Source organism: Lineus longissimus, chromosome 13 (genome assembly GCF_910592395.1).
Source record: "Lineus longissimus chromosome 13, tnLinLong1.2, whole genome shotgun sequence".
Classification (NCBI taxonomy): domain Eukaryota; kingdom Metazoa; phylum Nemertea; class Pilidiophora; order Heteronemertea; family Lineidae; genus Lineus; species Lineus longissimus.
In genome coordinates, this window is record NC_088320.1 from 11,514,130 (window position 1) to 11,569,459 (window position 55,330).

The 55,330-nt window shown below is 41.3% G+C and overlaps 3 protein-coding genes across 3 annotated transcripts; 1 reads left to right on the forward strand and 2 right to left on the reverse strand.

The window, feature by feature from the left end:
* Positions 1–14,696: 14,696 nt before the first annotated feature.
* On the reverse strand, positions 14,697–19,607 carry LOC135498192 (uncharacterized). Its single transcript, XM_064788398.1, has 6 exons — positions 19,437–19,607; positions 16,494–16,691; positions 16,071–16,219; positions 15,693–15,777; positions 15,334–15,493; positions 14,697–14,989 (listed from the first exon to the last, which is right to left on the reverse strand). Exons 2-6 carry the CDS (start codon positions 16,668–16,670, stop codon positions 14,739–14,741), a joined length of 822 nt encoding a protein of 273 aa, XP_064644468.1. The 5' UTR covers positions 16,671–16,691; positions 19,437–19,607; the 3' UTR covers positions 14,697–14,738.
* LOC135497678 (uncharacterized) lies at positions 16,853–18,097 on the reverse strand. The gene has a single exon (XM_064787510.1). It carries the CDS (start codon positions 18,095–18,097, stop codon positions 16,853–16,855), a length of 1,245 nt encoding a protein of 414 aa, XP_064643580.1.
* A 2,764-nt stretch (positions 19,608–22,371) lies between the features above and the next one.
* LOC135498190 (uncharacterized) lies at positions 22,372–24,564 on the forward strand. Its single transcript, XM_064788397.1, has 5 exons — positions 22,372–22,597; positions 23,410–23,484; positions 23,719–23,826; positions 24,049–24,132; positions 24,300–24,564. The coding sequence occupies exons 1-5, from the start codon at positions 22,504–22,506 to the stop codon at positions 24,539–24,541; spliced, it is 603 nt and encodes a 200-aa protein (XP_064644467.1). The 5' UTR covers positions 22,372–22,503; the 3' UTR covers positions 24,542–24,564.
* The last annotated feature ends 30,766 nt before the right edge of the window (positions 24,565–55,330 follow it).

The following is a 55,330-nucleotide window of genomic DNA, read 5'->3' on the forward strand; positions in this document are numbered from 1 at the left end:
CTATGATGGAATATACGGGTAAACTTGGCCAATTTATTTTTATTTTCCATAAGTTTGAATAATGCCACTCTAATGTGTTTATGCTTTTGATACATCGTTTCTTGCCTATTTTGAGGGTCTCACTTTCAGTTAGCAAAATCGAGTGGGTATTATAGCAAAACCGTATATACAGTCAGTAAGTAACCATTTTTCTGCAATTTATGATGAGAGATGAGTGTTAAGCCACCGAAATTCTACTAGAAATGGAAGATTTTCCTCGAAACAAAACCAGTACATTGTATTCAACTCTTGAGTAGCAAGAAATGGGGATTCCCAAAACATCAGTGTGTCACTGGTAGAGATGAAACACCCATCCCTGGGCCAATGGTCCCGATCGTTTTCTTTTTTCACTGGTAGTGGAAACAACCTTCCGTGTGATCCTAGCCTCAATTGTCTTTCTCCCTGGTATAATAGTGGAAACAACCTCCCGTGGCCCTGGCATCTTTTTCTCTATCAGTATTATAAGTGGTAGAACACTCGAAGTACAACGCGTAATATTCACAACACTTTGTCAAAATATGAAAAATAGTTTTTTTGAACCCAACTTACCACTCTGGAACGAATTCCAAGAGTGTTCATGCCTTATTCACCTTTTATGAAACTCTTTTGCTATAGATCTTCGCGACTAAAGGTATATGCTGGCCCCTATTCCCCCTTGGCCAGCTAACGAATTCACCAGCTTTGGTTGGAAGGATAGCATATGACGTGTCATGTTTGGCGGTGAAGGACATCAGCAACCTCATTTGGCCACTCCCGCTACTAATTAATTTGTTCTTAGTTTTAACGAGATCATTGTCTACGTGAACGATTTCGTACACACTTAGAAACTTTCCATGCAAAAACTGTCTTTTATCAAATATTTCGATGCTATTGTCAGATTTAACTATAAGGTATTTGTTTCCAAATAGATAGGCTTCGTTATATTTATACATGAACCATAAGTCATTGAAGACCACCATCTTTGTTTTGTCATCAATGAGAGTTTTGCATCGGATTGTAAAAGGTCTGAAGGTAAACGAATAAATGCATTCTCTATCACACTGGATATTTTTGAGTTCAACACTCCTTTCGTACAACTCTGCCTTTCGAGGCTGTCCTGCTGAACCCAAGTTCTCTACATGTTTAAGCTTGAAGAAAAGTCCACAGTCTTGTATCTTGAACCAGTGTAGAAATGACAGTGAGACAGCGATGGGTCCGTTCGTCTTGCTGTTGCCATATGTTCGTTTCATCGCATAAGTTAGCTCTAAGAAAACATTTTCTCCGCATGTCGCCACTCTTAACCACCGAAAACGTTTACGCCCACTCACAAGACGCGTCTTAAATTCATTATAAGGGATTTGTAGTTTCCGTATGTTACCTTCAAGTTCAAATATGGTGATTTTGACAGTCGTCCGTTCCGACACAAACCAGTGAGCTCCTGTATTACTTATTCCTAAAAAACTATTCCTATACTCACCACATATAAGTATTAGCTCTTTTACAGTGAAATGCCTAATCAGTATATAAGAAGACATTGTCTTGTTCAGGCGATAGACATACACATTTCGAGGCGTTGAGAAGATCATATCGACAGGAGCGGCCATCGCGACTACCTGGAGTCCCTGGTGGTAATAAACTCTAGCACTACGCACTGGAAACTCTCCTTTAATTGTGATATCCTGCTTCAAGTGATATAAATGCTGAATCACAGAGAACAACATCTTTAGTGAGAGCTGCAACTGATATGTTTAGCTGAGTCGTTCGTTTGCTGCCCAAACATTATTTGCTTGCCGGTGCCACTCGGATATTGACGCAAACCTCAATTTATCTTGGTATTGCCTCAACCATCAAAGACAGAGAAAAATCAGTGACCAATTGTTCGGAACAAACCCAACTCCCGAGCCATTGCTCGTTAAGATTCGGAAAATCAGTCATTGATTCTCCGGGGGAGTCAGCTTAACATCACAAATTCTGAGAGAGCATCCTCGGTAACCTATGTTAAAATGGTATTCTGTACGGTCTTCTGAAAGGTACTACCACAGCGCATTCGAAATTGGGCTGCCAGGACAGTTTGCCGCCGGCGGATATTTGAGCACATAAAACCTGTGCTCAAAGAGTTCACTTGCTGCAGGTAAAATGCAGGATCTCACACAAGGCGTTTCTCTTGGCATACAAGGTTTTAAAGGGACCTCCACCAAAGTATTTCGATGGAATACTACGACCAGAGAACAATTCACAGCACACACGATCTTCAAACATTGTCCAACTTTCTGCTGCCGCGCAACGGTCTCCCCAACATGTGAAACTCTCTCCAAAATATTTCAGGACGACTTTGGTAGGGTAGCGGCTTTATCAGGTTTTGGAAAGGCGAAAAATAAATATTACTTTCTTATTACTATCATCGAAGAAGGGAGAAATAGGGGAAAGGGGGGAGGAAAAATGATTTTATGACTTTCCTGAGTCATTTCAATGTCTAGATGTGTTTCGAGGCCACTAAAGCCAAGTTGCTCTTTCAAGTGCTTATCCATAAATAACCTATTTTCGGACAAGGTTGTCTCATCTTTTTATTTAAGAGGGTGATATTTTCTGATGTTCGTATCTCAGCCCATCATCAAGAGATCCTCATGCATCAGACATCATTTTAAAGAATAAGCCAGTACCAATAGCTCAATTTCAGGAATTTCTCCCTACAGCCTCAATTTGGCAGAGTGGGTCACATATATCAATATCATAGTGACACAGAGACAAAATAAGGACCTTCTATCCGTTAATTTAACCATAACCCGCGTATGAGGCATAAATTTAGGTGGTAAGATCTGGTCTACTAAATGACTTTCAATTTAAAAAAAGGGTTGGTTCTGGGTCCTCAATATCTGAATTGTTTGTAACGGGAAAGCCATTCTGAGCGGTCAAGGTGTCACTAGAGACAGGGACAAAGGCACAATCAGGAAGACATTTCTGAATTCCTCAGGCAGGGACTTTCAAAAGGGATCAGGGCTATGGAGAATCGGAGGATATGACTCAGGAAGATGAAGACTCTACTGTTCCACAAAGGACAGACACTTATATGTGATTATATATTTTAATGTCAACACTTGACTTCAACTATTTACAACTATTTACAACTACACAAATACAGTGACACAACATGGAACTCTTTAAACACAGCAATCAGCTCTTGGTCTGATTAAAACACTCCCAAAACAACTCAGCAGTCAGCTCTTGGTCTGATTAAAACACTATCCAAACAATCTCATATTTACAGAAAATGGTTGATAGAAGGATATCGACTCATGGTGATATCTTCGCCGTCAATAAGACGGACCATGAGTTCAATTAACTCGTCCAAAAACTCAACTAGATCTTCTAGTTCTATAAAAGTGCCAATGATGATGATATCATCTGGATATATGTGCACACTTGGTGCATTCAGGGGAACCGAAGGTTCTGGCATCTTTAGAATGCATTGTTTATCTCCCCAGAAATACCAATAGATTAGATAGGATTGCTCAAATATAACCCTCTGGGTTTAGGAGCTGACTCAAGTCAATTTGGAGTTGGTACACCAAAAAGATCAAAGCTACTGCCCTTGCTTTGCCTATAGATTAATCAAAGTACATTCATCCTCATGGATAACCAGTACTGCTATTAGCAAGCTACACAATGCATAAACATGTGCGTGAGGAATCTGACAGAATGTAAGACAGTACTAACCTGACTTAAATGATAATTCTCAGTGTACTAGTAAGAGTTCTACTAGGAGAACCGCTAGTTGGCTAATTGGGCCTGGTGTGCAGGCAATCTCATTGTTTTGGGGCTTACATGAGCTTTTATACCCCTCTACGGGGTCCTCCCACGGGCTATCCCGTCCCCAGATAAATTACGATTCTTGAAAGATGCTCAATGTTTTGAAAGATGCACCAACTTTAGGCACAATTTGTAACCACACTTCAAAATCCAGAGCTTTTAAATCGACATCCCCAGATGCTATAAACATAGTTTTACCACATGAAACATTTCAAAACTGCTTTTAAACCACTTTAAAACTTACAACACGCGGAAAACAAGGGTCCAGCTTCCAAACAAATTGATGAGAATGACGTCATCAAACATGGCGGACAAGTTTACTAAAGTCCGAAATTGCACCGTAAAAACACTTATTACAAATACACAGTTACTTATAAACTTACCAGGAAGCTCTAGATAAATTGGTCCTAAGGAGACAAAGGTCCCTCCAAAGTTTGATGATCTAACACCACACAGTTTTGTGTAAAATTGTCTTCAAACACGAAAATCTGCTCCGGTAAAAATCTTCTAGGTACACATAAACTGCTCACCCGGAGAACGAGCACTGACAGCACAGCGGTTTTATGTACAATGCGGACTCAAACCGGTCCTAAGATGAACGAAGAAGCTGAAGGTTAATTGTGTTACATTTTAATGGAAAAAAATTGGAGTGGTTCCATCTCAACTACTTCAATGAGGCATACATTTAGGCGGTAAGAACTGGTCTACTAAATGACTTTCAATATAAAAAATGGCTGGTTCTGGGTCCTCAATATCTGAATTTTTAATGAAAAAAAATTGGAGTGGTGCCATCTAAACTACTTCAATGTGTCAAAAATAGAATTCAGCGTAAGAGGTTGCTACATGCACTTAACTCATTTTTGACAAAATTTTCGCTTCGGCGACTCATGGTTCTCACCGCCTCAATTGCTGATGCTTTCGTGTTGTTCCTAAAGTAAAGTTCAATCGGGGTTGATCGACTTCCCAGAATTGTAGCTGACACGAAGTCGAGTTACAGTTTGTAACCGCCGCCGTATACGTATAGACGCACAAAGCCACGACGAGCAACAGCACAATATGGCTTCGGATCTAGTAGACTGCAAGCCATACATGTCATAATCACATTGAAACCTTTACATTAGATATTACGGGTATTTGCTATGGAAATGTGCTAACTCTATGTGTTAGTGTTAAAGCAATGTCATGCAAGTTAATTCGGAGTGAACACTAGAATAAAAAAACTGTTAATTTTGAATTAATCTTTGGTTGTCCCAGAACTTTGCAAAGTGATCTAATCTCATGGTTAACAGCGGGCTTATTCTTGTTAATAGTGTTAACCCAGAGTTAACCGAAAGATTTAACGTGGTCATTGATAGGACACAAACTAACAGTTAATCTTTAACCTTTTTGCCCGGAGAAAGCGTTTGAAAGTTGCAACAGATTCGATGTTGCGCCCAGATTGACGCTGCGACCAGTGATGACACAACCGACGGGTTTCTGCACTTCACGTTTAACATAGGAACTAAAATAGAATAAACAGGAAACATACTAAGTAACTGGTAGAAATTTAACAACTATGAACAAGTAAATACACCCAGTGGCAAGCATGCAATTAGCTTAACTAAATTACTAATTAATTAATTACCCGGATGGAGCTCCATACACCACACAGTACTTTGACCCGCCCATACATTTACAATACCAGACGGTCATACCGGACAACACCCTGTCCTCCCACATGTACATTACCACTGTACACTTCCACAGGCCTATTACACAAAGATCTATACAAAGCTGGCTATCTACAACCAAACTAATACAAACTGGCTTATCACACCAAACTAATACAAACTGGCTAATCACACCAAACTAACTAAACAACCCAACTGAATACGTGTAACTACTTTGAAACTGGTTTCACTGAACCTAGCGATATCCACCAAGTGTACATTGTATATTACAAAAGGTTTGGCACACTTACCCTAAGCAAATTCACACCTCATTCCTTCTCCTCATTCACACCAGACAGGAAGTGCTCAGAAACCCACTGGGCAACTTCCTACAACACACCCATTCAAACCAAACATTAACCCCTTCACACCAACACTCATACTGACACAATGACAACCATAGTTAGAAATGACGCGTTTTGGGACAAATGTTAAGAAGTAGAAAGTTCCCTCCTTGAAAAGGTTTCCGGCCCTGTTGTATCCTGACGAATTGTGTAATATGTTATGGTGGCCTCAACCGTCAACAGCTGAGAGAATAAAGCGTATAATCAAATCATTATTCCCCGAACATTCTATCCAAGGACATTTCAACTTTCTACACCCTATTCAAACAAACGTATCCCACACAGCAACCAAATTATATGCACGTGTGAAGCATAATTCTGTTAGAAGCTACACAGAGCAATGTTTTGAAGTCTCATCTAGCGAACTATGTTGTGAGTCAAAGCGCAGAACTAATGTAATTCCGAAAGTGGTGATTCTCTTGACCTGGGAAATATCTTTTTTTGGAGTACAAAACGATTTCGTTTGATTTCGTTTGATTTATGCCGGTGTGGTATACCACAAGCAAACCGCTCGACCCACAGCCTTAAGGATTTCCAAGCCAATGACCACTACTCGGGTGTGGTCTGATATATATCTCTTGAAATCGATCCCGTGCGGTTTTGTGTATGAAACCTCCGAAAATCAGAAATCAACCATGTAAACCATGGTAACCGAGTGAGCCCATAAAAAATCATACAGATTCAAGACAAAATTTCCCGCTATTTTTAAAAAAGGACCGACTGAATCTGGATAGTGAGTTCTTGCCTGATACCGTAATAAGATCCAGCCCACCAATCATCAGTCTGGAAAGTGCAGATATATCTCTGGGCTACTACTCGAGAACCTCCTTGGACATGGAGGACCAGAAAAACAGAATACCTCTCGATCAATTATCTATCACGTATACCATTGGGAGAAACCAATAGTGTTTTACACTGTCACTTGGTTGCACAAAAAGCTACACGTACCTTCTTCTGGTATACCCGTGAACCCATTTGACGACACGCCACCACCCTCTCCATACACGTGGCCTTCTTTTCACTCAGATGACAGAGAAACCGTGCATCAACGTGTAGCGCGGCTACTGTTAAACAGTCCGGATTGATACACAATAGAGCACACGCTAAAAGAGAAATAGCATCGTGTGTGCCTCCATCTGGCTGGCCGATGCCGATGTTAAAGACAACTATAGTGAACTCTGCACTGTGTGCAAACGCCGCCATGTCTACCAAAGCCACCGAACATTAAAAAAAACTCATAAATCCAGCGATCACCTAGCACTATAAGGTAACGCTGTTAAACGTCATAATTGATCTGTTTGTCTGCAGCAAGATGTCTTTTACATGTCGTATTCAATATTTTGCGACCACTGCGCTGATGATTCAGGGTTATCTAAGGCACATCGGATCGGATCTTCGCAGTCCAGGTGTGATGAATCCCATGTTTTGTTTTATTTCTTCCCTATATTAATTGGTGAGTTTATTGTGAGTCAATTGAGCTATGTAATCTAAGATCAGAATCATGTAACCATAACCATGGTCATAATGTTATCCAAGATCATAGTCATGTAAAATGGAATCAGTTAGAATCAGGAATGAACATTCATGTAGGACTGGACAATAGTGCAGATCAATGACTTTACAATGACTTATCAATGACTTGACAATGGCGAGTGGTTGGGTGATCTATGGTTGTGTGCTTTTGGCGAAGACTCAGAAAGACTCCAAGGAAAGCAGTTGGTTATGCTTGCCTTGTGATTTGAATTAATTGGAGCTCAAGAATCCCTTTTCGGGGAAGCTGTTTATCGAATCCGGACCTTTCGGTTCGGGAATTAGGATCGCCTGGCGTTGGTGTCGAATGGAGTCGTCGCTGCAGCTGTGAAACGCACACATATACGTATTCGAATCGGAACGCCTAAATTCCGTATTCTTATTGGGAAAGGCTAGCCTAAAAGTGGATTCATACTCCGACGCACGACCATCGCCGGCGTCGAACGCAGCGTCCTGCGTCGGTCGCCGATGCCATCACACGATGTTGTAGGCGTCGTATCGCGTGACTATGAATGCTCACGCGATTGCCCGCCACGCATTTTCCTTCTTCAGGCTGTCCTTGTTGTCGGATCGTTTTACTTCACATATTAGTAGCTCTTCTGCGTCCGACATTTTAGCTTCGTTATGTGAGGAAGCTCAAGCGTAAAACGACGTAATCAATTCCCATTCCCCGTCTTTCCAGTTTGAACTAGGCGCCTTTGAAAATATGCATAAACATGAGTCCTTGGTCCCATCACCAGAAAAGTGATCATTTATTGGTACGACGCCGCGATCGGACGCAGAGGGTTCAAATTTGTTGAACTCTTTAACATCGCACGCCGACCGAACGCGCGTCCGGACGCCGATGGCCATCGCCGTCGCACGCGAAAGTATGAATCAACACTACAACGTCGGCGTCGAGAATTTGATCGTGCGTCGGTCGCCGGCGGTCGTGCGTCGGAGTATGAACTAGGCTTAAGTCCGTATAATTGCCTCTTAACCCCTGTGTCGCCATATCTGGGCCCTTACACGGAACTGGACATTTTCGCAGTTATACTTGGAATTCATCTTTGAAACTGGACCTTTTTCTCAGTTACCCTGTGAACATTGCCGTGTGAACTTTGCCCTTGTGAACTGAAGGGACTGAACTGAACATTGCTACATTTTGCTACACGAACTCTCATAACTAATATATGCTTTATTTCAGCAGATGGCTATATAAATATTGTACATAATTTTCTCTTATAATAAACTCTTTGTTATTTTGATATAGGTGTTCAGCTGTTTTAACAGAGAGGTACCAGTGCCTTAAAAGCCGCTACGTCACACCAGGCTATTGTTCATATTATCAATATAGATTAATCTACACTTTATATTATATGTATGCACCACAATCATGGAGAGTCTGGCTGAAATAAAAAAAAGAGCGTTCCGCCTGACAAAAATATGTTAACTGCAACAAAACGATATCTCAAGTCATTTATCATCCTCACACATCAAACGAATTCAGTGATTTTGATATGGTACGTTTGACATCAGGACAGTTGTGTCTTACATTTCAAATGACAACTTCACAAAACTGCATCGAATATAGACATCAAGACCCCTACCTAGCTGACGGTGGTTGCAAAGCAGAAGCAGTGTAAGGTTAGTCACAAGAGGTACTAAAAGACTGGACAACATCATCCTGCAGGACCGTGCTGAAAGCAACCGACAAAGAAGCTCTCTTCGGAGAATTTGCTGGAATGATCAAGTTCCAAATGACAGAGCACACAGGACCTATCGCCAATACTTCACCGTCATCGCTCGCTCACGGGGTAGAATGATAATGATGAGGAACCGACGATGATATTTACTTTATTAGCTCTCACTCTCATGAAATACAGAATTGGTTTCGAACTGAAACAGTAGCACAATACAATCTAAGGAACAATAACAGTTGTCAAACGGCGTGATCCTGACCGTTATGGATAAAATGGGTAAGATCGATTCTTATGACTGATGATAGCTGCTGGCTTAATGATATTATTTATTGTTCTCCGTTACAAAACCAAACCTTAAAGGAACTCTATAGGAAGTAGCTAGGTCGGCAAGATAAAATCACAAGAAGTCGCCAATAGGAGTCTCTCACATCTCACAGTACGTCAAAACTATTCGTGCTTGTAGGAGGCATATATTTAGTGCTGAATCTGACATGACCCAGAGCCCTTACCTGCTTACCGTGTATATAGTCACCTGAAGAGAGTCAATTTGACCCGCCTGCTCCTGCCTATAGTCCCCCTTTAAACAACACAAACACATTAGATGAATAGTTCATCGTATGGTTGGTTTGAGTCAAAATAATATGATATGTAATATAAAGTAAGTGTGCTGGCAAGGCGAATTTGTTAGTTATCAACTAGTAGTATCAATTAGTTGTATCAGTTTCAAATATTGTTGATCAGAGAACAATATCCCAGTAAACTCGGAAAATTAGTTATGCCGAGAACGACAGAGGGTCCCAAAAATTTGAAAGGTGTCCAAAATATGTAATATGTCAGTGGTGGTGTTGGTGGAACCACTCTCCCTCGAGCCATTAAAGAGGTTGAATAGCGCCTCAAGAGGCAAGCAACAGCGCCACCCGTAGCAGAAATAAGAACTGCTTAGTGACGTCATGGTTTCCATATACGGCATCTCATTTGCATATTTTTACAACCTTATTTACTACGAGTTATAAATATGCCAGTAGCACGTGGATCATGCCGGGCGGCGCTGTCAGGTGTTTCCACTATGGGTTACATAATCGGCTACAAAGAGGCCAGTGTTCTAGTAAATGAAGTTAGCAATGATAGCGAAAGAATGTTAGTGTATGTTACGCAGTCAATAGCGATAGTAGTGAGTTGGAGAGAGGAGAAAATGGAAAATGGAGAGAATTGCTAGCAGAAAGTCAAGTTTTGAATTACAGTAGTTAGTAACCATAAACTGATGATCCCACGCCATGCAAACATTTCAAATCATGCTAGGTGTTCAGTGGTAGGCCTCATAATCAAGGACAACAATCACAACCAATCAGAATAACAACTCGTTTAACCCTCTTTGTAAAACATGGCAATTATAAGGCCATGATGATCTTTCTGTTACCACCACAGCCACGGTGACCGAAGGCCTGATCCAAGACTATCTATTGACTGAAGTCATTCTAAATACTAGTTGACGGAACATGTGTACTGCATAGTCACTAGTGTTTTAAATATGATTCACCTTTCACCATGTCCTTTCTCTTTCAAGGATAACATAACATCGCTGCTGAATACGCACGGCTTAGATTCTACAGATCCGCACATTATCCAGGCGTGCTACAGTCACAAGAAACATAGGTTTACTCAGTACGGGAGTGACCTGAAGAGAAAGGTAATTCCTCTAATTTGTATGCATCTGCCTGGGTTCATCCAGAATACAGTTACCTTGTCTTCCGGCCAAGCTATAGCAATCGAAATCAATAAACGAAATTCACACAGTATGGAACATACACATGATTAACATTGAGTGTTCACCCCGGGGTGTTCACTAAACGATCTTAATTTATTAATTAACGGCCCCAAAACTTATGAGAATCAATTATTAGAGTCCCAGGGTAACTTACATATAGGTCGCTATTAGCCTATTAGCAGAGGTGTATTAAGTGCTTAAGTCGCTTGACCAGTCATATGTAACCTGGTACAATCACATGCACCTCAACATCAACATTTCCACTCAACTGACAATATACTGCTCATCGTGATTATGTTGAATAGGATTGTCTGATGAGTGCTGTCTGCGTTGTTGGGCTGGAGTTTCGATATTATTCACCCTGCCCATTAACATAAATCTAAACTTATCCGATATAAACATATCTGATCTAGATTGATCTGACCTGTTCTGCTTGATATATTTACTGTAAGTGTATATTTCTATTCAACAGCTAAATGGAAAGCCCAAGGGCGTACATCCCATGGCCATGCCGGTCGGTACATGATACATGGTTCATCCAACAGTGTGATATGTGCTTGTCATGGACCTGCCATAGAGTTACGATATATGTTTCATTACATGTATTCAGTTAGCAGCAAACATGTATCTGCAGATTGCAAGTGCACCCCTCATGTACATGGAGATGGCCAAAATTAGACTATTCATCACAACTTTATTTTGACCAGACAAACAGCCATACCCTGTGATATTGCATTCTTATTAATCGCTCGCCATTTGCATTGCAGCGCTCATTTGCCTACAGCGTCAAGCTGTTCCGTCGAGATGAGGGCCCAGCAGAGCCAGAGGAGAAAGACTTTTGGCGTGGCTATACAAATTACAGGTGCCTAGCTGTGGGTAGCCCCGACAGCTGGGCCAAGCTGTAGGAGATAGACGATAAGCGGATGGGGAAAGTCATTGATTGTAACATGTAATTATGGGGGTTAATTGAACAGAAGGGATTAATTGTAAATATAGCGGGAGTTTTTGACGTGATAGGCATCGCCGCTCCAGTCATCTTGACTGCAAAGATCTGGTTACAAGAGTTGTGGAAGGAGAAATATCAATGGGATGAAAACCTCCCTGAGCCTGTAAAACAAAAATGGGCAACGTGGTTTAAAGACTTGCAGAGGCTGAAAGCATACAAAATCGAACGATGCCTAACCCCACCCGAGTCTGAAGGTCAACCAATATTAGTCATCTTCGGTGATGCGTCTGAAAACGGATTCGGCTGCGTCGCGTACGTAAGATGGAAAACTTCCGACAGCTATGAAACTCGGTTCGTGATGGCAAAATCTAGGGTCGTGCCGCTAAAACCGCTCACAATACCGCGATTAGAATTACAAGCAGCAGTCTTGGCCAGCCGTTTGAAAGAAACCATTATTGCGGAAATGCGATTTGATGTAGAAAATACTGTTCTGTTTTCTGATTCTATGATAGTTTTAGCATGGATAAAGAGTGAAGCCAGAACCTTTAACACATTCGTATCCAACCGCATTGGCGAAATCCAGATGAAGACGGATGTGAAAGGTTGGCGGCACTGTCCTCGCGAACTGAACATTGCCGATGACGTCAGCAGAGGGTGCTCCGTGGAAAACTTGGCTGAATCTTGGAAGTACGGGCCACCTTTTTTGAAATTGCCCATAAGTGAGTGGCCTACCGTGGAAGACACCGACTGTCAGGATGAAAGTGAGTTAAAATCCGCTCGCATGATCATGAATGTATTCGTAGCCGCGCCGATACTTGCAAACATGAATAAATTCTCATCTCAGTCACGCGCAATCAGAGTTACAGCGCACATAATGCAGTTCATACAAAACTTCTGCACAAAGTGGAAATTCAAATGTCAGCCGCGTTCAGGACCATTGTCAGTAGAAGAAGTTGAAAATGCGGAGAAAAAACTTCTTATTCATGCACAATCTTCGCTTCATCTGTTGCTTGGAAAACATGAGCTGGCCAGCCTTTCACCATTTGTGGACAGTGAAGGAATCATTAGGGTAGGCGGACGAGTAGGAAAGGCTATGGTTAGCTATGATACACAACATCCTGCTCTCTTGCCAAACAATCACTGGTATTCAAATCTCATTGTTCACAGGGCACATCAATATGGACATTCTGGTGTAGCAGCGACTGCGGCGAAAGTAAGGAGAAAGTACTGGATTATTGGGGTGACTAGGCTGGCGAAGACGGTCAAGTATCGATGTGTCTTCTGTCGCAAGATGACAGCCGAGTCAGAAATGCAGAACTTCCAGTGGAGCGCTTACAGCCAATGACACCTCCATTCAAGAATACCGCATTGGATCTCTTCGGCCCATTCAAGATTAGGATAACCAGAAACAAACATGACAAGGCATACGGAGTATTATTCACCTGTCTAAATGTGCGAGCAGTCTACTTGGATATAACCGTTGACTACTCAACCATGGAGTTCCTTCAGGTCCTACGGCGCTTCTTCTCAATCCGAGGTACCCCTCAGACCATCCTCAGCGATCGTGGTCCCCAACTGGTAGGTTCCGCTCCACAAGTGAAATAATGGTGCTGCGAGCGAGGGACAAGATGGCAGTTCCTGACCCCCACAGCTGCGCATCATAGCGGGTGTGCCGAAGCTCTCGTCAAATCCTGTAAAACCGCGCTCAAACACGCAATTGGAGATCAGGTTTTGACAGCATTGGAGCTACAGACCGTACTATTTGAGGTAGCTAACCTTGTAAATGAACGACCAATCGGGCGTTGCTCAACGGATCCGGACGACGGTGCGTATATCTGCCCAAACGATATGTTATTAGGACGAGCCTCAGCCACTGTACCCAAGGGCCATTCCAGGAGACGAACAATCCAAGACATCGTGTTGAGTTTTGCCAACAGATAGTGAAGTCCTTCTGGAATCGTTGGTATAGAGACGTCTTTCCGTCATTGATGCCTCGCAAAAAATGGCAAACTACAAGAAGGGACGTGTGTGAAGGGGACTTCGTACTCATCAAGGAAACAAATCCAATCCGCGGTACATGGAAAACCGGGCGCGTTGTGAAAGTTTATAAGGGATCGGATGGGCGCGTGCGAAACTTAACAGTAAAAACTGCGTCCAGTGTATATGACCGCCCAATCACGAAAATCGTGGTTTTGTATCCTGCAGAGGGTTGGGGGAGATGAATAGATTATGTCATCGCCGGGGGAGAGTGTTTCGCTGTAAAAGTCGAAACGGAAATGGACTATATTATTTAAACAGTATTTGAAAAGCCCGCGTTAAAAGTTAGGTCTTCAGGCGCGAATTACGCATTGGACAAAGGGTCGCGTGATCCGAGCGCATGACTTGTAATTTTGCACCGTCACGGGATTAGCCCATTCAAGAGACATTTTAATTTAAGGCGTAAAAGTGGACGGATCGCAAACAAGTCCGGGGCAAACATTTTATCTTATCAAAAAACAGGAAAAACAAACTATATGTGGATTCGTAAGTTTCAATTTTATCCTATTTAGACACTCATTAAATCACTTGTTAATTGGTGTAGGTTTTCGGTGATACAGACATTTATTTCACTTATTAGGTTTCATGGCCAGGCTAGGTTGCCAAAATATAATGCTAGATAAGTTGGATTCAGTCAGTTATTTCTATCACCAGCGTCATGTAAATAGGCATTGAAACCAGGTGCGTCAAAATCATCAGGATTATACCTTTAGTTTTGTTCGTTAAAATTCTGTGATAATTTGCAATGTTTTATGTTTATGGAAATGGTTTATTCACTGGTTTTAAATGGCAATTTTTCTGTGTACTAAAATGTATAATTTATCCCAGGTTTCGAATAAAATCTTTATATCAAAGAACCACATATTCCTTCTCCGTCCTTCAGTGTCCTGGCCGGACACGTCACCAAGTACCTCTGCAAGAAACAACATGTCTCATTAGACTCATAGTCATACATACCATTCCTCTCTCCAAAAGCCTTGGAAATGATGCCAAAATATCCTTCGCTTTCAACTCTTTGTTCTCACAGATCTCACGGTGACGATTTGTTGCGGTTTTAGCCATCAGGTCCGAAACTTTGGATGCCGGTTCAATGTTGTGTTTCAGCCATGCTGTCATTTCCTTATACTCTTTTTCGGGTAGAATCTGGCATTCTGATGAAGATAAACAGAGACTTGAATAAAAAAACACAAATATAATTGTTTGAGAAAAATTTGTTCTGGTGTAGTGGCTAGCAGATATCACCCTGGATGAAACTATGGCCTAACTGCACTTTTACCAGCAATGTTAACCACTGATTGTGAGGCTCCTAATCACCCCATATTGACTTGATTAAATCAGGACATGTATCCCTCATGTACACCTTAGGTACATGTAGATCTCAGTGACTAGCACCACCAACCGAACGAGGTGTGATGGTGATCTAAAACAACTTTTCTACATTAACCCACAAACACGTCTCAAATATCAAAGCCTTGGACAATATTATTGTGATTACCTGCAACAGACAACACCTCTTCAGCAGGGACTGTTTCAGGTAATTGGACCCTTTTCTTAACCATCTTCAGTTTTGCCTCCTCTTTGTGAACATTGTATATACGGTCATTGATAAAGCCCTTTGCAGGTCGACCACCTCGAGCCCTTTGGTAAAATTCTTCCTGAAAGATGACGAAGAAAAAAAATGGCTTCATGCTGATGCTTCTGCGGACACATTTTTTCTCCTCCCCAGGCGCTCCTCGGCTGTGATATCAAGAACCGCTGGCGCTGCGAAGAAAACTAGCAAACTTAGTTTTACATAGAAACCATGACACCTTGTGATCAAGGAATTGTTTGGTTGTGCCTCTCCGTCATACTTACAAAGCCCTGTCCCTTCGGATTCCTCAGACACGGTATGACTGTGATAATCACAATGGCAAGTTCCTCCGTGTCCTCTGTTTTGGGACTGGAAATTAAGCACACGAATTTCACTCCTTACATGTAAATGCAATACACCAACACACTACTTATACTTATTAGTAAGGAGATGATTCACACTTATACACTAAAAAATAAATGTAGTATCAAGGATGTATACATCCTTGGTAGTATGTTCTCTAAAATCACTTTAAGACCCCCCCCCCCCCCCTAATATCAGTTTTCGAAATAACAAAGTTTCAAAATAACAAGTGCTGCGGCTGCTGGCCTAGCCAAATCAAGCAAACACATACACATACACATTTTTTGAAGGATACTTACAATTTTCCGCATTTTTCAAATAAAAAACCAGTTGCTATTTTCACAAGTCTTTTCCTCAACACTGTTGGGGCGAACCCAAGCTTCTGTACATCCGCTAACAAAGATCTACCACCATTCTGGCTGCATAGGAAAGTCTTAAAATCATGAAACTGCAATAAAGATGGCAAAGCTCTTCTTAATTGAAAATATACATCTTATAATGATGATGAAATTTGTCTGTAATAAATACATAAGTCATAGCAAAACTGACATAATTTGTTGATTGGACAGTTGGAAATGCTGACCTGTTCAATTTGTAATGTTACCCATACGCAACTTCTCATGGCAAATTATGTGTATCAATTGAAGAATGAACCTTGAAGCAGTACATTGAATCATGGAGGTATTATACCTCCATGATTGAATTGAAATAAAAATATTCACCTTAGTTGATACTGGATGTGCACATATTTTACTGCCACTGGGAACTGAACTTGGTGAGAGATTTAAAAGCGTAGAATGCTGGACTGGACTACAATCTGATTCTGAATGAAAAGTTGAGCTAGATTCTATTGGGACGTGTATGTTATCATTTTCTGTGTCATCGCTGGTGCCAGTCATATCGGTTGGTGGAGATGCATCCTGAAAATAAATTTAAAGGTACAATAACATACAATAACTTCAGAAAACTTTGCATTTCACTTCAATACTTCACACCTTCAATGTGATAAATTGTTCTTGTATTTTCGATTTTTTTTTCTCGCAAGTACACACTAATGACTAAAATCTCTGAACATACCAATTTATCTATGCCTCGGAACAATGTAACGCAAACTGTCATGTTCATCAAACGACTTGATGAGGTGAAAGGGGTGATGGTCAAGCAATTCATTGACTGTGATGCACAGAAATTCGTCTCCTTCCCGAACAGCATAGGCATGATATCTGTCTTCAAACCACAGGGTTTCCCAGACTTGAATCAACAAATATACTAGAGTCTGGTCATCAATGAATACCTGCTCTATTTTTCCATAGAGAGGATTTCCTGATTCCTTATCACAGTCCACAGAAACCATCTCGTTGGCTCTGTACTCTATGCCATGGTACCTAGCGAATTTAGCAGAAAAGACTTCAGAGTCAACAGGACAGCCAATTGCCTCTGCTATTAGACTGTGATGGGGCTCAAAGTGATCCAGGGGCTGGAGCAAACCCTTCCCACTTTCCAATGGCTTGAACTCGAAAAGCTCCTTCCTCATGAGGGCATCAGACAACGTCATCTGATGGCGTCTGGCCATGGTTTTACAAATATTTTTAAAGTTGCAGGTAACTTGGGCAACTTGCTTGAAGAATGCATGTTTTCCCTCAAATCGCATTGATGAAAAGTGTTTAAGAGGTCCAATGGCTCGGATTACTGCAGGGTAATGTAACATATGATGGTGCTTTGGAAGGAGGTGATTGTCTGGGAAGGTTGTGAGGAAATGGTCATGGTGTTCTTGAATTAGTCGCTGGAGGTAGTAGGTCTCTTCTTCACTCACTTTTGGGGCAAAGATGATGTCCATGCAGGAAAGCAGGAGACGTATGACTTGCAGGTGATCATTACATGTATCTTCAGGAACAAGGTCGCCAATGAGAATCAGGAGATGCCTGATTAGAAAATAGGCCTGCTCTGCTTTTTGACCAGTTGCAGAAGTTGAACGATTCAGGCTTTGCTCAGTTATCACAGAGGGTTTGTTTGACGACTCAGGAAATCCATAATCAAATGACACTATTCGGTCGTTGATCACATCGAGAGTGAGCACACCTTCAGTGATGATCGCCTTCAAGACCAGTTTTACCTCTGTTAGGCCAACCCCCTCAAGAATGTCATGCATAATGTCAAAGACATGGTTATCAGTGACATGATATCCTACTAAGTCATTCAGCGGACACATCCTCTTTACTCCGGTTCTACTAACATCATCAACGGCTATGTCTCTATCATATGTCTCACTTGTCCTAATCAGGGAGTCGTCTTCAGCAGTTGAAGTGTGAGCATCATCTCTCGGCATCGAACATCTGCGGCAAGGAAAGTTAGCTGTAAATCCCTCAGCAAAACCTAGCATGCCATGCAGCCCCAAGTTATCACCTGTTGTCTGGCCTAAAACCACACGCACTTTTTGTTCCATCATCACACAACAAACCCTCGGATTCTAGCACTTTCAGATCATCTACAATTGGATTCAATATTGCATTAAAACCATAATGCTTTATGTCTTTTGAGAGGGCAACAGCAAGCAAGAACATATTCTTTAAACTGGACTGGTGTACTGAGTGAACATATTTCAGGGTGAAGTAGAACAAACCCAGTTTATGGGTGCCAGCTTTGGGAGAAAAAGGGTTTGTAGTTTCTAACTCATCAAAATACAGTAAAATATTTATGGTCTCAGGATCGCACAGGGCTGGGTTGGATTTGTAGTAACTGCCAACTTTAAAATCTTCAAGAATCCCAGGCGCATGTTCCCTGGTCTTGTACTGTGGGATAGCATCCAGCAAATCAGCATCAAGGACTTCTAGCAACAGGTCTCTGATAGGCACATACTCAAATGTGTCACGCTTTTGGCGTTGGAGGACAACACCAGAATGAGGGTCTGGCTGGGGATTAAAGGCAACTCCAAGCGGAACAGAAACTGGAGGAATGAAAGTGCCGAGGTTTAAAAAAGTATTTGTTTTGAAGCCATCCAGTTTCTAAACCGGTAAAAGGTATCCGACTCTCTTCAAAATCAATCATTCATTAGGTCTGCCAAATCATCATCATTCCTCATCCCATTCCCGAGGTCTTCCACTACCTTCTTCGTTTTCTCTTTCAATGCTTCAATAATTTCAGAAAACATTTCGGAAGTGCATTCAATGACAGTGTTCAAAGTAGAGAGAGGTAGGTTTGCCTTGGCCTTCAGTTTACTAACGAACGATGAAGCTATTGACATAACATCAAGCTCAGCATGACGACTTTGTCCTGTAAAATCATTTACACCATTAATTTCAACATCAACTCCAGAATGCATCATGTCTTCATTTTCACTATTATAATCAAACACCTCTCCGGGCACATCATTTATAAATGTATCATTGTTGCTGTCTTGTTCAAGAACATGTTTTATCAAATGCCTTTTGTAAGGCCAAACAGACTGAAAGGTCCGTTGGCATCCATTCTGTGCACAAACAAAATAATTTCCAGCATAGGTTATTGCATGAATGGTCCTCAAATGAAAGAACAAGGAGTGGAAGTCCCCTTTAATGTTTTTGGAACAAACAAAACACATGAACTGCCTGGACTGCTCCATTACTACTGAATTATCCTTGACCTTTCCTTTAAACTCTTGCAGAATTAAGATGAATCTCACATCTTACCGATACAGCATTCCTGTTCAATGACAGCTTCTGTTTGAATCGAAGTCGTGTTCCAATCCTTGGAATTAACTCCTTCAAAGTATCCTCGTCCAAGAGATGAAAACATTCCTCGTCAATGCCATGTTCTGAAGGAAAAAAAGGAGCAGAGAAGCTTTTACTGATTGTGTCTAGAAAAATATTTTATTATACATGTATATTACAAAAACACTGATACGCCTATGTAAAAACACCTTTCATTAGAATTAGCGTGACAGCTCATCTCAAAAATAGTCATCCAGCACCCATTATACCAACATGTGACCATATGGTGAAATCTTTATTTTTTGGATACTTTTTTAGGTCTAAATTTTTTTTCAAAACAATCAAAAAAAATAACCAATGGCTCTTTAGTACATGTAGTACATGGATGCCTGCGGGTATAATTCATTACCATTCACTTACCTGCACATGTCTGGAGAATGGAAAAACACAATTTAAAAAAAAAGTCAATAGTGTGAGTTGTACACTCAATTCAAAGATAAAGTTGATTTTGGCAGGGCAGGGCAAGAAAATAGGACAATCACTCGAGTACAGTTACAGTAGCATTATTCATATGTCGTGAATGTAGGAAGGACAGGCAGCAACAAGTCAAAGGTTCACTGTGACACTGACAGTTCTACAGACTGTCATGACTGTTGCAGTCAAATCCCAATTTTACACCACATTTTATTTTGATTGCAGAGCTAACAAAATTGGCCCTTTTAACATTTATCATTATTTCAAATCCAATTGTAAATCACTTATGGTCTGAGCGGCTTGAGAAATCTACTGGTACTGGTATTTAGATGCTCTAAAAAGTGAGCATATCTTAATTTCTAAAAGACAAGATTCTCTTTGTTTGAGTGCCTAAAGTACAAAAAAACGTTACCGGTATACATGCTTCAAGTTTCATAACTATTCAGCAAGTCAGCTGATTGTCATGCATGTAGTTACATTCAAATTCCTGTTGCCAGGCCTAAAAAAACAGGCCAAGGACCTTCTGTTCAGTGAACAATTACATTACCAGCCAAGCCTTTATCTACATGATTGACATCGAATCGAAATACATGAATACCACCTCAGTCGTCATTAATAAAACATGAAATATTTATCTGCTTTCCTTGATAGTCAACATAAAGTCACTAGTTTTCTAGAAAGGTCACGAAATTAGTTGCCACTGATGGTGCTGCAGACCAACTTCTACAAATCATACAACAAGACATGTATGACTGTAAAAATGACCTCTTTAGACTATAAAAAACATGCTGGAACATTTACATTGCTGTCGAGCACAAACCCAATGAACGACAAGAGTTGGGTTTTATGCTTCGTACACGCAATGTACACATTTCTCATAGTGACCAGACACCGACAGCCACATGTAGACCAAAGAGACATACTAGTATCATGTGTATGACAATCAATCACTAATCAGCAGAATGAGAATGATCAATCTCCAATGACAATGTCATTGATATTGATAATCGAATACATGCAAATATACACGCATTCGTCGGATTCTAATACGGTCATCCAGTTTCAACCAAGGAGTCAGTCAAAAAGGAAACTTTCTAGTGCTTCATAGCACCGTAGACTGAGTAATGTTCTTAATCCACTTTTATGCAGTAGAGATGTGGAAAAACAGCAGCAGTGACTTAGTCAGGAAGCAAAATCGGTTCACTCGTTGAGCCAGATGATGGCAGTCGCCATGATGGATCAACAAAATCAATAACGAACGATGCGCCACCTTTGTATAATTTTCAAGTAACATGGCGCGAATATTCAAAATAAGAAGATAAACTGGCATGCACGTGGACTAAATGTGCGCCTTCTACCCAGTCGTATGAAACACAGCTTCAGGCCTACGCTTTGATGCAACATGTTTCGCAGTCATTCCATGCAAAAAAAACCCAGCAACTAAGTTATCTTCCCCCCGAAAAAACGGACACAGATTATAGCTGCGTCTGCGGAAAAACTGAGAGAAAGCGCAACTTCGAACAGAATTATAAACGTCGGCCTAGCCTATATTTCATGTATTTGAGGCCGAAAGTGATATAATTCAATAGCCTAATGCATTGCGGACTAAAGATTTATATTAGTTTCACTCTAAGAATGTGCATAGGCCTACATATCTTGATGAGAAAAAAGTGTACGTGATTCGGACGGCCTGTGGCTGTGGCATGTGTGGTGCGCGGCGCGGACGGCGGGCGTTCAGAGTGCGCCTACCAGAAAACGGCCTAAAATAACATTTTAAACTACGAAACGTAAAAAAATGGTAATCTAGTGGTGCTATGTGACTTACCGTTGAAGACTGATATTAATTCCTCCATACCCCACTCCTTCAGAATCACCTCGGTGAAGTTTTCCATTTTGCCCGGAATCAAGCTTCTAATTGAAGCGAGGATAAAATGGCCGCTGATCACTTTTATCGTCTGCCAAATTACGCGGTCCTGATTGGTGGACGGTTTTACTAATTAAATAGTTATTTCTAGATTGCGCACATCTGGGGCCGGTTGCACAAAAGTTATGGTGATAAAAGTATGTTAGTTTATCTTTTTATGTTAAAGTCCCTAACTTAGCGTTAGCTAACATAACGCTAAAATTGAGTTTCACAAATCAATGTTAGGCCCAATGTTAACTAACGCTACTTTTAAGTAAATCAATGTTAGTTGCTAGGGACATTTCCCATAATGCATTTGGTCCTCATATTGAAAGCAAGACATGCAAGATGGCTGCCTCCATAGAGAATCATTCATCTCAAAAGACAAAAAGGGAGAGAAAACCTAATTTTTCACACTCAGAAGCCGAAGTTTTAGTCGACGTTGTTATAAATGAACTTGGGATCTTACGATCCAAGTTTTCGTCAGATGTGACAAACAAAATGAAAAAAAACAAATGGGATGAAATTGCTCTAATGGTTAGTTCCTTGGGAGTGGCCACAAGGACCGGGGATAACTGCAGGGAAAAATGGAACCAGCAGCTTTCAAAGGCGAAAGAGATCCATTCCCTGCAGCAAAAACACCAGAGAGGGACTGGCGGAGGGGGAAAGATGCCACAGGCCGACCCTACACTGCAGAGAATAATAGAAACATTCGAAAAAGACGCAGCATTCAGAGGCATCACTGGTGGATTTGAGTCTGCAGGTAGGTACACCAGGCTCCGATTTAGCCTAATTAGGCCATAAAACGCTATCTACTTCTACCAGCATATATTTCTGAACATAGGCCTAAGCCTTACATAGGTCTAGATTTCATAGCCTGGTGTCAATCTTCAAAAACATTGGTGGAATTAAGCTCAACTCGGCCCTACCCTGGCTAAGTTCAAAGTATGTCGTCTGGTGCCTGCATCGATATTGGCACTCTGCCAGCCATTTCTGTTGAACTTCCTGTGTGTATAGCGACCATGTGTACATGCTGACATGACAGTGCATGCATGCATTTTTCAAGCGGCCGAAAGTACAGCTTTTCATGACCGTCACTTAGAAATAGTACCATAGTAGTTGACTTCATAGCTCTATAAATCAAATTCATCAGCAGATAAGGCAGTTCAACTGCACAAAAGTACAGAAAATGTGGTTATTCGCTGCTCCAAATACGCGCTTGCAAATTTCCCGACTCCATATTTCTAATCGCACTGAGCATGCCCAGTAAGTGTATGGAACGCAAAGTTTGCAAATAGTACTATACAGGGTGAAACAGAAATAAGTTCCAATATAAATATTTGTTAATACTTTTAATTTATTCAATAAGTCATGTGAATTACCTCAAAGAATTAACAAAATGATCGCAATTGTACACATTAGGCCTATTGTTAAGCTGACATCACCCTGTTTTAATGGAATATCATAGAAATTTGGATTTTCAATGGATTTAATTAGAATTTATTGATTTTTCCCGCCAATTTATGTGATTCATTCCCTTTAAACTTTAAAACTTTCATTTGTTAATATTTTCAGTAACCACACCTATAAAGGCTACAGCAGCAGTCTCCCTCCCTGCTACATTACCTGATCTGGCTGGTTGGACTCCTGGTAAGTTCAATTTAAAGGTGCTGGAAGCTCGATGATAAATATGCCCATGTCAATTAAGAGCCGAGTATTTCTTAGACTATGATACATTACATTGGTACCGGTATACAATGGAAGAAATACAAGTAGGCCTACTGAGAAACAGGAAGCGACTGTAGTGACCCGGTTAGACATCATGCGTCTTTAATTTAGAAATAGTAAAATTATTTTTTATGATAATTTCATTTAATTTTTCAGTAAATCAAGCTGCAGATGTTGATGTCGACTGCTCAGATGCAGTGGTTGTGGCAACCTTTGATCGTCAACCACACGAAACACACATAGAGGGAGCCACAATAATTCTTGGTATGCTATTAGATACAGGTTCGGTCTTTCAGTAGGCTATTAGGCCCGGGGTCTAATACTGTATCGATGCTGATAGCCTGGCCCACACCTCATATATCAAGGCATTTGCATTTTGGATATTTGAATCTATATTTGCCAGAGTTTTGGTTGCAAAACATTTTGTGACCTTTCGTGATTTGATATTTATCATCATATAGGCCGAACTGTAATTTTTTATTCTAGATTCTCAACAGACGATGACAGCCACTGCAATGACTGCCCCAAAATCTCCAGCCAAAAAGAAGGCCAAACTGTGCAAAGTCACTGGTGAGTAGTTGGGACTCTAGAATGGCGAAAGCCTTTCTTGATTTTAAGCAGTCCCTACATGAATCAATCAAATGTGCTAAAATGAGCTCTGGCCGTTCACAAAGTGACAAAATTGAAGTGCTGTGTGATCCATTTAACCCGTCATAATTTGTTTCATTCTCTCCTAGGTGCCAGGAAAGCACATGCGAAGGGTCTGCTGACAGACGCCATGTGCCGACAGAAGACTCAGCAGGATGTATTTAACATGCAGCTTGAGGTCCTTGAGGCAACTCTTGTTACGCAGAAGGCCACAACACGTACTCAGGAAGTTCTTCAGAAAGAGGCTGGCCTTCGAATAGAAAAGCTACAGCTGGAGATTGCTCTGCTGAAGGAAAAGGAGTTCTTGGGTCTGTCGGGCATTGAACTGTAAATTTATGTGTAAATAGTATCTATGTTTATAGGATTTGAATTTTTTCAATATTAAATATATTAAATAGTAAATATATAGTAAATATCAAGTTATTTAAAACACAAAGGGAATGTATCAAAATTAGAAGCTACAGTGTCAGTGACATGATGAAAATGTTATGGTATATTTCTTACGCGAGTGTTGATTATACATATAGTTATAGTTTTTAAGTTTGAAATTGGAAAATTCACTGGCTGTAGCTTCCACTGTTTTGATATATCCCCTCACTCAGGTTGCAGTGGATCACAGTCAATTAAGCAAAGTAGCGATTGGCGAGGTAGTCCCTGTAAACACTGCCAGAGTTTGGGCCAGCATACTCCTCATCATCATCTTCATCATCTTCTTCGCCATCACTGTCGTCGTCTTCTGGGGGGGTCACGTTCTCCTCTCATCTTTGCAATATTATGCAGGATAAAACAGGCAGAGATGATCTTAACTACACGGTCTGGCTGCATACGAATCTCCCCATGGAGAACATGGAACCTCCTCTTTAACACTCCAAAGGCATGTTCTATCCTCACTCTTGTGGCACATAACGAAGTGTTCAATCTCTGCTGGGCTTCTGTTGTGGGTGCTCCGTACGGGACGATGAGATACGGCATACAAGGGTATCCACTATCTCCTAGCAACAGTCCATCTTCACCTCTGGGGTTTGTCAGTTCCAGGTGCTCTTTAAGGTCACTGTTCCTCCAAATAAAGGCATCATGGGTTGCCCCTGGCCAACGTGCAACTACATTGGTGAATTTTCCTGAAAAGGAAATGTATCATTTTAGTTAGGAGGGCTATTGATCATTATTACACGACCACTCCGTATTTTATTATATTCAACATATTTCAGCATCAACAAGTTTCTATGCAATTAACGATGAAAAAATACAAAAACTATGCGTATTCTATCTTTATGAGCAACAGTGTACAAGAGATAATTTTTGCATAAATGGCATTCCATATGTTTTGTTGGTCAGGCAATCATGGAATTGGTCAACGTTTGTTTACCAAAAAAGGCATGTCAGTCATGGTGCATGTCATGATGTCGAGGATGTGGCGCTTGTTGTGATATCATGGATATTGGCCCTAGTATTTAGCATGTTTTCAGGTATAATTATAAAAGTAATTACCCTTATCGTCAACCACTGCTTGCACGTTGATGGAGTGATATCCCTTCCTGTTTACAAAAGATGCTTCGTAGGCTGGAGCTGGAGGAACTTGCGCGGGTTGTTCTGCTTCTTCCATGGCTTCGCCTTCGCGATCTGCAGGCATGGGCAATGCAGCTGCATGTGCAGGATCAGGAGCATGTAGGCCTATCTGGTCATCTTGCATCTCCTGGTCATTCTCAGCAGCATTGGCTGGTTCTGGGATGTGATCAGCATCAGGACGTGGCTCACTGGGGCATATTATTCTGATGTGCGTGCCGTCGATGCATCCCAATACTTTGGGAAAATGTGAGATCGCATAGAATCCAGCTTGAATTCGACGCCTCTCCTCCACCGACTGGGGCCACACAATAAAATCGTCCCGTGCAGCATCTAACAGGCCAGCCACCCTGTGCACCACACGACTTACACTAGCTTTGTCTACACCGAAAGTGTCCCCAATAACTTCAAAGAAAGCTCCAGATGCAAAATAACGGAGAGCAATCAAGACTTGCACCTCAGGCGAAATTGCATGGCTTCTGTTGGTCGCACTTTCAATGTCCTCCCTGAGCATTTCAACTATCAAAACAATGGTTTCTCTGCAAAGACGGTATCTTTTAAAAAGTTTTTTGTCATTGAAGAACTCCAAGTGGTTGATTCTTTCTCTAAAATGCCGTGGGGCTTGAAAAAATGGCTGGAAAGCCACAAACAGGGCCTGGTTGTCCACCATTTTGTTTCAACTGACTCCAGAATAGGGATTTATCTTGGGGTTAGGAGGTCAGTTAAAGTTAGCGTTAACTTAACGCTACTATTAAATAATTTTCTTTCTTGCAACCCAAATTAACTTTTTGGAGTTAAGTTAACGCCAAGATAAACTAACAGTGATTTTTAACTATTTTTTACTTTTGTGCAACCGGCCCCTGATTGGTAAGGCTTGTTAACTTATTATTTCAACTAACTTTATTTACTACTTTTCCCTCAGTACAACTAATTAATAGTTATGTTCACTACTTAAATGGTTATTTTGGCTTTACTAATCAAATTAGTTAAAAATTTACCACTTAATTTTAAGAGTGAAACATGTACGGTCATTGCAGAAATCGGTCAAAATCAAGAAAAAAATTAAGAAAAGAGCAGAATTGCGAATAAAATACCACGAAACACATACACAGAGGTTGACTCCACAGCTTTGAAAGGAACCTGACGGCCTACCGTTAACTAGACAGCGATGACATGGTACCCTACTAAACTTGTTTAAAATTTCAGGAGCAATGTTTCTTCAGAACTTTTGCGAGAAAACGTCGATGAAAATGCACGGTCTCGTCGAGCAGTATCTCATACACCATCCCGGAGAGTGCACTTTATGCTTGTAGGTATTGTCGCACATCGCACACTTGTAAAGGTTCTCACCAGTACTATCTTTGACGTGTCTTGTGCTGATTGAACGTCCATTTCGTCGCACACCAGTGCTTCGCACCTTACGAGCTTATTACTGACGAACCGTTGCTCGGAGAACAACTTGTTTGTTGAAAGTAAAAAACAAAATTCTATCAGTCAAATTGTTGTTTGCTTATACCTTTTTGTTCTGTTTTATATGAACATTGATGATTATTGATAGAATGTTCATGGAGACGAGAAGAACTGGGATCACCATGCCGGTACCGTGTCATGCAACGTACTCTCTACTATACCACAGTAGAGCATTTCACTGTTGTCGATATCGCATTAAACAGTGAACATTCTACTGTGTGTTTGCTTTTGCGCACATAATCTGCGCAACGAAGAATACCATTGAATATTATATAAATATTGCATGTCAAGCCATAGAATAGTCAAAATTATTTGTCAGGTCAAAAATTATTTCACGAGGCTTTAAACCAAACCTTGAAGAAATCGGCCCAGCAGGTTTTGCACAGCGACCCAAACCACTGTCAAAGTGATTTTTAATCGGCGGATACGCAAATCATGTATGGAGCCAAAACGTGTACATTATGTACTGTAGACAGTGTGTGTTTACATTAGCAGACGATGTTTGTTTGAAGCGAGTCCAGGCCCAACTTGAATGCCTTGTACTTTCTGTTCGAGGATGTAACAGTCCCACCAAATGCAACCTACTTACTTTGTGGGTGTAATTCAAGACCCTGACAGTATCACTGTGCAACTTCCTGGCTTAAAACGCCGTAAATATGCTGTTTTTTATCGCCGATTTCGTCGAAACCTTAATGGCCGCCATTTGCAATATCGCGTCATCGATGACGTCAGCCGTGGAATAATGCCGTGGAATAGTCAAAATTATCGCATGGCACGTGGTCGTGAATGACGCGACGTGATTGGCTCACATACTAATGAGGTATGATAATATTGTTGAATGACCACGTGTTTTTAATTTGTGCTATATATATAGTTTTTGACTGTAGCCGAATAGATGATAAATCAATAAATCAATTTGAATTTGAAATTTTGACTCTTTTATTTCATTTTAGCAGTGAGGATGGGCGGCTACAGGCGGTATCATTTCCAACAACATGTCACAATAAGAGACCTATTTCCCCTATGTGCCAGGAGTATGAGGGGTTGGGGTGGTTAGGTCCTCTCATTCCCAGCTGCCAGTCACAGTCTGGTAAATTTTTGTCTCAAGTATGAATTTTGGCAATGATCATGGGTCGGGGTCCTATCATTCCCAGCCACGAGTCACAATCTGGTAACTTTTTGTCTCACGTATGAAGTTTGGCAGTGATCATGGGTCGGGGTCCTATCATTCCCAGCCACGAGTCACAATCTGGTAACTTTTTGTCTCACGTATGAAGTTTGGCAGTGATCAGGGGTCGGGCTCCTATCATTCCCAGCCACGAGTCACAATCTGGTAACTTTTTGTCTCACGTATGAAGTTTGGCAGTGATCAGGGGTCGGGCTCCTATCATTCCCAGCCACGAGTCACAATCTGGTAACTTTTTGTCTCACGTATGAAGTTTGGCAGTGATCATGGGTCGGGGTCCTATCATTCCCAGCCGTAAGTCACAATCTGGTAACTTTTTGTCTCACGTATGAAGTTTGGCAGTGGTCATGGGTCGGGGTCCCATCATTCCCAGCCGTAAGTCACAATCAGGTAACTTTTTGTCTCACATATAAAGTTTGGCAGTGATCAGGGGTCGGGGTCCTATCATTTCCAGCCACGAGTCACAATCTGGTAACTTTTTGTCTCACGTATGAAGTTTGGCAGTGGTCATGGGTCGGGGTCCCATCATTCCCAGCCGTAAGTCACAATCAGGTAACTTTTTGTCTCACATATAAAGTTTGGCAGTGATCAGGGGTCGGGGTCCTATCATTCCCAGCCACGAGTCACAATCTGGTAACTTTTTGTCTCACGTATGGGCCCACTCATTGTTAATTCAAGAAGCGGATAATAGACGGCGAAAGCATCTGGCCAACTGTGAACTGTCTACTGTGTAAGTGGAAAATGGAGACAGTGAAGAGTTCACTGTTTTGTGCGGAGCATGCTCTGTGTCATGGAAGGCAGCGGTATACGTCAGAAACTGAATTTCGACGTACAGGTTGCCTTTGTTAAACTGTACAAGGTGAAGTTATTGAACCACTCGAGGGGTCGCTAAATGTGTATGAGCATTGCAGATATCGGTCAAAATAACGAAAAAAAATAAGAAAAGGGCAGAAATTCGAATGAAACACCACGAAACACATCCCCAGAGGTTGATTCCATATAGCTTTAGAGGGAACCTGACAGCCTACCGTTAACTAGACAGCGATGACATGGTACCCTACTAAACTATTTAAAAATTGTAATCAATTAGCCCTATAAACGACGAAAACCATCGCGTTATGATCTAAAGGATAGTATCTAGCAAAAGCCCAGGCCGCTACATCGCAAAAATGTATCCAAATCTTCCATATTTTACTATACTGATGTTCAACTCACGTCATCTGCTAGAGTGAATAAGCGGCTGTTCCTTGAACCGTCTGTCACAACCAAGGGCTGCGGCGACTCAACGAAGGCTTTTTTCCTCTACTGCGTTTTATTATGAAACCTAAAAAAGTATATACAAACATAAGTTAACGTAAACATATCACAAAATACGAACCAAAGGCAAAATACGAACTTAAACGAAAACTTACGGCTGTTCTTGCTCTGCTCTTGCATGTCCAATTACTATGCGGCCAAAAGACCAGGGTACAGCAGCGATGTATGTGAATGGTCAAGTTGTCCATAGGCAACATGTCATGAGAAGTAACCTGGACAGTGTTGACAACAAGCATGAGCGGTATCAGCTCGGATGGAAGGGGGATGAGCACGGTGGAATGGGTGTGTTTATCGCATCCTGATTTATCTGACAAAAGTCCGACAAAGTCCGACTTTTCCCTAAGAGGTCGGATTTTTTAAAAACATGTGATATAAAGTGTGAAACACACATCCAGAGTGACCCAAAGTGTGAATACCAATTAGCTCACTCAATTAGGTAACCTCATTAACCGCATTTAAGATAGGCCTTTGATTTTCATAGCCCTATTTTGGGAAGCCCTGATATTATGAAAGGTTTTTAAAAAAGCCGTCCCTTTCAGGGAAAAGTCGGACATTGTCGGACTATGCGCGTCAATACATTGACGTAAAGTGAAGCATGCACTTATATGCAATCTACTTCCAAATGAAGTTGATCGGCTATTACCTGACCATCGCCATTGCTCGATCAGCGGTCTGATATCACGGCAAGTGACAATTTGTTTGTGTCTCATTCAAAACCACAATACACTTCTTCCTCGAATCGAGTATTGTATTAAAATACGAGGCTGAAGTCAGAAACTCTTCAACAGAACCCCAATAGGTAGCTGGCTAAATTCTTTACGTTTTGTTTTTTCAGTCGTCGTTGATAGAGGGAAGTACATCCCGACTAATACGGACCGAAGCTTATATGACGTATCTGGCCCGATTGAAACAGCAACACGACGCACACCAATAAGTTGCATTGCGTATTGTAAATCGCGGATTGTTCCTTGCAAACATGCTATTTTCTCGCAGAAAACGAAGAATTGTGAGCTTTTCTCAAAGTCCATTTATGCTTTACAAATTAGAACTAACTTAAAGGCAGAGGTTAAAACAGGATTTCACTACAAGCTAAAAGTGGAGGCCATGTAATTAATGAATAATTTGGTCATGTAATGATTGAAAAGAGTTGCTTCTATCTGATGAGCAGCATAACAAATTTCCAGTGATACAGATAGAAAAGCCAAAAGTCGTCAGTATACCCGGCGACGAAGGAGTTACCTTTACTGGTATCATCAGTTGCGACGTGGTACTATCGGCATAACCTTGTGCACGTGTGGAACATCACAATACATTCACTGGTAGAGGCTTTTCCGACTTCTTAACTGTTTCTCTAACTTTGTCCTGATTTAGCCGACAAAAGTCCGACATTGTCCGACTTTTCCCAGAAAGGAAAAAACACGGTGAAAAATATCAGGGCTTCCCAAAATAGGGCATTAAAGATCAAAGGCCTCGCTTTCCAAAATAGGGCATTATGGATCAAAGGCCTGTGTTGGATGGGGTTAATGAGGTGACCTAATAGAGTGAGCTAATTAGTATTTACACTTAGGGTCACTCATAGGTCTTTGATCCTTATTAATGCCCTAGTCGCCAACTCTACTACGTGGCATCGGCAGCGCTCATGTTTCTACGAGGAATATTTTTATCACTCAGTCATACCATACCCATGCATCTTGACCACAAGATTTCGACGTTACTGAAAGTACTTGAAATATTAGCGATAAACAATGGGTGAGCCTATGTGAACCAGACCTGACCAAATGTAACAGCCGACGAATGTCTTGCGCCCTATCACTGCTTGGAGATGAAGACAGATTACGGACACCACACGGTCAAAGACCTGGCCAAGCTTAACTTGAGGAAGCTGGGGGCTGCCTGCTGCGAATGAAGTCAACTGGTCATGTGCGTAGCTAGTCTTTCGGCCGGGGAGGCTCTCTTGGGGAAGGGATGGCTTATTGACACTTTTTGAAAACATTCGGCCTGAATCACCGATCATAAATAAATACATATAAGACATTATTTTGGTGACCTCTGCGGCATCCGACCCCCCCCCCCCCCCTCCCCGCTGCCCAGCTAGCTTTGCCTAATGCAGCTAATGGTGATCATAATTCAACCTCACAAATGTGCCATCATGATGTTTCATTTACACACTTATTGATCTTCATGACGAAATATGCAGCAATCGATAGTCTGGTATATATACAACAATCTATAAGACATACTTATAGGCCTTTGAAAGTTTGCATCGTTGGCTCACCGAACAGCGCTGATTAACGTTCCTCAATGCATAATTGAGGATCAAATCACTGAGACGTCGATGATAATCGGGTTTCATATGCGGAAACGCCCAGCATGAAACGCCTGCTGAATTTCAATTTGTGGCTGTCAATCATCATTTCCCTCGTAACAGAGGCAATCTTACATCAAATTATGGAGCGTGAGTACAACCATAAACACACTCAGTGCTTTCTTTCCCATATCCCCACTCTTCCTCGATATTTTCTCTTTAAAGAAGAACCCAACCGATTCATTCCTGACCGCCGCTACCGCCCCCTCGAGCTTCCGCCCACCAAAGTTGAGCTTGTGTCTCACTAGCCAGCGGTGGACCCCGCTGGGCGAGACGTCAGACATACCCATACCCTGAAAATGCTCAAAACTCACATCAGAATTGCCCGAATTGGGACCAAGGAGCGGGCTTATATGCTATGTAAAGGAGATTTTTGAGGCACAAGAGCTGACCTCCATAAGATAACCGGATATATGTACTTTGGAGGTTCATTGCCAAAAGTGTAACCCATCTAAGCTTGTTTCGCTATATGGCCCAGAACACGAACGAAGAAAATTCGCCCTCAATGAACTTGGACAAATCTCGCCCCGCGGCTTGGACGTATGTTCGGATATGAGGCCCAACTGCAGTGGCGGCGTGGTCCTAAACTCACAGAAGATGGCCTCATAAAATCACCAAAGCATCCTATGTAGATGGAAATTATGATCATGACGTTTAAGTAAGTAGTATTTTGAATAGGACAGGCCCATACATTAACATGGAGACGGGATGCGCCTGAATAACTGTATTTTTGGGGTAGGACTAAAGACGGCCACGTATCCACTGGTTAGTGAGACCTTCACAGATATAATTGGAAGATTCTCGTTCCTCTTTCAGCAATCGTCAGTTATAGCCTCAACGAACCTCATCCAGACGTCAGGTATATCGGTTTTTAGATATACATGTACAAGCAATTACGAAAGTAGGTCTCAAACCGACTGGGATGACTAATATCACTTACCAATTGTCCGCTCAACCGATGTAGAGACGAATCATACCAGATCCTGAGGAATAAGTTTGCCGCTTCGAGTAGTCTGCATCGAGAATTGCTTTATAGACCATTCTCCAAGCAGATCTAATGTCTAGGATTATAGTCTCTCTGCCGACACAGATTTCTATTAAACAGCGAGGCCCGGGATGTGGCACAGGCTCTTGATGATATTCGAATCATAGCAGAGCATAGCTATCGTACCTACAAAAAAAACCCCAACACAGATCACATAGAACTCGTGAAATAAACGACTTAATTAATATTCGTTTTGGAGCTAATCGAACGCTATGAATCTCTTTGTGATCTACTCTACGGATCGTGGACGAGGTGAACAAGGTGGCGCCCCATGTTGGAAACCATGGAACGATGTAATTACGGAAATCAAGGACTTTTACCCCAGTTAATTTTGAGGACAACAACACAGTTTCCCAAAGACATCTCTTGTAGCATCCTGAGGAAATCAGGGATTAATGTAAGCTGGGGCAGCGAACGTTAACCAATGATTTCCCCAGGATGCTCTTAACTAGCGTGAAGTAACTTGATTTCATTTTCATTTTCTGTTATATTATTGGTTCATTAATCAGAATCACTGGTAACGCAGATTACGTTCACTCAGTCATATTCCGGTCTGTCTTGACAATTAGGGACAACACGGCAAGGATCACAATTCCAAGATTCGAAATGAGAGGCTTTAGTTTCACTATAGCTCTTTATATTTACATACTCGAACATAATAGACAGACGATGCTACTAGGTGACTGGACAAGACCATACCAGTTTCTGCTTAATTTTTCACGAATCATATTTCGGTTTCACCTCCGTCAGACTTATCATAAAGTTATCATTCACCTAAAATGCAAAATTAAAGACACCTTATTAAACTTGCTACGGTGGACATCTGTTGTTGTGACCTGGGACCGTCGAGAGCGTACAGCAGCGATGTATGTGAATGGTCAAGTTGTCCAAAGGCAACATGTCATGGGAAGTAACCTGGAAAGTATTTACAACAAGCATGAGCGGTATCAGCTCGGATGGAAGGGGGATGAGCACGGTGGAGCGGATGTGTTTATCGGATCCATGAGTAGTCTCCATGTTTATCACCATGCACTTTCTCCAAGCAATGTCAAGAAGTTCCATAGCGCCAGTAGGTGAACGCGATGTTATAACTTTTATCACCAGTAGGAGTCTTGATGATTTCTCTAACTTTTTCCTGATTTATCTGACAAAAGTCCGACAATGTCCGACTTTTCCCTGAAAGTTTGGATTTTTTAAAACCTATGATAATACCAGGGCTTCCCATAATAGGTCAATAAAGATTGAATGGGGTTAATGAGGTGTGAGCCAAACTCTCATAGTGACCCAAAGTGTGAATACTAATTAGCTCACTCAAGTAGGAAACCTAATGCCACTGGCCATCGCTATTGCTCGATCAGTGGTCTGATATCTCGGCTAGTGTAGCGTGTTTGTTTCTCATTCAAAACCACAATATACTTCTTCCTCGAATCGAGCATTGTATTAAAATACGAGGCTGAAGTCAGAAACTCTTCAACAGAACCCCAATAGGTAGCTGCCTAAATTCTTTACGTTTTGTTTTTTCAGTCGTCGTTGATAGAGGGAAGTACATCCGGACAAACACGGACAGAAGCTTATATGACGTATCTGGCCCGATTGAAACAGCAACACGACGCACACCAATAAGCTGCATTGCGTATTGTAAATCGCGGATTGTTCCTTGCAAACATGCTATTTTCTCGCAGAAAACGAAGAATTGTGAGCTTTTCTCAAAGTCGATTTATGTTTTACAAATAAGAACTAACTTAAAGGCAGAGGTTAAAACAGGATTTCACTACAAGCTAAAAGTGGAGGCCATGTAATTAATGAATAATTTGGTCATGTAATGAGTGAAAAGAGTTGCTTCTATCTGATGAGCAGCATAACAGATTTCCATTGATACAGATAGACAAGCCAAAAGTCGTTAGTATACTCGGCGACGAAGGAATTACCTCTACTGGTATCATCAGTTGCGACGTGGTACTATCGGCATAACCTTGTGCACGTGTGGAACATCAAAATGCATTCACTAGAAGAGGCTTTTCCGACTTCTTAACAGTTTCTCTACCGTTTTCCTGATTTATCCGAAAAAAGTCCGACATTGTCCGACTTTTCCCAGAAAGGAAAAAACCTGTGAAAAATATCAGGGCTTCCCAAAATAGAGCATTAGAGGTCATAGACCTGGGTTGGATAGGGTTAATGAGGTGACCTAATTGAGTGAGCTAATTAGTATTTACACTTAGGGTCACTCATAGGTCTTTGAACCTTATTAATGCCCTAGTCGCCAACTCTACTACGTGACATCGGCAGCGCTCATGTTTCTACGAGGAATATTTTTATCACTCAGTCATACCATACCCATGCATCTTGACCACAAGATTTCGACGTTACTGAAAGTACTTGAAATATTAGTGATAAACAATGGGTGAGCCTATGTGAACCAGACCTGACCAAATGTACCAGCCGACGAATGTCTTGCGCCCTATCACTGCTTAGAGATGGAGACAGATTACGGACACCAGATGGTCGAAGACGATGGGGGCTGCCTGCTGCGCATGAAGTCGACTGGTCATGTGCGTAGCTAGTCTTTCGGTAGGGGAGGCTCTCTTGGGGCGGGGTGGCTAATTGACACTTTCTGAAAACATTCGGCCTGAATCACCGATCATAAATATATACATGTAAGACATTATTTTGGTGACTTCTGCGGTATCTGACACCCCCCCCCCCCCCCCCCCGCTGCCCAGCTAGCTTTGCCTAATGCAGGTAATAGTGATCATAAGTCAACCTCACAATTGTGCCATCATGATGTTTCATTTTAACACTTATTGATCTTTATGACGAAATATGCAGCAATCGATAGTCTGGTATATATTCAACAATCTATATGACAAACTTATAGGCCTTTGAAACTTTGCCTCCTTGGCTCACCGAACAGAGCATTATGCAATGGACACAATTTTTGTGCTACAAGCATCATCACTTATTATTTGGCTTACTGATCACTCAGATCTAATCTGTGTCACACGTCGATGATAATTGGGTTTCTTTTTCGGAAATAACAGGCATGCAAAGTTTGCTGCATTCCCGTTTGTGGCTGTTGTCAATCACCATTACCTCGTTGACAGCGTCACTCCGGCGTCAAAATATGGAGCGTGAGTACCACTATATACATACTTACTGCTCTCTATCGCATTTCCCCACTCTTACTCGATATTTTCTCTTCAAAGATGAACCCAACAGATTCATGCATGATCGCAGCCACCTCCCTCGAGCCCAAATATGAGCCCAACCGATTCATTCCTGACCGCAGCTAGCCCATTATATAGCCTCGATCCGCTACGCTGTACATCGAGCCCATGTGTGAGCTCGAAAAAAGCCAGGAATTCTAGCCCAAACGCATTTAAACTTAAGCCATGATGAAAAACAGGAAAACCCCTCGGTTTAAAAATAACTTGACGTCACAAGGCTAGCCAACCAATCAAGCCATTGTTTCGGCAACAAATCATTATCGCAATAGGCACGTCGCACTTCGTCCCTTTTGGGGACGAAGTATTGGTCTAGACCACAGCCAACTCCCCTCGTACTTCCGCCCATCAAACAGAGAAGGATATCGTTGGAAGAATTCTCGTCTAAGGATATTATCGTTCCTATTTCAGCAATCATCAGTTATAGTCTTAATGGACCTCATCCAGACGTGAGGTGGGTATATGGACTTACAAGCAATCACGAAAGGAGGCCTGCCGCTTCGAGTACCCTGCATTGAGAATGGCTTCAAAGGCCATTCAGGTCCAAGAATAGTCTCTCTGCCATCGTAGATGTTCATCAAATCGCAAAGTCCCGGATGTGGCACAGGCTCTTGATGATATTCGAATCATAGCAGAGCAAAGCGATCGTACCTACAATCAGACACCCCCACACAGAACACATAGAACGCTGGAGATAAAGGAGTGATAGGATGCACCTAAAATTTGGAATAAAAACCAGTATTAGACCACTTAGGGTCATATTTGGCCAAAATGTGTTAAAATGGCTATTTTAACTTGAGTGGTTCACATAAGACTGTTTTCGGCATCAGCACACCTGTCTTCATTGAATAGGCCTGCCGATCGCGAAACCACCTCACCTAAAATTCTAATCAGAAGCTAGTAAATATGTATTTAATATCAAAATATGGCATTTTTTGCAAAAAAAGGTTAAAATGGCTATTTTGTCTTGAGTGGTGCAAATAAGACTGCTATTTTAGAATGAACGCCCCTTTTTACAAAGAGTAAGCCTGTCAAAACATCCTTACCTAAAATTCTGATTAAAGGCAACTGTATCTTGGAGTACTTGTTATTCAGATTGTGTCAATTATTTATTTAGGAGCTGATCAATCGCTATGAATCTGGTATCTTCACGCACTTGTGATCTTCTCTACGGATCGTGGACGAGGTAAACAAGGTGGCGCCCCCTGTTGGCAATCATGGAACGATGTAGTTACGGAAATCAAGGGCTTTTTCCCCAGTTAATTTTGAGGACAACAACAAAGTTTCCCGAAGACATCTCCTGTAGCATCCTGAGGAAATCAGGGATTAATGTCATCCCGGTGGATAACCGTAGTGGTTTAGCGACCAATATGTACGGTTCAGCAAACTTCCGTTTTGCTCGAATTTTCAAGGTAGCACACAATTTTACAATTTTCAGTAAGTTCCTGTGGTTTAATCCGGTTCTGCTTATAATGCATGCATCATCAGTCGTTGTAGTTTACATCAGTATGCCCATATTATGGTTCTGACTTAGAGAAAAAGAGCTAATATTCACGTTGAAAGTTAGAAATTTGATGATCTTCAAAGACATCATTTTATGGCGAAGCGTCTGAAATTGACGCCATTTTTGCATGGCTATCATGTACTACAAAACTAACAATAAAGACTGACGAAGTAACAAGTAATTTGCATGCCCTTTGGCTGAGATACATTGCAAAATATGTTGACTTCGTGAAAGTGTACGATGTTTAGCGATATTACTGTACACCGGTTTAGCAATGTAACGCACTGAAAGTGTACGGGTTGTATGGTTCAACGATTGAAAATTATTTATCGCATTTCACTCGTAATATGGCCCAGACAGTCATAATTCCCAATCTAAAAGGTAACTTTACTACCAATAGTCGATCGTTTTTGCCTTCGAGGCGTGGGAATTGTCTTCAATTAGCCAAATATTTTACTCTATTTCAGGAGCAACTTTTGTGAGAAAACGTCGACGAAAATGCACGGTCTCGTCGAGCAGTTTCTCATACGCAATCACTGAAAGTGCACTTTATGCTTGTAGGTCTTGTGGCACACCGTATACTCTGTTTTTTATGAACCTTGACGTTTATGGATAGGATGACCACGGAGAAGAGAAGAACTGGGATTGCCATGCCGGTGTGACAGCGGATATAGTCTCCCTGGAGTCATAGTCCCGTAGCATTGTATTTGACCAATTAAACATCATGATCTATTGTACCGCTAACCCTAACCAAAACATTTAGCAATGCGGGCTATTGTTACACGGACTATCAGCCCTAGGACTACTAGCCCTTGCACACCGGCACCGTGTCATGGAATGCTGCAGTATACGTCTGAAACTGAATTTTAATGAACATATTGCCTTTGTTAAACCGCACAAGGTGAAGTCGATCATCTGGTATATATTCAACAATCTATATGACAAACTTATAGGCCTTTGAAAGTTTGCCTCATTGGCTCACCGAACAGAGCATTATACAATGGACACTATTTTTGTGCTACAAGTATCATCACTTTCAATTTGGCTAACTGATCAACGTTCCTCAATGCATAGAGGATCACTCAGATCACATATGTATAACACGTCGATGATAATCGGGTTTCTTCTGCGGAAATGACAAGCATGCAACGTCTGCTGCATTCCCGTTTGTGGCTGTCAATCACCATTACTTTGGTGACAGCGTCAGTCCGGCGTCAAAATATGGAGCGTGAGTACCACTATATACATACTTAGTGCTCTCTATCGCATTTTCCCACTCTTACTAGATATTTTCTCTTCAAAGATGAACCCAACAGATTCATGCATGATCGCAGCCATCTCCCTCGAGCCCAAAGATGAGCCCAACCGATTCATTCCTGACCGCAGCTAGCCCATTATATAGCCTCGATCCGCTACGCTGTACATCGAGCCCATGTGTGAGCTCGAAAAATGCCAGGAAATCCAGCCCAAACGCATTTGAGTTTAAGCCATGAAGAAAAACAGGAAAACCCCTCGGTGTAAAAATAGTTTGACGTCACAAGGCTAGCCAACCAATCAGGCCATTGTTTCGGCAACAAATCATTTTCGCAATAGGCACCTCGCACTTCGTCCCTTTTGGGGATGAAGTGCGAGGTGCTGGGATAGACCAGTACGAAGTATTGGTCTAGACCGGAGCCACCTCCCCTCGTACTTCCGCCCATCAAACAGACAAGAATTCCGCCCATCAAACAGACAAGAATTCTCGTCTAAGGATATTCTCGTTCCTATTTCAGCTATCATCAGTTATAGTCTAAATGGACCTCATCCAGACGTGAGGTGGGTATAAGTTCCTCTTTCAGCTATCATCAGTTATAGTCTTAATGGACCTCATTCTGACGTGAGGTGGTTCTATGAACATTCTCGTTCCTCTTTCAGCTATCATCAGTTATAGTCTGAATGGACCTCATCCAGACGTGAGGTGGGTATATGGACTTACAAGCAATCACGAAAGGAGGTCTCAAACCGACTTGGATGGCCAATATCACTTAATACCTCATGTTCGCTCAAATGATGCAGAGACGAAACACAACAGATTCTAATGAGTCAGGGTGCTGCTTCGAGTACCCTGCATTGAGCATGGCTTCAAAGGCCATTCATGTCCAAGAATAGTCTCTCTGCCAACATAGATGTTCATTTAATCGCCAAGTCCCGGATGTGGCACATAGGCGCTTGATGATATTCGAATCATAGCAGAGCAAAGCGATCGTACCTACAATCAGACACCCCCCCCCCCCCCCCCCCAGAACACATAGAACGCTGGAGAAAAAGGAGTGATAGGGTACACCTAAAATTTGAAATAAAAACCAGTATTTGACCACTTAGGGTCATATTTGGCCAAAAAGGGTTAAATGGCTATTTTATCTTGAGTGGTTTACATAAGACTGCTGTTTTCGGCATTAGCACACCTGTGTACATTGAATAGGCCGCCGAAACCTCCTTACCTAAAATTGTAATCAGAAGCCAGTATTTGTTATCAAAATATACCATTTTTGCAAAAAAAGGTTAAAAAGGCTATTTTGACTTGAGTGGTGCAAAAAAGACTGTTTTTTCAGAATGAACGCCCCTTTTTACATAGAGTATGTCTGTCAAAACATCCTTACCTAAAATTCTGATTAATGGCCTCTGTGTCTTGGAGTGCTTGTTCTTCAGATTGTGTCAATTATTTATTTCGGAGCTGATCAATCGCAATGACTCTGGTATCTTCACGCACCTGTGATCTACTCTACGGATCGTGGACGAGGTAAACAAGGTGGCGCCCCCTGTTGGCAATCATGGAATGATGTAGTTACAGAAATCAAGGGATTTTCCCCAGTTAATTTTGAGGACAACAACAAAGTTTCCCGAAGACATCTCTTGTAGCATCCTGAGGAAATCAGGGATTAACGTCAGCACGGTGGATAACCGTAGCGGTTTAGCGACCAATATGTACGGTTCAGCGAATTTCCGTTTTGTCGAATTTGCAAGGTAGCACACATTTTTACAATTTTCGGTAAGTTCCTGTGGTTTAATCCGGTTCTGCTTATAATGCATGCATCATCAGTCGTTGTAGTTTACATCAGTATGCCCATATGGTTCTGACTTACAGAAACAGAGCTAATATTCACGTTGAAAGTTAGAAACTTTTGTGAGAAAACGTCGATGAAAATGCACGGTCTCGTCAAGCAGTTTCTCATACATCCTCCCGGAAAGTGCACTTTATGCTTGTAGGTCTTGTGGCACACCGTACTCTGTTTTATATGAACCTGGACGTTTATGGATAGGATGACCATGGAGACGAGAAGAACTGGGATTACCATGCCGGTACCGTGTCATGGAGTGCAGCAGTATACCTCAGAAACTGAATTTCGACGTAGAGATTGCCTTTGTTAAACCGCACAAGGTGAAGTCGCTGAACCACTCGAGGGTTCGTTTAAACATATACGGTCATTGCAGAAATCGGTCAAAATCACGAAAAAAATTAAGAAAAGAGCAGAATTTCGAATGAAATACCACGAAACACATCCCCAGAGGTTGATTCCATATAGCTTTAGAGGGAACCTGACAGCCTACCGTTAACTAGACAGCGATGACATGGCACCCTACTAAACTTTTTTGAAATTGTAATTAAATAGCCCTATAAACGACAAAAACCATCGCGCTATGATCTGAAGGATAGTATCTAGCAAAAGCCCAGGCCGCTACATCGCAAAAATGTATCCAAATCTTCCATATTTTACTATACTGATTTTCAACTCACGTCATCTGCTAGAGTGCATGAGCGGCTGTTCCTTGAACCGTCCATTTGGTCGCTAAATCGGTACGGTTATCCACCGTGGTTAGCAGGGCCGGAGAACGTTAACCAATGATTTCCTCAGGATGCTCCTAAGTAGCGTGAAGTAACATGATTTTTTTTTTCATTTTCTTTTTTATCATTTGTTCATTATTCAGAATCACTGGAAACGCCGATTACGTTCGCTCAGTCATATTTCGGTCTGTCTTGGCAATAAGGGACAACACGGCAAGGATCACAATTCCAAGATTCGAAATGAGGGGCTTTAGTTTCACTATAGCTCTATATATTTACATACTCGAACATAATAGAATGGCAGTGCTACTAGGTGACTGGACAAGACCACACCAGTTTTGCTTTTATTTTTCACGAAACGAATGTGTGTTTAGCCTCCGTAAGGCTTATCATAAATATGTCATTAGCCTGCAATGCAAAATTATAGATACCGTATCAAACCTGCTGCGGTGGACATCTGTCGTTGTGACCTGGGACCGTCGAGAGCGTACAGCAGCGATGTATGTGAATGGTCAAGTTGTCCAAAGGCAACATGTCATGGGAAGTAACATGGACAGTATCAGCTCGGGTGGAAGGGGAATTGGCACAATTGTCAAGTCGATGGAGCGTGTGTGTTTAACGGATCCATGAGTAGTCTCCATGTTTATCACCATGCACTTTCTCCAAGCAATGTCAAGAAGTTCCATAGCGCCAGTAGGTGTACGCGATGTTATAACTTATATCACCAGTGGGAGTCTTGACGGTTTCTCAACTTTTTCCTGATTTATCTGACAAAAGTCCAACAATGTCCGACTTTTCCCTGAAAGATCGGATTTTTTAAAACCTGTTATAATATCCGGGCTTCCCAAAATAGGTCAATAAAGATTGAATGGGGTTAATGAGGTGTGAGCCAAAAACTCAGAGTGACCCATAGTGTGAATACTAATTAGCTCACTCAAGTAGGTAACATAATGCCAATGACCATCGCTATTGCTCGGTCATTGGTCTGATATCTCGGCAAGTGTAGCGTGTTTGTTTCTCATTCAAAACCACAATATACTTCTTCCTCGAACCGAGTATTGTATAAAAATACTCGATACGGCGAGGCTGAAGTCACAAACTCTTCAACAGAACCCCAATAGGGAGCTGGCTAAATTCTTTACGTTTTGTTTGTTCAGTCGTCGTTGATAGAGGGAAGTACATCCGGACAAACACGGACCGAAGCTTATATGAAGTATCTGGCCCGATTGAAAGAGCAACACGACGCACACCAATAAGCTGCATTGCGTATTGTAAATCGCGGATTGTTCCTTGCAAACATGCTATTTTCTCGCAGAAAACGAAGAATTGTGAGCTTTTCTCAAAGTCCATTTATGCTTTACAAATAAGAACTAACTTAAAGGCAGAGGTTAAAACAGGATTTCACTACAAGCTAAAAGTGGAGGCCATGTAATTAATTAATAATTTGGCCATGTAATGAGTGAAAAGAGTTGCTTCTATCTGATGAGCGGCATAACAAATTCCCATTGATACAGATAGACAAGCCAAAAGTCGTCAGTATACTCGGCGACGAAGTAATTACCTCTACTGGTATCATCAGTTGCGACGTGGTACTATCGGTATAACCTTGTGCACGTGTGGAACATCAAAATACTTTCACTAGTAGAGGCTTTCTGACTTCTTAACAGTTTCTCTAACCTTTTCCTGATTTATCCGACAAAAGTCCCCAGAAAGGGAAAAAAACCGGTGAAAATTATCAGGGCTTCCCAAAATAGGGCATTAAAGATCAAAGGCCTCGCTTTCCAAAATAGGGCATTAGAGATCAAAGGCCTGTGTTGGATGGGGTATTGTTTGTTATTGTCTTCCCTTTAAAGACAACCCCTTCAAATGACTGGGGGTCAAGTGCAGCTGAGCACAATGCGACGACCCCCCCCCCCCCCCCCCCCCCACACACACACGCGCACGCACACACGCAGACACCATGACCAGAAACAATATGGTGCCCGATCTTACTGGATCGGGAACCATAATGACAAGAGCTTTTTTAACAGCAATAACAGACATAACATACCTTATCATTTACATACAAGAAGCTACATGTATCAACAAATTTACCTTGATTTAATGAATATTGTCATACGCAGGGCACAGAAAGGTTACTGCATGTTGAGATATTTGGCCTTGGGCGAGCCACTTACTCGACTGGGGCTTATTCCATGTTTTTAGATGCTGGTAAGGCATTTGACAGAGTGGATTATGTTAAATTATTCAAGTTATTACTACAAAAAGTTGTTGTCCGATCGTACCTAGGTTCCTTGCTATCCTCTAAACAGACCAAACAGTTAATGTAACATGGAATGGTCACAGAAATAGAAATTTTGGAGTGCGAAATGGTGTTAAGCATGGGGCGTCCTTTCTCCTATACTTTTTTGTATTTACACTGACGAATTATTATCAAGGCTACAAGATTCAGGTTACGGCTGCTATATAGGAAATCTGTTCCTGGGAGTACTTGCATACGCCGATGATGTAGTCATATTGTCTCCGACTAGGCACGGGATGAGTAAGCTCTTACATATATGTTCGGCATTCTTAGTTGAGTATCAGGTCATTTTTAATCCCACAAAAATTCAACTTGTGTATTTGGAGGAAGGAGTAGATATTCACCCCCATTTGTATGGGCGGATCAAGTGATTAATGTAATACTATGGGCCACTATGGGTCACATTATTGGTGAAGATGATGACGTCAAAAACCGTGAGAACGCCATTAATGTACATGTATTATATTTGAGAGTGAATATTTTGGTTGCTCAATTCGGTCATTGCTATTCAGCAACAAAATATAAGTCATTCAAGTCCATCGCAATGGCACTATATGGATGTGTAATCCGTAACTTTACCCCCGGAAAAATAGAAAGATTCTGTGTTGCCTGGCGGAAATGTTTTAGAAAATTATTTAACATTCCTTATATGACACAATATAATTTGCTCCCACATATTTGTGCAGACTTGCCCCCAGAACTACAACTCCATGTACGCTTCTTATTATTTTCATAGCAAGGACCGCTAATCCCTTCCTAAGAATGAGCGGTAAGCTTGCCTTTAGTGGAAGCAACTCACATGTGGCCAATAACATAAATGCCGTGTGTGCAAAGGCAGGCACCACTGAATATGATATCATGAACATATATTTAAACACACATGATTTTCATAGACACGCAAATGTCAATCTGACTGACACAGCCAATGTCATCAAGGACATGAGCAGCTTACGTGACCACAGATACCACACATTTTTTGATAACGACGAAAGTAAATATATACTTCATGACGTATTTACCAACTAATTTAGGTAATAATTACATGTATGAACTTTACATTATGGTTATAGGACAATATCCATGTTATGTACATGTCTAAAGACTTCAGTATTTTGTAACTTTGAACAACTAGATGTATAGTCATTCACTGCACGGTTCTGCCTGTTTACAGGTTATTTCATTTACTGCACAGCCAGCAATGCATTGCACAACTTGATGTGTACTATCCTTGTACGAATAAATAAATAAATAAATAAATATATGCAGATTGTACTCGTACGTGACCTACTACATAGACAGCGTAATCCTTACTTAGTTTTATAGAAGCATTTGATTGAGCTACTACACATCAAGCTTTATTCTTTGTTAGAGCACAAGGGGACAAACAACTCAATGAACTGCAATTCATGTTACAATATACAGTAGTTTGGCAATGTGATGCGCAGTGAAGATAATTAAACGAACATTCGGTTTTAATTAGGAGAGAAACGGACATTTAACTCACTCTACCCTGTAATCAACTGAATACAGTGTCTAATTATGTTCATCAGTTACGCCAACTTCACCCCTGTTAGCTGGTCTAATCGACTACCTAAGTGAATACGGGAAGCCACTGTTTTTGTTTACTGTCCGTAATTGCGAGGCAATTGGACTAAAAAGTCACCATCGCCGTGTCCACAATTCGGAGTAGAGAGGTGTCCGCCCTACAGAGGTTTTGGTTAAAGCAAATGACTTAGAAAAATTAGGGACTGAACGAACATGTCCATAATGCGGAGATGTCTGCCTGGCAGAGGTGTCCGCAAGGGGAGGTTCTACTGAGATATGTTTCGAAATGGCATAAACCCTGAAACTGTTAATTTAATTATTGAACTTTAGTAATACTTCAAAGTAATTTCAATACATTCAATTTCACCGATTTAATCTACTATTACCTTAAGTTTTTAATTGATTAGTAAGTTTAAAATTGATTAGTAAGTTTACCTGAAGTTAAATGAACATAACTTTGGGTTACTCAAAGAGGCCAAATGACTGTAAGAGAAGAGTTTTACAGAAAAATAGAAGAAGAAGAAGAAGCTACTGGTAATCCCATTATTGGCAAACCAGTAATTACAGTTGAACCGGTAACGTCAGTTCCAAGATCTACCAGTATGACTATATACCAGTATGACTGTGACTATGACTTCGTCAAGAGAGCAAGGCTCGACTTCGTCAAGAGAGCATAACAAAGTAGCAGGAGCGAAGCTCAACCCACTACTGGTAAGCCAGTTCCTAGCATAACTCGTCTGTACGGACAAAGTCCTGAGAACAGAGTTCGAACAGAGCCAACACTAGATTCTAATTTTTCTCATTAATTAAATGCAGGAAGGTAATAAGCTTTATCCTGATTTGATTAGATCAAAGGAGAACGGACCTCAGAGTGTCCGACTTCAACAAATCAGTGATGTAAAGAAGTTCTTTGAAGAGGAGATTGAATTCAGAAGAAACATATTTTTCAAATACAAGAAAGCATTTGACACGATTACTGGTATTAGCCATGGTCTTACTGTTGTAAGTGTAACGGCATGATCTGTTGGTATTTCAGCATTAGCTGGAGACATAATTGCACCGACAGGTTTAGCTTTGGGTGGTGTGACAATAGGAAGTGCTCTTTTTTCCTCATTTCTAAGTTAACTTGGCAGAAGAAGAAGATACTTAATAAGACAGAAAAACATGGACGATAGGTATGCTAGCCATTTCAACTTAACACTGTCAATGATTTAGTTCGTAAAGCCTTAAATGATTCACACATCTCTACAGAGGAATTCAGCTTAATTCTAAAGGAGAAGGAGAAGTACATTTCAATGAAAAATGGTACATGTATTAAAAAGAAACTAAGGGAGAGCCAGACTGGAGTTGATGTAGAATCCCTTAAGAAGACTTTTTTAGAAGAAGGAAAGAAGCTAGCACAGACAGAGATGTTAGAGAAACTGAAAAGCCAGTAACAGGATCGTCAGTTTCTGTAACGCCAGTACATGGAACGTCAGTTCCTGTAACGCCAGTAACAGGAATCACTATCACTACTGTCAAACTACATTACCATCAGCATCTCCTTACACACCACATTAGTTAATTCTAGACCCAATATTGTAAATTTAATAACGTTTTATTCATCGAAATGGATAGAAATAAGAAATTTCATTGTGATACATGAGACAGGTATATTTCATATACCAACATGGCATCTCATAGAAAAACCAAGGGTCATCAAACTAAAATGGAACATCAGGGTAAACCTAACGTTCCAGGTCTTAAGTCTATTATTATGACTTCGTCAAGAGAGCAAGGCTCGACAATGGATAAGAAACTTGCATTTGAAACAGAAGACTTAGATAACATTAGAAAAGTTGAAGATATCGAAGTAGTAAATGAATTTGGTAAGCCTGTTGTCACTATTCGTCTTAACATTGACAAACAAGCAAAACAGATTTATGAGAACAGAAATAAGTTGGAAGAGGTCCTATTCAAACTCAATGAATACCATCACAAAATTAGTATCTCGGTTTTTGCAGAATTTTCGAGAACTGGACAATGTCATGAGAACGGAGTTCAAACAGAGAGCTTCGCTCGATCCGGACAAAGTCCAGAAAACAGAGTTCGATCTGGTGAAAATAAAAAACGTTGTACACCCCATTCAGTCTCCAATGGAAAGCATAATTTCGAGGAATCAGGCAATTTATGCCATAATAAATCAGTTAAACTACATGTACATTAAGGCTCAGATTGAGGAGAGGTATTTTCAAGGAATTGGTTTGTCTCTAAATAAGATAAAGTCTTGTGACCTTACAGAAAATGTGTAAAGGTGGTCATTACACTCAACTATACGAAAGCCCAGAGAGCCCATCCGAAATTTGAAATCCGAAATCCGAAATCCGAAATTTGAAATCCGAAATCGGAAATCGGAAATTTGAAATCCGAGATCCGAAATTTGAAATCCGATATCCAAAATCCGAAATCCGAAATTTGAAATCCGAAATCCGAAATTCTCAAAATCCTCAATCGCTAGGAAACTTTTAGCCAATCAAATAAAGTGTAACATATTAGTACGTTGCCGTTACAGTCATGGAGAAAGTAAAAGTAATCGACGAGACCACCGGTGGTTCATACACCTTTTTTCTGCAGAATCAGCTATTTTCATTGAATGAGTTAGGTAGGTTTCACTTCAAGAATACCTCTTAATGTTAAAAACGGTATTTTGATGTATGCTTTGATGTATATGCCACATATGATAGGTTATAATACGAAGCCTCTCACGTGTAGGCTACCTGTCCTATGCTATGCATGTTCTTTGGGCGTATAATACACTGTGCAGTTGCAAGCATAGGTCTGTAGCATATAGGCCTACCTTCCCCCGAGGTCAGAAAGAATCTAAACAAGGACATATGTTGACAAGTAAATGGTGTAAGTGATATACCAGGCTGGTGTCTACCCTTTCCCGGCAGAGATCAGAGATAGTTGATATGGATCATACAGCCGTCTATTACTTTACAATGAAGATAGTTGACTAGGTGAAAATAACATTCACCTAGGTGAATAGCACCTAGGTGAAAATAGTTTTCACCTAGGTGAGAATGGTATTCACCTGAGGATAATATTCACCTGGGTAAAAATTATATTCACCTTGGTGAAAATAATTTTCACCTAGGTGAGAATGGTATTCACCTGAGGATAATATTCACGTCGGTAAAAATAATATTCACCTTGGTGAAAATAGTTTTCACCCAGGTGAGAATGGTATTTACCTGAGAATAATATTCACCTGGGTGAAAATAGTTTACACCTGTGGGTGGAAATAATATTCATCTTGGTGGAAATAATTTTCATCTGAGCCCTTCTGTTGGCTCAGGGCCGAAGTAGCAAGGTTTCTCTCACTGCCCCCTGATGTAGACGCAGGTAGGTAGATCTTTGAGGACAACAAAAAATGTTTCTGTATTTCACTTACAGGGCAGCCATTCCCGGGTGCATCATCGTTAGCTTTTACTGAACAAGCCAATGGAGAAAAAGAAAAGTATGTTGTATCCGCCGAAGATAGTGTTTTCAAAGTGCCACCTGGAGGGTGGGAAAAGGCCGGCCGGAAGCAAGGAGGATACCGCGGTGACGTCACGGCTTTTCCAAGATGGCGCTGCATATTGTAAACAAACTCGATCCACGGCCAAGGGAAAATCAAGTCATCAAAAAAGTTAGATTTTTCGCATCAAATCAGACTTATTAGTACTTTTCTGCTATGAAATAAGTCTTCAGACAATAAGCTATCATTTGAATAATGAAAAGTGCTGTTTTGATGGTGGAAAAATAGGGTTTTTTAAACCAAATAGCAGGGCACCGATCTTCCAAAATTAGCGATGGTTTCAAATAGTCTCCCAGATATGGGGCAATCTCTTCATTATCATAATGGGATTTGGAGGCATGTTTACAGATTTTACAAGTTCGAGACCTGTAGGACCTAAAACTCGCAAAGATCCCCATAGATCCCCTCTATTTGTCGAGTTAGCGCCCCTGTAAGATCATGCATTTTCGGACACTAGAACGAAATCTTCCTGCAGATATCGCGGTTTCGGTGATGATTTAAGGAGAAATTGACTGTTCTTAGAGTTGTATGGGACAGAAATTAGTTCATACTTCATGAATACATGAATATATTATGATATGGGAGGGCTTCTAAGTCAAAACAATAACAAACTCAACTGCATCTCTACTGTATATTGCGTAGTGCATTGCCTATGATTTCGTAGTGTATTTTAGCGGAGACATTATTTCCGCACTTTGGCCACGCCAAACGTCTTTTTTATTCGTGGAAGTTAATCTGCTCTGTAAATTTTATTTTACACAGTAAGAATCCATACTAGGTATTGCAATATTTCATGTCTATTGGTGTTTTTGTGTACAGGAGCGCACCAGACAGTGAGACGTGGAGATGTGTTCAGTGCTGGTGCTGTCAGTAGACTGAATCTGATTGGCCATAGCGATCACTAATATGGGTCGGGATCACGTGATGTGACGTCACCGCGGTATCCTCCTTGGGCCGGAAGTATTTTGTTATAAAAGGTACAAATTATTTGATATCGAACTGATTAACCACTTGAACCCAAGCACGTCTCAGGCAAGTCTACGCATACCCTAGCGACCCAAACGAAAAATCCCAGGACTTTTTTATTTTGGCGGGCACTAGCCTTGTTAGATTATTTTTAGGCACTGTTCATTAAAGATGTGCAATAAATGATGCTATAGGGATATCCTAACGTCTTGCCCTCAGATGCTTGGAAAATGCATATTTAGCCATTTTTATTTTTCTGTGGGAGAGGGTTAAATACGGCCCTGATAGCATTCCATTCAGAAATTCACGTATGACTGAATGATGCCGTATCTAAATGATATATAATTCTCTCTCAGGTGCCAGCGGCGGAACAACAAATGATGCTAAGATTAAAGACATCATGAAGACAATAAGGCTTGGGAAAGGGAAAGGATTTGTAGCAAAGAAACAAAAGACTACACTTGAAACGACAGTAGGCCAAAAGGTGAGTTGGAGGTGGTGGCTACAAAACAAAGACCCAACTACAAAACAAGGACCACCCCTACTACAAAACAAAGGCCCCAATAATACTGAACAGTGTTTGATTTGGTCTTTGTTTTGTAGTAGGGGTGGTCTTTGTTTTGTAGTTGGGTCTTGTTTTGTAGTAGGGGATCTTTGTTTAGGTCTTGGGTATTGAGTCTTTGTTTTGTAGTCACCCGAGTTGGAGGAGCCGCCTGTCGGTGATCATAGAATGTCATTTGCGAATTTTAGACATACTGGCAAGTAGGCCTGCATGTAAGTTTGACTCATTTCCCGTACCCCCTGATCTCTTTTAAATATGTATTATTCAAATGTACGGAGACTTGGTTCTATGTCAGGTTCGTTTAAAAGACATAAGGAATGTTCATCAGGAATGTGCATAACAATTATTCTATGGAACGATTTGAAAATCATCTGACAGTGAAATATTCTCACCTCTTCCACCTTTCTATTCCAGGGCAGCAGTGGTTCAGCGAAGATGTCGAGGTCAAGAAAGCCACTCGTCCGTCTCGGTTGGAAGCACTTTAAGGGTGCATGTTTCAAACATATCTTTCTGAAGGACGGTGGTGGGGTTAGAAGTATTCCTACGAACCAATCCCTAGATATGAGTGTGGAGGACATAATAGAAGAAGGCCAGCTGTTGTTTTTTTATGGATGGAAAGTCGAAGTTTGGGATACTGTGCGATATGGAAGTTAGCTTGGGCGATGCTCATGGACAGATTATATCGAAATTCGAAGACGTCAATGGCAACAATTGCAACTATGGACAGTATCTTAAATCTCGTGGACTCTTTTCTTCGAACTGCACTCTTTATATGATGACTACTAAGAAAATAGATGGCACTTTCCCTACATCAGATACTGAAACGCATGACAATGATGCAGCAGATTCAGCAGGTGCCGAAGCCACAGTGATGCCTGCAAACAGACGTGATGTAACAACGAATGAGATGAGTGTTATTGTAGTTTCTCCAACATTGAGGAAGCTGACCAAGGAAGGTGCACCGGATTCCCCGGCTATTTCAGTCACGTATGGCCGGGAAATGATATCAATGTACTCGGGAAATGCAAGCTATCTGAAATGTTGCAGCATTTCACAATGCAAAGACCACGCCAACACCAACACCTTGCCTGATGACGAATGGTATAGCCCCGGCACAGATGGCTTCACTGTTTCTTCTGTTGTTGTGGGCGAAAGAAAACTCCTTGAAATTATCTAGAACGAGACGAATGAACAAGGCACAAAAGAAGTAATTTGTCCATCTGCCCCTAAACATGTTGATGGGATCATACTTCACCATCCAGACGAAATTTGGGGCTACGATGGGGCTGATCTAATTATTGGTATCATCGAGGGATATCACGGTGAAGACGACGACACAATCCGATATGACTGGTATATTGGGGCAGCTCAAAAAACAACACAAACGTAGAAATTCCCTTGATTATAGAGATTTACTGAAAATACAAATAAAGACAAGTAAATGCAAGTATACCATCAACATGTGAAATAATAGCCAACAAGTACAGAAAATAAACACTAGAAAGACCAAAGACCAGCGAAAAGAAAAAGACCTAACGTCTCCTATACGTTTTTACAATAAATTCCCCCACCACATCTAAAGTACATTATTGTTTGTAAACAAACCAGGTGACAAAAAGCCAGAGCTGGAAATTCCCCAAAATTTGCATGATAATGAGGGAAATCCCAAGGAAAACCCCCATGTAAATTAACATATAAAGGGACCACATGCTCTGCAGGGCTGCCTGAGAACATGGGCACTGGAAAGGGGGTTTAGGGCTGCACAGAGAGGCACAAGAATCCTTCCTGCAGACCGTTTATACATAAATCATATTAAAAGAAGGGTTCTATACATATTATTTAAGCTTACCAAACGATTTGTGTGCTGATAAGGGGAGCTACCCCAAGGAAAATCATAACTTGAAATTGGTAAAACTAGAAATGAATGAGTTAGAAGAAAGCAAAATGGTGGAGATCTAAAAAGGAGGCTAAAAAGGGTCCATCAGAGCAAAGGGGTTCACACAAGTAACAAACAGGGCTCATTAAAAAGGGGTTTACAAGGCGGGAAATTTAAACTCCAGAGAAACAAGGAAAATGGCCACAACATGGTACAAAGATGGTGCGCTCGTTCATAGCGGCGGGCGGTCATGCATACTAACGGTTCAAGAAGCAGGAGTCTACTACTGCCAGGTAATCCACGGCAACTTTACCGATACCTCCAAGAAAATAAAATTAGTTTGGCAAGTATATGCATCAAGCGAGAGGTCTGATGTCCAAGCTGGACCAAGTGGTGAGCGCAAGTGCCCTGCTCCCGACATAACCGATGTAGCATTTGCTGTCCCAGAAGTGCAACTTAGTGACCTCAACTTAGAACGATCTTTGCTGCTAGGTGCAGGAACATTCGGCAAAGTTTATAAAGGACACTGGGCAGGGTCGGATGTTGCGGTAAAAGAAATTCTTTTACCGAAAGGTTCGAGACTTTCCATTACAGAAACGATCCAGAAGGAGATAATGGTGAATACAAAGCTCAGGCATCCAAACATCGTCCAGTTTCTTGCAACTGCTAAAGACACCGGTGGTGTTTACCTGGTGAGCGAATTCATTAAATGCTCCAATATGGATGATGCCATCTTCGACCAAGATATTAAGAAGGCGATGGGAATAAAACCTGAAGATAAGCTGGGTAATACATCAAGCAGGTCATGCAGGGAATTGCATATATGCATTCCCTTAGGCCTATGGTGCTACATCGAGACATAAAGCCTGGGAACATTCTGATAAAAGAAAATATCTATAGTTGATTCGTGCAACCTGTAGGCTTCCTTGTGGATATCCACTGTATTACCCATATGGTTGCTAAGCCATTCGACTTCACCAGGTGTAAGACCCAGGATCTGAAAATCAGGTATGGAAATATAATGAGTTTCTAGAGTTACAATTAATTCTTACGTATGATCAACTCTGGCATCGTCGGCACTCGGGAGTTCAACACAGTGAGTGAATTTTATAATGATTTAGTGAGTCAGACATAATAATATCGCCCTGATTAGTGACAATGAGGAATCGCTCCAAAACATGATAGACATGGTGCGGGATTGGTGTATAAAGTGGCGTATGGCAGTGAACGTTGAAAAGACAAAAGTTATGCACTTTCGTAGGAAATGTGAAGCGCCAACTAATTATGTATTTCATTTTGGAGAACATGATATTGAGCGAACTAATGCCTATCGTTATCTGGGTGTAGAACTGAATGAATATTTAGATTATACCCACACTGCAGACGTGTTAGCGAAAGGGGCCTCAAAGGCTCTAGCAGGTATTTTAGCGAAGCATTTCTCGACGGCAAGAGGACTCATGTATAATTCGTATATTATACGCTTATATGACGCTCAGGTGGTGCCAGTTATGGACTACTGTTGCAGTGTTTGGGGTTTTAAAACTTATAGACAATGTGAGAAAGTTCATTTGCGGTGTTTAAGATCCTTTCTAGGAGTTGGTAAATTTTCAGCTATACCGGCAATAGTGGGCGACATGGGTTCCATACCGCTGTCTATCAGGCATCATGTCAAGATGTGTAACTTGTGGTTTAATCTGTGTACTTTGCCTGTTCATAGAATTGCCAAACACATATTTCTATGGGATTATGAGTTATCTAGACAAGGGAAAGATAACTGGTGCAAAAGTGTAAAAACTATTTTGAACGATTGTAATATGACTAACATTTATGATGCTCCCATGCTACACAGGACATTCTCAGCAGCAGAAAATAGGGAGCTTTCAGGCCGGATAAGGGACGCTCTCATGGCAAATTATGTGGTTAAATGGAAAAATGAGGTGGTGAACATGCCAAAACTACGAACGTTTAAGTTGTTAAAACAGGAATTCGGTACGGAGAGATATGTTTTATTGCCACTAAGTAGGGCAAGTAGGTCTACAATAGCAAGAATGCGTAACGGTACATTCCCTCTAGGTATAGAATTAGAACGATATCGGGGTGTGCCGCTTGAAAATAGAACCTGTAAGAACTGTGGTGATGAAAAAGTGGAAGATGAGTTCCATTTTCTTTTGGAGTGTACAAAATATAGCCGAGAGCGGGTGGACTTGCTGTTGGATATTGGTGAAAATGTTGGTTCCATGGACCGGAGCGGTGGACTGAATGCGCTTCTGTCGAGTCCGACAGTGGCAGGACGTGTAGCTAGCTATATACGACTCATCTACCAAATGCGTAAATAAACCGCCTCAAATCTTAAGTAGAATAAGTCGTGTATGGTCGGACCACCCCTCCCTTTGCCGCGGTCGACATGTTGCGCTCCCGTTTGCAAATTATGAATTATTGTGTCTCGTAAGCCTTTGCAGGCTGGCTTTTTGTAAAAGGTGACACGTTAATAAAATATATATATATGAGACAAGCGCCTATTTTTTCCTAAGCAGGGCACACTATTGTATTTGCAGGAATAACCATAGTTATTGGCCCGAATACATAAAAACTAGCATTTGCTTTTTCTAGGCTTTTTCTTGAAACGGTATGCATAAAGTTTAGCTTTTGCTTCATAGAACAAGCAACTTCTTGAGTAGAAAAAGCAAAAGCTTGGTCTAACAAGCATGAGCTTGAACTTATAGAAAATGCTTGAATGCATATACATAAGACCGTGCTTGTCCTTACAAACCGAAGCATTTGCTCGCAGTTTGGCGAGCTCGTCCAGAGGTGCTTGA

Coding starts and splice junctions, on each gene's coding strand:
- LOC135498192 (XM_064788398.1), bottom strand. CDS start 16,670: ATGACTGGCACCAGCGATGACACAGAAAATGATAACATACACGTCCCA. Junction 16,220..16,493: donor CACATCCAGTATCAACTAAG/GTGAATATTTTT, acceptor TCTTTATTGCAG/TTTCATGATTTTAAGACTTT. Junction 15,778..16,070: donor TTTGAAAAATGCGGAAAATT/GTAAGTATCCTT, acceptor CTTAATTTCCAG/TCCCAAAACAGAGGACACGG.
- LOC135498190 (XM_064788397.1), top strand. CDS start 22,504: ATGCCACAGGCCGACCCTACACTGCAGAGAATAATAGAAACATTCGAA. Junction 22,598..23,409: donor TGGTGGATTTGAGTCTGCAG/GTAGGTACACCA, acceptor TAATATTTTCAG/TAACCACACCTATAAAGGCT. Junction 23,827..24,048: donor GGGAGCCACAATAATTCTTG/GTATGCTATTAG, acceptor TTTTTATTCTAG/ATTCTCAACAGACGATGACA.
- LOC135497678 (XM_064787510.1), bottom strand. CDS start 18,097: ATGCCGAGAGATGATGCTCACACTTCAACTGCTGAAGACGACTCCCTG.